This window comes from Acipenser ruthenus, chromosome 53 (genome assembly GCF_902713425.1).
Source record: "Acipenser ruthenus chromosome 53, fAciRut3.2 maternal haplotype, whole genome shotgun sequence".
Taxonomy (NCBI): Eukaryota; Metazoa; Chordata; class Actinopteri; order Acipenseriformes; family Acipenseridae; genus Acipenser; species Acipenser ruthenus.
The window spans coordinates 1,268,505-1,340,593 of NC_081241.1; the positions used below are offsets into that span (position 1 = coordinate 1,268,505).

Below are 72,089 nucleotides of genomic sequence, written 5' to 3' on the forward strand. Positions count from 1 at the left end.
ACACACACACAGTGAACAAATAAACACACAACACTGACTGTACAGCAACACCCCCTCAATCCAGCACGTCAATTACAAACTAATGCACACACACACACAGTGAACAAATAAACACACAACACTGACTGTACAGCAACACCCCCTCAATCCAGCACGTACATTACAAACTAATGCACACACACACAGTGAACAAATAAACACACAACACTGACTGTACAGCAACACCCCCTCAATCCAGCACGTACATTACAAACTAATGCACACACACACAGTGAACAAATAAACACACAACACTGACTGTACAGCAACACCCCCTCAATCCAGCACGTCAATTACAAACTAATGCACACACACACAGTGAACAAATAAACACACAACACTGACTGTACAGCAACACCCCCTCAATCCAGCACGTACATTACAAACTAATGTACACACACACAGTGAACAAATAAACACACAACACTGACTGTACAGCAACACCCCCTCAATCCAGCACGTACATTACAAACTAATGCACACACACACAGTGAACAAATAAACACACAACACTGACTGTACAGCAACACCCCCTCAATCCAGCACGTACATTACAAACTAATGAACACACACACAGTGAACAAATAAACACACAACACTGACTGTACAGCAACACCCCCTCAATCCAGCACGTACATTACAAACTAATGAACACACACACAGTGAACAAATAAACACACAACACTGACTGTACAGCAACACCCCCTCAATCCAGCACGTACATTACAAACTAATGAACACACACACAGTGAACAAATAAACACACAACACTGACTGTACAGCAACACCCCCTCAATCCAGCACGTACATTACAAACTAATGCACACACACACAGTGAACAAATAAACACACAACACTGACTGTACAGCAACACCCCCTCAATCCAGCACGTACATTACAAACTAATGTACACACACACAGTAAGCACGTTTTATTTAATGGTAGTACAGTTCTTAAAGAAAATCCCAGATAAACTGCTTCCAGAACAGCAGTGCTTCTGAAGATCCTATAGGTGGTTTTTAGTTCAATTGTCCTGCCCCTTAACAAGCAATACACACTCCTGATTCGCTGGTACAGTACTCCCCTGACCTTTCAACTCCCACCTAATAGGCTCTCGGTAACTGTCATAGCCACACATGCTGCTACATACAGGTAGGCGACCGTATTACAGAAAATAAGCAGCCGCCTGACTTCTATAATGTCACGAGTCATGGAATAAAACATCGGCAGCGTTTGAAAATCGTATTAATAAAGATCACCCTCGTATAAAGGCTGCTCTATTAAAATAAACGCAGCGACGCCAAATTGAAGTAATACGGTAATACAGGGTAGTAACAGCATTTATAATGTGTTATAAATACTGAATAGATGATATAAGAAATCTACAATATATGAAAATATAAAACTGTATGTTAGCTGTAAACAAATCAGGATAAATAACATTAAACACACATGATTTACACTTCATTGTCTGGGTCATTTATTATTTTTATTTCAAATTAATCTGTTTATTGAAAAAGATTTTTCATTATTTGTTCAAAAAAACAGAAACACCTGCCATAGCAGTGTCAATATGGTGTAGGGCCTCCATGGGCAGCCAGCACGGCTCTGATTGGACGTGGCAGGTAGTGATTCTGCAAGGTGCTTTTTAAATTGTGCTGGAGGGATACGGGACCATTCCTCAATGATTACCAGCCTCTAATTCCTTCAGGTTGTGTTGTATTGGGGGTGGAAATATGCAGTCAAGTCAGAATGGCCCATACATAGAGAGAGTCGCATCACTTTAGAGACTGTTCCTTGTGAAAAAGCTTAAGTAGTAATTTGTGCCTTCTTGAAAGTGTAAGCACCTGCCAACCAAGCACTTCTTATCAGCCCTCTATCAAAGTCTGTCAGATCTGTCGTCCTGTGGTCCCATCGTGACTGAAACAGACTTGTGTCAGGGAGATGCATCTTTTACACATCACACAATACATGTTAGGGATACCATTTCAATCAGGCCTGTGGATGACGCAAAAGTGTGTGCTGCATGTAGCAGGTTTTCCAATGTTTTTGTCCCATTTTTTGTCACCATTGAAAAAATCTAGAACTGAAAGTGAAAAATGAAGGGGTTAAAATACCTCCAACACCCAGGCATTATCACCCCCTGCTGGGAGAAACAAAGAACTGCAGTTTAGTCTCCTCAATACAAGGGTGGTTGGATATCGGCTTCCCTTTGATCAAGGTGTTTTTTTTTCAGCATGCTACAGCACTGGGGAGTCTGTTCGGTAACAATTTATTTATTCTACATATATATGTTTGTGCGTGGGTGCGTGGGTGCGTGGGTGCGTGAGTCTGTTAAACAATAATCTAGACAATGACAAGCATTATTTATATAATTTAACTACATCTGGTAAATCTATAAACCTGGAGCTTCATGCATACCGTTATACAGGCAACCAATAGATACAAGATGCCTTTTCCTTGTGTTATTATTATTATTATTATTTTGTTTGTAAATGATCTCATTGGATTTCTGAAATGGTTGGATAATTACCCTCACAAGCACTTCATTAGATGCACTTGGTCTACTTGTTATGCAGTTCAGTTGCAATATTTATTTATTTTTGCTTATTTTAACAATAATGTTAATGAAATATCATCACAAGAAAGAAGACATTTCCATGGATATCGTAAATCACAATCAAATTGCATTACATGTGCAATCTGCCAACAGTGGAAAAGCAGAAACGTGTTTTAAACCTGGCCTTTGTCGCCCTCTTCAGGACAAACTCTGCAGCTGCGCAGAGCCTGATTGAAAGCAATTCTTTTCACTTGTTTTAAGTTTTTAATTTTCAATAAATGTTTTGTTCTGCGCCTACTTCTGAAATGAACATAAACTAAGTGGACTGTCAACAGCAGCTGCTCTCTGGAAACGTGAAGAGCACAAAAAAGCTTTGGAGAAAATGTTAAACACACATAAAATATATTCTACTATAACAATGACCACACAGTGTTGCTTTAACTAAACAATACCAGCAGACCAGCCTATTTCATACAGGTCTTTGTAACTAAACAATACCAGCAGACCAGCCTATTTCATACAGGTCTTTGTAACTAAACTATACCAGCAGACCAGCCTATTTCAAACAGGTCTTTGTAACTAAACTATACCAGCAGACCAGCCTATTTCATAAAGGTCTTTGTAACTAAACTATACCAGCAGACCAGCCTATTTCATACAGGTCTTTGTAACTAAACAATACCAGCAGACCAGCCTATTTCATACAGGTCTTTGTAACTAAACTATACCAGCAGACCAGCCTATTTCATACAGGTCTTTGTAACTAAACTATACCAGCAGACCAGCCTATTTCAAACAGGTCTTTGTAACTAAACTATACCAGCAGACCAGCCTATTTCATAAAGGTCTTTGTAACTAAACTATACCAGCAGACCAGCCTATTTCATACAGGTCTTTGTAACTAAACTATACCAGCAGACCAGCCTATTTCATACAGGTCTTTGTAACTAAACAACACCAGCAGACCAGCCTATTTCATACAGGTCTTTGTAACTAAACTATACCAGCAGACCAGCCTATTTCATACAGGTCTTTGTCCAGTGACTGCTGGGTCTGATGTAAGAAGAATAAAACAGAGCGATTCAGCCTATTGTATCTTTCAAAGGTTTGCCTGCCAGCTGAAGGAGCCAATGATAGCAGGGCAATACTATTGTGAAGCTGCTCAAAGAACACTACAGGTACAGACCTGAATCCTCCCAGAAGCTGAGGGTGTGAAGTATAGAAGAACTGAAATGTCTGCTCTGGATAGACAAACACCAAAAAGATAACAAAGTTACAAACTGAATGAAAGGAGACAGTACAATATTGTGGGATCAAATAAAAGCAGGTTTTTCACATCTTCAGCGTGCCCAGCTGGCACAAGCCCGTGAGGCTCTGTTGTCTTCAGAGCGCGAGCTCGGGTTCAAATGATTTCAGTCACTTCTCGACACTGGGATGAAGCTATCAGACACTTCCAGATGGTTAGTCAAGCTAACAGCCCCTAAAAGACTAAAACATCCCATTTAAAACACATGACAGCCCCGTGCAGCCAGTCTACCCAGCCTACGTGCTTGAGAAAGAGAGAGGGAGAGAGGTCTAAACGGAAGGGGTGTATATCACACTGCTCATGAACACACTGTTCCCAAATAGGAAACCCACTGAAATCATTTGAACCTGAGCTCGCGCTCTGAAGACAACAGAGCTTCACAGGCTCGTGCCAGCTGGGCTTGTTGAAGATGTGAAAAACCTGCTTTTATTTGATCCACAATATTGTACTGTCTCCTTTCATTCAGTTTGTAACTATCTTTTTTTATCTTCTTTCAATTAAGTGAGAATCAGTCTTCATGACATAAGAGAAGCAGAGCTGAGGCTCTGATGCCATGAACATTTGCTCTGTTCACTCTCAAAGCCCTGCTAGAATATTTGAATAGCGAATGTTTTATTTTTCATAATGACTGTACATTCTAATAGGTCACAGTGATTATTATCCTTAAACGGAAATACAAAAGTAATAAAGCACAGCTCTAAAACTCATTTCAATATGTATCTTTTCTAAATGGTAACTTGAGTTCATATCCTCTCCTCCCACATTCCTCACTGCTCCTGTTTAAACACACACTGAGAGCAGGGAGGGGGGCTCCATGTTAGCAGTGGAACAGGAACATCTGCTGGATGCCATTCCACCACAGGGTGGGGTCCTGTGCTGGTTGCCATGGTGACAGTCTCCAGTATCTCTGCAATGGACTCTGACCAACACATGACTGACTGAACCTGTAATAAACTGATAAAACAGGCAGTCATAAATATTAACAAGCAAACAAACTTTCTATGCATGCAGAAATGTAGAGAACCTTTGATCTGTCTGCTTGGCTATCTTTATTATTATTATTATTATTTATTTCTTAGCAGACGCCCTTATCCAGGGCGACTTACAATCGTAAGCAAATACATTTCAAGTGTTACAATACAAGTAATACAATAAGAGCAAGATAAATACAATGACTTTGGTTCAAGCAAGTACAAGTGTGACAAAATACAATTCAATAATACAGCAGATAACAGTGACAGTGATAGTTACATCAAGATATGATTAAATACAAAATACCTCAGATTAAACACTTGGCAGATTACAGTACTCTGAAGTACAGGATTAAATGCAGTAAAATAGGGGGCTGATAAGAGCAAATAAAGCGCATTTAAGGAAGGGTGATAGTGACCCAGGATACAAACAGAGGAGTTCTACAGGTGCTGTCTGAAGAGGTGAGTCTTAAGGAGGCGCCGGAATGTGGTCAGGGACTTGGCGGTCCTGACATCTGTGGGTAGGTAATTCCACCACTGCGGAGCGAGGGTGGAGAAGGAGCGGGCTCTGGAGGCAGGGGAGTGTAGAGGAGGTAGAGCCAGTCTTCTAGTGCAGGCGGAGCGGAGAGGTCGAGTGGGGGTGTAGGGAGAGATGAGGGTCTGGAGGTAGCTGGGTGCAGTCTGGTCAAGGCATCTGTAGGCTAGTACAAGAGTCTTGAACTGGATGCGAGCGGTGATCGGGAGCCAGTGGAGCGAGCGGAGTAGTGGAGTAGCGTGGGCGAAGCGAGGCAGAGAGAACACCAGGCGGGCAGCGGAGTTCTGGATGAGCTGGAGCGGACGGGTGGCGGACGCAGGGAGGCCAGCCAGGAGGGAGTTGCAGTACTCTAGGCGGGAGAGTACCAAGGCCTGGACCAGGAGCTGGGTGGCATAGTTGGTGAGGAAGGGTCGGATTCTTTGGATGTTGCTCAGGAAGAATCGGCAAGTGCGTGCCAGAGTGGAGATGTGCTGGGAATAAGAGAGGCAGGGGTCCAGGGTGACTCCAAGGTTCTTAGCGGAGGAAGAGGGAGAGAGTGTGGTAGATTCCAGAGGAACAGAGATAGAGAGATCAGAGGAGGGGAGGAGGAGGAGGGAAAGAAAAGGAGGTCAGATTTAGAGAGGTTGAGTTTGAGGTGATGCGAGTGCATCCAGGAGGAAATAGCAGACAGACAGGTAGAGATACGGGAGGAGATGGTGGAGTCAGAGGTGGGGAAGGAGAGGAAAATCTGAGCATCATCAGCATAGAAATGGTATGAGAAACCATAGGATGTGATGAGGGGGCCCAGGGAGTGGGTGTAGAGAGAGAGAACAGGAGAGGACCCAAGACTGACCCTTGGGGGACTCCTGTTAAGAGAGGGTGAGGTGTGGAGGTTGCTCCACGCCAGGTTACCTGGTAAGTGAGGTTGGAGAGGTAGGAGGAGAACCAGGCCAGAGCAGTGCCAGAGATCCCCAGGTCAGCGAGAGATGATAGTAGAATAGAGTGATCAACAGTGTCAAAGAAACTCCCCTCCAACACGTATTGGGGCAGATGAGTAAATGCAGACTGACTGGGGAATGTGTGTGCATCTCACCCCACTGTTCAGACCCTGTTCTTACTGAGTGTCATGATATCACTGAATAGATGTGTGTCCCCTCTTCAGATTTTAATGAGCAAGCTGCCTCAAATGAGCAGTGATACCTCACAATGTTATCCGTTTAATAGAAATGACAGACCACTAAATAACGCCTACATATATTGAGATCCCTGAATTTACAAAAGCAATTCAATAATGTCATCTTCATCTTCCCTTCAGTGCACCGTCATTCCAGGTACAGTGTTCCTGTTAGTTCTCACATTTCCATTACTTGATTTTCAAACAGAATATTTTTAAGCAACACGGGGTAAATATTTCAGAGCTTTCAATGACTTCCTGTGATGGGAACCTCTTCACTACCTGTGCTGCCTGCCTGGGGTCATTCAACTGCATCATCAATATCATAAAGACAGGTAGGTTGTGTTTGTTGTGAAATCATCAGCCTCTCTGTCTCATTCCAGCCCAGGATCACACTTCATGGTGAATCGAGGGTATTGACACAACTATTCCAATGGCTGGAGTTCCATCCTTCTTATATTCCTGTACAGAACTAGACACTCTGACACAGCAGTCAAACACATTGTTAATACTGTGATAAATCAGGAGAAATGGACAGTCTAAACATGGAAACAAGCTTGTTCTTGTTATTCCACTTGTTCTCCTTGTTGAAGAAGAAAACTCCCCTCCCCTCCAAAAACAATTGAGAACTGAAGTGGAGGCATTTCTGTCCATTTTACCCACTCAGATCCCTCGCTTTCTAAATATATTGGTGCATCTGAAAAGATAATAGCACCGTCTTCAAATACAAGCTAAATATTGTCAGATTGTCAGAGTATTTTACTTTAACAATGACAATAAATACATTAATTAAATTTAAAATGAATAAATAAGGTTGTATTTAAGGTTTTAATAAAATAAATCTGATTTTAAATTTGCACTTTAATCAGAACAATGTAATGGTTTTAAATTTGATCAGCAATAACTGCATGTAAATATTTTTTTATTAAAGAAATACAATTGAAAATAGTTTGATTGAAGTATTGTTTATATCATCTATATATTCTTAATATTACATTTCTGATCTTTAATATCCTAGTATGTGTGTGCTGAATGATTCAATATGATTTTTGCTTAGATCTTTATTTGAAATGCTTACTAACTATTTCAGTAAGAATTGCCTCTGAAAACTCTTGTCCAGGCTGATTGTGTGGAAACGAGGTGGGGAAGCATATTGGTGGTGCGCTGGGCACTGAAGTCCACAGGGTAAGCATTGAGCACTGCAGCTCGTGCAACAGTCATATGCTTCCCCACAATCAGCCTCCCGGAGTCTTTTCAGAAGCAATGTTTTGCTGGAAGAGTTAATAAACATGGTGAATAAAATCTAATCAGAAACAGCCATAGAAAATCCTCATCAGGCAAGACATGTAAAGAACATGATGATGTTTAAACCTTTAACCTCAGTGTGGTCCCCATGAGTGTTCATTAATATCTATCTATCAGGAGAGTTTACAAAATGACCAATTGTATCTGTTCATGAAAACACAGCAGCATGGCTGATAGAAATGAAATCTCTTTGAAATGTTTGATGAAGGGGGTCAGGAGGTGGGGGTCCTATTACCTGTAACACAGGAAGGAAGGAAGTGAACGGGGAGAGGAAACCAGTGTGGGGGCTGCAGGATCAATGGGCTTCACCTGAGTCAAAGAGAGTGGAAATAAAGAAGTGTGGAAAACAAAACGAGCAACAGCAAAACAAGAAGGGACTTGAGAGAATGATGTTCTGCTGATGAGAGGGAAGACATTGTCTGAAATGAATAAAACAAATAGTGCACAGATTTGAAAAGTAGGTCCCTTGATTGTAAGCTTTGTTTGAGTGTCTGTTCTGTATAAAATGGTTTTAACTCATGAAATCAGCACTGTAATAAATGAGTATGTCAGTAACGTACACACCCTGTCTGATAACACTAGAACATGACTAGTTCTCATAATATACAGCCTCCCCTGGACTGGAGGGACCACCCTTCACGTTCTCTTAGGGGGGTGAGCAGTTCAGACTCTGTGCCTCAAGCTTTCCCTGAACTGGAGGGAAGAAAGCAGTTGGTGCTCAGAGACAAGTTTGTGGTTGAGGACTAATGGACTTTGAGATGTGGATTAATGCCCACGAAGATCGAACTCCACCAAACTCACTTCCCTTGTGAACTTCTGAGGATTCAGACCCACACAGAAGTGAAGGTCTAGTGCAGTCAAATACATACTGTAGCTATAGAAGGGTTACTGTGACAATGCCATTCTCAAACTCCAGTTCCACTCCCAACTCAATCCTCTCAGCCCCTCTCACACTGATTCAGCAGTCTCTGCTCAGCCTGCTTGTCTAAACCTGGCCTCAGTCCAAAACCCCACCTCTTAGAACTTTACTCAATTCCAGGAAATCAGCACAGTGAAGTTTCTGTTGTGAAATCATCAGTCTCTCTGTCTCACTGCAGCAACAATGGCTTCAAACTTGTGGTCAGAGGATCAGTTTAGCTGTTCAGTGTGTCTGGAGCTATTGAAGGACCCAGTCACTATTCCATGTGGTCACAGTTACTGTATGGGGTGTATTAAGAACTGCTGGGATCAGACTGATCATACAGGTGTCTACAGCTGCCCCCAGTGCAGAGAGACCTTTACCCCAAGACCTGTTCTGTGCAGAAACACCATGCTGGCTGAAGTTGTGGAGAAATTAAAGAAGACAGGACTCAATCCTCCTCCTGCTCAAAGTTATGCTGGACCTGGAGATGTGCCATGTGATTTCTGCACTGGGAGAAAGTTCAAAGCTGTGAAATCCTGTTTGACGTGCCTGGCCTCTTACTGTGAAACACACATCAAGCCACACTATGAGGGGGCTGCTTTCAAGAGGCACAAGCTGATCAATGCAATTGGAAATCTGGAGCAGAAGCTTTGTGCTGAACACCAACGATTATGTGAGGTCTTCTGTAGAACCGATCAGACGTGTATTTGTGTATTGTGTATTGACAAGGAACACAAGAGCCATGATACAGTCTCAGCTGAAGCAGAAAGGATTGTGAAACAGGTAAGGGTTTCCTTGTAGCTATCCTAGAAGATAAGAATTTCCAGGGATATTTAACATTCTGTTTACTAGGTTATACAGTTTCACATTAGATCATATTTTAATTGTATATTAAGAGCTATTTAAAGAGCCCTATTTTTTTAATTGCTCTATCTAAACTATGATGTACTAACATGTATTTCAGGGTGTAACAGGGGTGTTGTTATGGGTGTGGCTATCGCTGATTGACAGGAGAGACACAGGAGGTTTTCTTTGATACAAAAAACACAAAACATTCAAAACAAAACACTGCTCGAAAACAACTAGAAAATAAAAGTTGACCAAACAAGAAAGGAGGTCCCGCTCCAGGAACAGTCTCCCTGACACCTCCTCTATAGACTTGGGTGGCATTAAAATCTCCTAAACTTGTTCCCTATTCCTTCCAGTGCTAGCGATCCTAGTTAAATTTTTCCTCTTGTGTATTTCTCACCCTGGTTAACACATACAGTGGATCCTACAGCAATACTCTCCTTCCCAGACAGTCTGTATCCCTGCTTGTAAAACCAAGAAACTGGCTTTTCAGACCTTTTTTAAAGGCATGTGGCAAGGGCTAATTGATAATCAATTAGTAAATTAACACCTGGACACATTCCACACCTGGATTTGAATATACCCTGCCATATCTAGCACACATTTGATTGGCAAAAACATTATTTACAATCAAACAAAAACACACTATTTACACGTGCAGGACCTCAGCCCTGCCTCACAGGGCAAGAAGGATTTGTTCAGCTGTTTTGTGCTGCATTGGAATTTGAAGTGTAAAATGAGCATGATTTGTATTCCTAGTGTTTTTATATGTATCTTTCAACTTAATAAAATAATTTATCAGTTGCGTTGTTTAAGATATTAGAGTTTAATTGGGTAAACTGTTTAAAAATGACATTCCCAGCAAAGTCAAGCACATAATTTAAAAAAAGCAGAAAAGACAACTTAATATGATATTCAGTATACAAGGTTAATATGATATACAATATACAAGATTAATATGATATACAATATACAAGATTAATATGATATTCAATATACAAGATTAATATGATATACAATATACCAGATTAATATGATATACAATATACAAGATTATTATTATTATTATTATTATTATTATTATTATTATTATTATTATTATTATTATTATTATTATTTATTTCTTAGCAGACGCCCTTATCCAGGGCGACTTACAGTCGTAAACAAAAATACATTTCAAGAATCACAGTACAAGAATTAATACAATTAAGAGCAAGATAAAATACAATCACTTTGGTTCTAGCAAGTACAAGTATGACAAAATACGATTCAATAACGGAGCAGATAAGTGTCAGTGATAGCTACATCAGGATATAATTAAATACAAAATACTACAGTTTAAATAACTCTTGTGACAGATTACAGTACTCTAAAGTACAGGATTAAATGCAGTAAAATAGGGGGCAGATAAGAGAAAGTAAAGCGCATTTAAGGAAGGGTGATAATTGTCCCAGGGGAAAAACAGAGGAGTTCTACAGCTGCTGTCTGAAGAGGTGAGTGTTGAGGAGGCGCTGGAAGGTGGTCAGGGACTGGGCAGTCCTGACATCTGTAGGAATGTCATTCCACCGCTGTGGGGAGAGGGTGGAGAAGGAGCAGGATCTGGAGGCAGGGGAGCGTAGAGGAGGTCCAGCCAGTCTTCTAGTGCAGGAGGAGTGGAGAGGTTGAGTGGAGGTGTAGGGAGAGATGAGGGTCTGGAGGTAGCTGGGTGCAGTCTGGTAAAGGTATCTGTAGGCGAGTACAAGTGTCTTGAACTGGATGCGAGCGGTGATCGGGAGCCAGTGGAGTGAGCGGAGTAGTGGAATTGCGTGGGAGAAGCGAGGCAGAGAGAACACCAGGTGAGCAGCGGAGTTCTGGATGAGCTGGAGCGGACGGGTGGCGGACGCAGGGAGGCCAGCCAGGAGGGAGTTGCAGTAGTCTAGGTGGGAGAGTACTAGGGCCTGGACCAGGAGCTGGGTGGCGTAGTTGGTGAAGAAGGGTCGGATTCTTTGTATGTTGCTCAGGAAGAATCTGCAAGTGCGTGATATACAATGTACAAGATTAATATGATATACAATATACAAAATTAATATGATAAACAATATTCACAGGGCTTCTATTTTTTCAGTGGTTATTAATTTAATTAAACCAAGAGCCAGCCATACTTGTGTTTGTAGTGATGTGGTGGAAATATGATCCTCGCTTGGAAAATTGGTGCTGCAGCCGGAGGACGGAGCGAGCTTCACCCAGTGCTGCCTCTATGATGCAGGGCCTCTTTAATATATTGTAACAATGACTGCAGCACAGGGATCATAATATCTTCTTAATAAACTAATACATCACATTTTAAACAAGACTTTAATAATTGTGTTTTGATATTGTCACAAAGACGGCCAGAGTGGGTTGCGTCAGACCAGAGGAATTCAAACACACAGACGGCTGTTGTGATGAGCTGAGAGCAATGGCTGCACTCAGCGTTTATTAACAAATAAAAGGTTTAAACAGAACACAAAAACACGGGACACGGCACTACACGCCAAAAATAAAGAGACAAACAAAACAGACTAAACAGTGAACAGACAAACGGACAAACACGGTGAGTGAAAACACTAATTACTTTACTTTTACGTTCTTATTATTATTTAGTTTCTCCTTCTCCACACTCGTTCTCCACTCACCGAACACCTAACCCCGAGTGATTAAAAATGTGCCTATTTATACTGTTGTGCTGGGATTCAATTACTAATTAATTATTCACTTGAATCCCAGCACGTGAATTCATTACGTGAAACCCCGTGTTCACATATTATATTTTAAATGCACGTGCGTGATGTGCAATCCCGTGCCTAAATACAAATCTACACTTTTTAAATACACGTGAAACACAGACCCGTTTATATCCCGTGTAACAATCTATACACCAACATTAACACACGCAACATACAACACATAACACACAAAATACACACAGGGGCGGGCACTTTGCCACATATACCCCCCCCTGTGCAAAGCACACATGGCCTCAACGGCCACCTCCCCCCTTAAAAATCCAGCAGTCCAGCACAAAGTCTCGGGCTGGGAAGGGAGGCTTCAGTGGGCCCAATGCTGGCACTGCTGTCAGCACCCCTGCCGGTAGTGGCACGGCTGACAGCATGCCGGTCCAGTCCTGCAGCGAAAAAGCTGCGGGGGCAGGTGGTCCCCCGACCTCCCCCTTCTTCGTAGCCGGCAGCTCCCTCCTGTGGGGCTCCGGCCACAAGAACTCCTGCAGCGAAACTGCTGCTGGGGAAAGTGGTCTCCAGACCTCGTCCCCCTTCTTCGTGGCCGGCAGCTCCCCTTTCTGGGGCTCCGGCCACCGTACTCCCTGTGGAGGTACGGGCAGCAGAGGCAGCTCCTGCTCCTCTGCTCCTGGTGGTGGTGGAGGCAGAGGCAGCTCCAGCTCCTCTGCTCCTGGCGGTGGTGGAGGCAGAGGCAGCTCCAGCTCCTCTGCTCCTGGCGGTGGTGGAGGCAGAGGCAGCTCCAGCTCCTCTGCTCCTGGCGGTGGTGGAGGCAGAGGCAGCTCCAGCTCCTCTGCTCCTGGCAGTTGGGCTGGTGCGCGCTGCGCTGCCCTCAGCAGCATGAATAGAGGCTGCTGGGGGACACCAGCCTCCTGCCCCTCTCCCCCCCAAAAATTTTCAGGGGGTTGAGCCGGTAACTCCTCCCCTTCCGGCTCTTGGGGCTGAACCAGCAGGCATTTTCCCTCTGCTGGTGGCTTGGGTCCCAGGGCTGTGGAAGCCCCGACACGCCTCCCTTTGGGCTGTGGACGCACCGACTCCTCCCTTTTGGGCTGTGGACGCACCGACTCCTCCCTTTTGGGCTGTGGACGCACCGACTCCTCCCTTTTGGGCTGTGGACGCACCGACTCCTCCCTTTTGGGCTGTGGACGCACCGACTCCTCCCTCTTGGGCTGTGGACGCACCGACTCCTCCCTCTTGGGCGTAGGACGTTCGGGCTCCTCCCACTCAGGCGTAGGACGTTCGGGCTCCTCCCTCTCAGGCGTAGGACGTTCGGGCTCCTCCCTCTCAGGCGTAGGACGTTCGGGCTCCTCCCACTCAGGCGTAGGACGTTCGGGCTCCTCCCACTCAGGTGTAGGACGTTCGGGCTCCTCCCACTCAGGCGTAGGACGTTCGGGCTCCTCCCACTCAGGCGTAGGACGTTCGGGCTCCTCCCACTCAGGCTGTGGAGGCAAAACCAGCAGGCATTCACCCTCTGCTGGTGGAGATGGGGACAGCAGGTACTCACCCTCTGCTGGTGGAGATGGGGACAGCAGGCATTCACCCTCTGCTGGTGGGCCTGCTACCTGGGCTGCTGATCCTTTTATCGTTGCCTCCAGGTAGCCTAGGAGAAACTCCACACCTTCCTCCAAGGTGTTTGGGGTGTGTTCCTCCTGATAGGCCTCCCATCTCTCACTGTCCATCATCCACAGGACCCGGACGATTATGGGCAGAGACTGGGCCTCCAGCCCAGCATTCTCCAGGAACCAGTCCCGCAGTTTTGTGGCGTCTTCTGCCATTATATATATATATATATTTTTTTTTTTAAACAAAACCCCTCCTGGTCTGACGCTTGGAGGCGCGGCTATCCCACGATGACACCACGTGTCACAAAGACGGCCAGAGTGGGTTGCGTCAGACCAGAGGAATTCAAACACACAGACGGCTGTTGTGATGAGCTGAGTGCAATGGCTGCACTCAGCGTTTATTAACAAATAAAAGGTTTAAACAGAACACAAAAACACGGGACACGGCACTACACGCCAAAAATAAAGAGACAAACAAAACAGACTAAACAGTGAACAGACAAACGGACAAACACGGTGAGTGAAAACACTAATTACTTTACTTTTACGTTCTTATTATTATTTAGTTTCTCCTTCTCCACACTCGTTCTCCACTCACCGAACACCTAACCCCGAGTGATTAAAAATGTGCCTATTTATACTGTTGTGCTGGGATTCAATTACTAATTAATTATTCACTTGAATCCCAGCACGTGAATTCATTACGTGAAACCCCGTGTTCACATATTATATTTTAAATGCACGTGCGTGATGTGCAATCCCGTGCCTAAATACAAATCTACACTTTTTAAATACACGTGAAACACAGACCCGTTTATATCCCGTGTAACAATCTATACACCAACATTAACACACGCAACATACAACACATAACACACAAAATACACACAGGGGCGGGCACTTTGCCACAGATATATATTAAACAAAACCCATGCCTTTAAAAGTGACACATGCGCATCTATCTGCCCTGGCAGAGCTGCTGTTCTCGTGCCTTTGAAAGTGACACATACACATCTATCTGCACTGGCAGAGCTGCTGTGCCCGTGCCTTTAAAAGTGACACATACACATCTATCTGCACTGGCAGAGCTGCTGTGCCCGTGCCTTTAAAAGTGACACATACGCATCTATCTGCACTGACAACCACCATCTAGCTGACAAGAATTGTTTTTATTGGTAAAGTGTTTATTGGGTATACACTGATTTCATAATTTTTTTGTATCAGGGGTGATTTATCTGTGTTTATCAGTTAAAAACAGAAATCAGAAGCCCTAAATATCCATTAAAGAGAAAGCTGCTTCAGTTTCCTAGGTGCCTGACAAAACAAACATATAACACATGCTAGATCAGCCATCATTCACTGTTACTAGTATGAATCAGTACCATCTAGAGGACAGTTACTGTGGATCAAGTGTCCTTTTCTATTGCTGGCAGCTGTGCACTAGATGGTGTTGTGTCTTACTACTGTACACACATGTTGTCTGATATAGCCTGTGCTACAGATTTCTATAGTGTACAACTAGAACTGAAGAACAAATTATATTCGAGAACCACTGAGGGGACAAGAAAATAGAAAATATATTTAAACTAAAATTATTCTGTCAGTTTCAATAGCATACTTAAACAGGCCTGTGTTGGGTGTGACAGGATATCACTCAATGCCCCATCAGAAATGTTACTGTGTCACTGTGTTTCTACACAGAAGCAGCTGGGAGAGACACAGACAGAAATACAACAGAGAATCCAGGAGAGACTCAAAGAAATTGAGGAGCTGAAACAGGCTGTGGAGTCACTGAAAGTGGGTAATGACAAGAGGGGGGTTTATTATTATTATTATTATTATTATTATTATTATTATTATTATTATTATTATTATTATTATTATTATTAACAACAGACAGACTGACTGGAACACATCTACAGAAGATTACTGTCTATGCCTGATGTGTTTTTGATATCAATTCTAACCATGTCTCCTCTACTGTGTTCTTCCACTCAGAGATCTGCATGCATAGAAATAAAGGAAAGTGAGAAGATCTTTACTGAGCTGATCCGATCCATTGAGAAGCTCCATACTGAGGTTATTGAGCTGATTGGAGCTAACGAGAAGGCTGCAGTGAATCAGGCTGAAGGACGCATGAAGAAACTGGAGCAGGAGATTACTAAGCTAAGGAGGAGAAACGCTGAGCTGAAACAGCTTTCAGAGACAGATGATCACATCCATTTTCTACAGGTAACATCACTGCTTGTTAGAAAATCTCAAGTCCATAACTGGGACGGTTTCAGACAGACCTTTCCAATTGAATGAATCCTTGCTTTTCCCCAGGAATGTCTCCCTCTCCCTCTCCCTTTTTGTGGATCGGTATTACGTTTGCTATTTTCCAGTCTGTCGGTACAACCTCTTTGTCAATAGACTGTTGCATGATCTTGGTCAGCGGTTTGTAAATAACTTCTTTCATTTCTTTGAGTACTATTGGGAGGATCTCATCTGGCCCAGGGGATTTGATTATTTTAAGAGCTCCTAGTCCCTTTAACACTTCTGCCTCTTTTATGCTAAAGTTATTTAAAACTGAATAGGAACAGGTCGACATGTGGGGCATTTTATCACTGTTCGCCTTTGTAAAAACCTGTGAAAGGTAATAATTTAGTATATTTGCTATTTTTTTTTCTTCGTCTATGATTTTGCCATTTGTGTCTCTTAGACATTTAACCTCCTCTTTGAATGTTCTGTTGCTGTTATAATATTGGAAAAACATTTTGGAATTGGTTTTAGCCCCCTTAGCAATATTGATTTCTATCTTTTTCTTGGCTTTTCTCACTTCCTTTTTGACTTGTGTTTGCAGTTCCAAGTACTCTTTCTGTGTACTTTTTTTTGGTCCCTTTTAAACGCTCTGTAAAGTGCCAGTACAAAAACTACAAATAAAAGGTGCCACACAGGGCGAGCGCTAGCATTACTGAACAAGGTGTCCCACTCCAGAAACCTACTACACTACGTATCCCTCGCTATACATTACCTGGGATCAATATCCCCTGAACTAACCTACTGATGAGCCGGTACTCATACGACGATGTTGTATGTTGCTTCATACGGCCTCGCCTGGGCATTGCCTTCACAAGCACCATGATGCAGTTCAAGGGTTGCGTAGCTGTGGTTCCTGCAGAGCGGACACTCATCGCCTAGAACGATCCCCATTGGAACGAGACCCATCCATCTGCTGATAGAGGACCGGCACAGCCAGTCACTCGCTGCCCTATCTCTCAACCAAACCTAGCAGGCAGCAAGTCTCAACTGAGCGCCCGTCTCTAAACAATCATTTAATCAAACTTAACAACTCCAAAAAGCAGACAAAACAAACCTGTTTCCACATATACATTAAACCAACACCAACACCAAATTAAACCAACACTAATTTCGATATTCTATTGAAGACATTTAGTAAGCAAGGGGTCTGAGTGGGTAAAATCGAAACACATACCCTGTAGGAACATTAAGTGAACTGTAATCACATGCAGACTTATTAGTGCAAATTGAAGAAGTTAGAATTATACATCAAATCAATTGATTATCAACCATAAACATCACAGTCTAAATAGACTTGTCTACAAAGTAGCAGGGAGCAGGGAGGAGACAGGAGGGAGGAGACAGGAGGGAGGAGGCAGCATGGAGCATGGAGGAAGGAGCAGGGAGGATGGATCAGAGGAGAGGGAGCAAGGAGGATGGATCAGAGGAGAGGGAGCAGGGAGGAGACAACAGAGAGGAGGGGCAGGGCAGAGAGAGTACTTGTTGGAGGGGCGTGTATAATATTTTACAATGAATAGCATTATTATTTTGTGTATTGATTGCCAGCTGCAAAATAATACAAATAATCCTATTACTCCCTTCTGTACCTTTGTACCTCAATGCCTCTTCTGTTTTCAAGCTGTAGCCTCATGTCAGAAACAGCCATTATAAAAAGAACCTGCTGTAATATGTATTTATCAGTCTGTCTTTGTTGGTTCTGTATCATTCAAACCTAGTGGAGATTTTCTCAGTGATTTGACTTTTCTAACCATCTCTCCTCTACCCGCCCTCTTCTCTTCAATCAGATTCCCAACAGCTCACACTAGACCCCAACACAGCGCATAGAGAGCTCTGTTTGAAGGGAACAGAATCGTGACATGGAAGAGAGAGACCCAGCGATATCCCGATCACCCAGAGAGATTTGAGCACTATCGCCAAGTGCTTTGCAGAGAGGGTTTGTCTGGGACTCGCTGTTACTGGGAGATTGAGTGCAGTGGGGGAGGGGCTTCTATAGGAGTCACATATAAAGGAATCAGCAGGAAAGGAGGGGATCATTCCTGTGGTCTTGGGTGCAATGAGAAATCCTGGAGTTTGCTCTGCTCTGATTCCAGTTACACTGCCTGGCACAATAACAATCGCACTGTAATAACTGCCCCCCACTCCCCCAGAATAGGAGTGTATCTGGACTTTAATGCCAGCAATCTGTCATTTTATGGTGTCTCTGACACAATGACCCTCCTGCACAGATTCCAAACCACATTCACTGAGCCGCTCTATCCTGGGTTTAGGCTTTATTGTTCTGATTCCTCTGTAACAATCTGCCAGCTGAACTAGACTGTTTTGTGTTGTAAGAAACCCTTTGTATTGAACTCCCTGTCTGTCCTCTCCACTCCTCGGGTGAAGGGAATGTTCAATCTGACACAATTTTGGATGAAAGTTAGGAGGTAAAACGGCGCCACCTGCAGAGCGAAACTAGGTGAATTATTTGTTTTTAGCAACGAATGGGTTTCATATTAAATATGTTGATTGCCCATATATTTGAGGCAAAGTAATACTGTTGATTAGAAAGAAGTACATATTAGCCTAATAACAAGGAATAATACATTCCCTTGGCAGCTCGCAGTTTAGTGAATCCAGCTTATTAATATTGCAATGCGCACGAGCAAGCACCTCGTCATTATTCATGGCTAGCTGCGACCCTGTATATATACAGCTCTAGTCAAAAGTTTACATACTTTAGTTTACAAAACTATTGCTTCAAGAAATGTTTCCTAGAAGTATTTATTTTTGAGAAATTTCTAGAAATTATACATTTCCATTGGGGTATGTAAACTTTTGACTACAACTGTGTATATATACAATAGTTGAAAGTATTAACGATATTTCTAAGCAAGATACTAAGCTGTATGATACATGGCCTTTAGTGTTTACATCACTGTTGGTAAACATTGTAACTGTGGATGTGACGTGCACTGCATTATGGGTAGTGTATTACTCTGGGCTACAAACGGAGCTCTTTCTAAAAGGCACAGTCTGGTAACAAGGCGTTACTGAAATGAGAATGTGTTTCAGCTGAATCTTTAGTAACCACAGATCCTAGTTTAAAAAAAAAAAATTAATTTATTCATTTTTTTTTAAGAATTGTTATGTATATATATATATATATATATATATATATATATATATATATATATATATATACACATATACATATATATACAGTGCCTTGCGAAAGTATTCGGCCCCCTTGAACTTTGCGACCTTTTGCCACATTTCAGGCTTCAAACATAAAGATATGAAACTGTAATTTTTTGTGAAGAATCAACAACAAGTGGGACACAATCATGAAGTGGAACGAAATTTATTGGATATTTCAAACTTTTTTAACAAATAAAAAACTGAAAAATTGGCCGAATACTTTCGCAAGGCACTGTATATATATATATATATATATATATATATATATATATATATATATATATATATATATATATATTAAAAATGACATCCAATAGTCAGTGCTGTAACAGTTTTTTTTAAAAAAGAGAACTTAAGTTTGCTTTATTGTGTGTGTTTTTTTTTCTTATTCTTTGATTTCCATAAAATATGGCAGACATGTTTGTTCTGGGTTTTCTTTTTCAGTTTTTTAATGTGATTTTAATAAAAAAAAAAATTTAACTAAGTGTGGCCTTTTCTTATTAACACTGTTTTTCATTAAAAAGTCTTCGCTGCAGAATTTGACAAGGTCTTTACAGAAAAAACTTACTTTTCTCATTGCAGATTTTAGTTAATTTGACTGCAAATTTCTGTGGGGACTTTCCCAAAACAATGGGATTATACTGCCATCTAGTGGCTGAAAATAAAACCCGACTTGCTGTGTTGATATGATGCTGGATTCAAAACGGCATTCTCTTTTCAGAAGCGCCAAAATTACGTCACGCAGAACGCGACTGTCCGGCTCTTCCTTTCTCATGAATATTAAGTAAGCCCCGGTACTGAATATAAAAAGCAGAATTAAATAGGAGTACATTAAAATGAACGTGTTTATTTATAATATGTATCTTAAGTTAACTTTGAAGAATTTGAATGGAGGTATTAGTAATCGAATTGATGTAATCATAATCTGATATATTATTAACTGAATGATTAATATTCATGAGAAATCTACATTATTGACTTAGATTCTGGTATAGTAAGCAAACTTGTTAAATTTGCAGACAACACAAAAATAGGAGGAGTGGCAAACACTGTTGCAGCAGCAAAGGTCATTCAAAATGATCTAGACAGCATTCAGAACTGGGCAGACACATGGCAAATGACATTTAATAGAGGAAAGTGGAAAGTATTGCATGCAGGCAATAAAAATGTGCATTATAAATATCATATGGGAGATACTGAAATTGAAGAAGGAATCTATGATAAAGACCTAGGAGTTTATGTTGACTCAGAAATGTCTTCATTTAGACAATGTGGGGAAGCTACATAAAAGTCCAACAAGATGCTCGGATATATTGTGAGAAGTGTTGAATTTAAATCAAGGGAAGTAATGTTAAAACTTTACAATGCATTAGTAAGACCTCATCTAGAATATGGTGTTGAGTTCTGGTCACCTCGCTACAAAAAGGATATTGCTGCTCTAGAAAGAGTGCAAAGAAGAGCAACCAGAATTATCCCAGGTTTAAAAGGCATGTTGTACGCAGCCAGGCTAAAATAATTGAATCTATTCTAGTCTTGAACAAAGAAAACTACGCAGTGATCTGATTCAAGAATTCAAAATCTTAAAAGGTATTGACAATGTCGACCCAGGGGACTTTTCTGACCTGAAAAAAGAAACAAGGACCAGGGGTCACAAATGGAGATTAGATAAAGGGGCATTCAGAACAGAAAATAGGATGCACTTTTTACACAGAGAATTGTGAGGGTCTGGAACCAACTCCCCAGTAATGTTGTTGAAGCTGACACCCTGGGATCCTTCAAGAAGCTGCTTGATGAGATTCTGGGATCAATAAGCGACTAACAACCAAACGAGCAAGATGGGCTGAATGGGGCCTCCTCTCGTTTGTAAACTTTCTTATGTTCTTAAGTTTTTAAATGTAAAGGTCCATTACTACCCCCCATTTAGCATATCTTGATAATATAACTGGGATAGTAAGTTATGTTACACAGCAGAGTCTGCAGGACTTGAGTTAATATAGAGCTGACTTATTTACCCAGTCATTAAACAAGACAAATATGAAACTGTTTTCTTATTCTTCTCAAATAAATGAAACAATAAATACATCTATTTCTAAAGCCAAATCCATGTTAACTAATGTATTCACGTTGATAATGATTAGCCTGTGTAATAAATACGCCATTCCTTACTCAAGTTTGTGTTTTATTTTCTTATGAATATTGAACAATCCATTTTCTACAAATTGAGAAAAAAAATAATGTGTAATAAATAATCCATTCCTTACTCAAGCTTGCGTTTTATTGTCTTAATATCAATACGGTACAATCCATTTTCAACAAATTGAGAAATACAAACCTGATGCTTTATAATGTTAAACTGGTGACCCTGAAGTCAGTCACTAGGTTACTAAAAATATCAATTAGAATAAACAATTAAAATCTCAGCGGAAACGTATGTGTTAATAATTAATTATACAAGACTGTAATGTGGGAGTTTGGTTCTGGGGTCTGATGGAGTCGCTTCACATTTCTGGGCAACGACATGTATGCCTACAGTTATACCTGCTTCGAAAATGCGGTCTCATATACATGCGGTCTATACAGACGGCTTATGAAAAATACATCTTGATTCGTCAAATTAGTTCCTCCTTTGCACGTGCTGTTTTTTCTACCTTTTTTTTTGGGGGGGGGGGGATATGAACCGTGGCCGCTAGATGGCACTAAATTCCACAATTTCAGAATAAAGAAAAGCTGAACCACCAACCAAAGGCGTGTTTCAGACATGTTCAGATAACGGTAACAACACAAGACAGCGATGCGTAAAAAAATAAGAGTTCAGTATCTCACATGGACCCACACAGTGAAATATTATAATTAAAATATACATACAAATACAGTTTTTCTTAACATGTCAGTGTATTTATACGTCAGTAAATAAAAAGGCATTATTGCTTGTTAGTACAAATCATGTTTCCTCCCTGCTCTTCTTCGGTAAGCAGCACCTGCGTCTGTCGAGGTTGATAATATGGGGCGCCAGGTGTAAAACAAATGCACAAATATTAACCAGGTGTTGTTTTCTGCCCGGATTTAACTTTAAATAAATCCAGTTTTGTCTTAATACATACATTTTAACAAGACATATTACAACGTTTTGAAATGTGTACTTTCAGATATCATTTAACATTGTTGAAAACGCGTATCACAAATTCAACATTTAATGTCAACATGACAATTAAATCTGAATAAAATATGATACCTCCAACACTGAGACATTGTCGCCCCCTGCTGGGAAAAACTAAGAATTGCAGTATAGTGCAATTGCAGATCTCTACACAGATTCAGTTGAAATCAATTCTATGTATTTACTTGTTTGAGTTTAAACACAAAGGAGTATGTCAGCTGGAGTTTCTGGGATATCAGATTTAACTGAATTACCAAATCTCCTCACCACATTTCTGAGAGAGGAAAGAAATACTAAGCAATGTGTTTGATAGCTATTAAAATACAAAGTTCATGTGTTTCTTTAGAACAATCTAAATATCAAATCTTTCAGCATTAAGTTGTGATGTTAATTTTGTTAATTATTATTATTATTATTATTATTATTATTATTATTATTATTATTATTATACCATACATTTTATCACCAGGTATTTGTGAATTGATTGGCTCTTGTTATGTTAATTGGTAAATATGCAAATTTCAACATTACAAGAGCCAATCAAATCGCGTGAAAGCAGGAAGCGGGCTGAGCTCATTTGCATACAAACTCCAGATTTAGCTGGTCAGTTAAATATTTAGCTCAATGTTAAATCTTGTTAAGAGATTTAATATTTAGTTAAATGTTAAATCTTCTTAAGAGATTTAAGATTTATTTAAATATTTAGCTACATGTTAAATCTTGTTAGATATTTAAGATTTAGTTAAATATTTACCTAAATGTTAAATCTTGTAACTAGATTTATAAATTATATCGGAATGCACACATTTTTTTTTAAAAAAAATTTATTTTCACAACATTTGGAAATCTGGGGAAAAAATACAAGATTTAACTTAAATCTGTTAAAATATTAACGCTTTTTTACACATGGCATCCCATCATTTACACCGGATTATGATAAGGAAACATTCAAATGAGAGCAATACATTAAAACTGGGAAAAAGAGAAAACATACAGCTATCTATTGATATGAAATACAATGCTCTCTCACAAAAGAGACAAATAAATATATAGCATTGGAATACAAAAACTAGTAACTTTAGTAAAATTAGCCACAGCAGGGAGTTTTTACAGGAACGTCCTTAAGAACCGCAAATTCATTATTTGAAAGAGTATTGTACGTGCTAGTGTTAGATGTTTACAATCATGTATTCCACATCATATACAAAGTAGGAGTGCTGCGGTGGGGAGTGCTGAGGAGGGGGTGCTGTTAATGAGAAGTGATGGATTGAGAGTATACAGTGTGGGGTGGGGAGTGTTGAGGAGGGGGTGCTGTTAATGAGAAGTGATGGATTGAGAGTATACAGTGTGGGGTGGGGAGTGTTGAGGAGGGGGTGCTGTTAATGAGAAGTGATGGATTGAGAGTATACAGTGTGGGTGGGGAGTGTTGAGGAGGGGGTGCTGTTAATGAGAAGTGATGGATTGAGAGTATACAGTGTGGGGTGGGGAGTGTTGAGGAGGGGGTGCTGTTAATGAGAAGTGATGGATTGAGAGTATACAGTGTGGGGTGGGGAGTGTTGAGGAGGGGGTGCTGTTAATGAGAAGTGATGGATTGAGAGTATACAGTGTGGGGTGGGGAGTGTTGAGGAGGGGGTGCTATTAATGAGAAGTGATGGATTTAGAGTATACAGTGTGGGGTGGGGAGTGTTGAGGAGGGGGTGCTGTTAATGAGAAGTGATGGATTGAGAGTATACAGTGTGGGGTGGGGAGTGTTGAGGCGGGGGTGCTGTTAATGAGAAGTGATGGATTGAGAGTATACAGTGTGGAGTGGGGAGTGTTGAGGAGGTGGTGCTGTTAATGAGAAGTGATGGATTGAGAGTATACAGTGTGGGGTGGGGAGTGTTGAGGAGGGGGTGCTGTTAATGAGAAGTGATGGATTGAGAGTATACAGTGTGGGGTGGGGAGTGTTGAGGAGGGGGTGCTGTTAATGAGAAGTGATGGATTGAGAGTATACAGTGTGGGGTGGGGTGTGTTGAGGAGGGGGTGCTGGAGATGAACTGTGCTGGAGCTGGGAGCTGTAAGTTGGGAGCTGTGTGCTGTGCCGTGTGAGAAGCTGAGAAACCAGATTGCAACTCAAGCTGTGGACTTGGAGGATTGGAGCTGTGTGAGATCACTAGGAGCAGTAGTTGAGGATCAGTGGGTTTCCTACCTGGGAGCAGTGTGTTCATGAGCAGTGAGATATACACCCCTTCCCTTTAGACCTCTCTCCCTCTCTCTTTCTCAAGCACTTAGCCTGGGTAGACTGGCTGCACAGGGCTTTCATGTGTTTTAAATGGGATGTTTTAGTCTTTTTGGGGATATTAGCTTGACTAACCACCTGGAAGTGTCTGATAGCTTGATCCCAGAGTCGAGAAGCGACTGAAATCATTTGAACCCGTACTTGCGCTCTGAAGACAACAGAGGCTCACGGGCTCATGCCAGCTGGGCACGCTGAAGATGTGAAAAACCTTCTTTTATTTGATCCCACAATATTGTACTGTCTCCTTTCATCCAGTTTGTAACTTTGTTATCTTTTTGGTGTTTGTCTATCCAGAGCGGACATTTCAGTTCTTCTATACTTCACACCCTCAGCTTCTGGGAGGATTCAGGACCATACCTGTAGTGTTCTTTGAGCAGCTTCACAATAGTATTACAGGTAATCAGGGACAGAGGCAGATCAGATAAGTTCCTGCTTCTAGTAATTTTAACTAACTACATTTGGTGACATTGTAAGGTGGTGTCTGAATTGGCTGAGTTAGTGTGTGAGTAGTACCAGGTGAGTGGCTAAATTGATTAGCAGTTGATTTGCTATCCGATTGGTTTCCACGCAGTTGTTTTTTATATATTAAGCAGCCTATTTCTGCGCCAGCAAGAAGCGCCAGCCAACCGAAGAGCCTCAACAAAAGAGCCGGGAGTCTAGCTGTGGGAGTCCAGCGAGGGGAGGCCTGCGCTGAGACGCTGTTCCAATAGATCCAAACCTAACGGGGCTCTAGAAGAAGCTGTCTACTAGTCAGGTCTGTACCCTCCACCCTACTGCTCCTACTGTGCCTTTTGTCTTGCTTGTCCTGCTATGACTGTCTCTCACATCCCTGTTCTGTCCTCCCGTCCTCGTCCTCTGCCCTCCCTCCGCTGCTGCTCCTCCAACCCCTCTAACCTCATTTCTCTGCCTCTCCCCCCCTCCCGCACACTCTCTGGTGCACTCTGGAACTGTCACTCTTCTGCTAACAAAGCTGATTTCATCTCTGCCTTTGCCTCCCACCTCTCGCTCGATTTCCTTGCTCTCACTGAAACCTGGCTGTCCCCTGATAACACTGTTACTCCTGCTGCCCTGTCCTCTCTCTACGTCCTGTCCCATACCCTGCGTCTCACTGGACGGGGAGGTGGGACGGGTCTTCTCCTCTCTCCCTCCTTACTCTTTTCTGTCCCCTCCGATCTCATCTCACTCTCTGTCAATACCTTTGAATTTCATGCAGTCCAACTAACCTTTCCCTGTCAACTCCTGCTCATTGTTCTGTACCGCCCCCCTGGGCCTCTCACTCACTTTCTGGATGAACTCGACTATCTACTCTCCTCCCTCTCCTCTCTGTCTACCCCGACTGTCCTGTTGGGTGACTTCAACATCCATCTCTCCAACCCCAGCCACTCTGCTGGATTCCTCCCTCTCCTTCACTCCTTCGACTTCTGTCTCTCTCCGTCCCCTCCTACCCACAAAGCTGGCCGTCAACTGGACCTCTCCTTCTCCAGGGCCTGCTGCCCCTCCACCCTCTCTGTCACCCCCCTGGACCCCTCTGATCACTATTTCATCTCTTTTTCTCTGTCTCTCCCCCCTCTCCCTGCTCCTCCTACCCCCACTGTCACCTCTCGCCGTAACCTCCGCTCTCTCTCCCCCTCTGTCCTTGCCTCCACTGCTCTCTCTCACCTCCCTCCTATCGACTCCTTTTCACAACTCTCCGTAGACTCTGCTACCTCCACCCTCTTCTCCTCACTCACCTCCTCCCTCGACTCCCTCTGTCCCCTCACCTCCCGTCCTGCTCGCCCCTCCCCTCCCCATCCCTGGCTCTCCTCTGCGCTCCGCTCGGCAAGAATCACACTGCGATCTGCTGAAAAGAAATGGAAGAGAACCAAACTCCCTGCTGCCCTAGACCTTTACCGCACTCTCCTCTCCTCCTTCTCCTCTACTCTCTCCTCTGCTAAATGTGCTTATTTCCAATCTGTAATCCAAGCCTCCACTAACAACCCACGTAAACTATTCTCTACCTTCTCCTCCCTCCTAAACCCTCCCCCCCTCCTCCTCCCTCCTCTATCTCCCCTGATGACTTTGCCTCCTTCTTCTCTTCTAAAATCTCAGATATCCGCAAACTCTTTAACACCTCTCCCTCCCCCGCACCCCCCCCTGCTCCAACCCCTACACCCACTACATCCCCTACTTACTCGCCCTCCTTCTCCACCTTCTTGCCCCTCTCAGACTCTGACCTCTCCTCCCTGCTCCAGGGTCACAAACCCACCACGTGTGCCTTGGACCCCCTCCCCACTCACCTCTTTCAAGCTGCTGCTCCTGCTCTACTCCCCTTCATCTCCTCACTCCTCAACACCTCTCTACTTTCTGGTATCTTTCCCTCTGCCTTCAAAAATGCCTCTATCACTCCCCTCCTCAAAAAACCTACCCTCGACCCCACCTCCCTCCAGAGCTACCGTCCTGTCTCCCTCCTACCCTTCCTCTCCAAAACCCTCGAGCGGACTGTACACCGCCAGCTCTCTGCTTTCCTGTCCAACCACTCTCTGCTTGACCCTCTCCAATCTGGCTTCCGCTCTGCTCACTCCACTGAAACCGCCCTCCTGTCTGTCACCAACTCACTTAAGTGTGCCCGAGCTGCCTCTCTCTCCTCTGTCCTAATTCTCCTCGACCTCTCTGCTGCCTTTGACACTGTTGATCACTCTATTCTACTATCATCTCTTGCTGACCTGGGGATCTCTGGCACTGCTCTGGCTTGGTTCTCCTCCTACCTCTCCAACCGCACTTACCAGGTAACCTGGCGTGGAGCAACCTCCACACCTCACCCTCTCTTAACTGGAGTCCCCCAAGGGTCAGTCTTGGGTCCTCTCCTGTTCTCTCTCTACACCCGCTCCCTGGGCCCCCTCATCGCATCCTATGGTTTCTCATACCATTTCTATGCTGATGATGCTCAGATTTTCCTCTCCTTCCCCACCTCTGACTCCACCATCTCCTCCTGTATCTCTACCTGTCTGTCTGCTATTTCCTCCTGGATGCACTCGCATCACCTCAAACTCAACCTCTCTAAATCTGACCTCCTTTTCTTTCCCTCCTCCTCCCCCTCCTCTGATCTCTCTATCTCTGTTCCTCTGGAATCTACCACACTCTCTCCCTCTTCCTCCGCTAAGAACCTTGGAGTCACCCTGGACCCCTGCCTCTCTTATTCCCAGCACATCTCCACTCTGGCACGCACTTGCCGATTCTTCCTGAGCAACATCCGAAGAATCCGACCCTTCCTCACCAACTATGCTACCCAGCTCCTGGTCCAGGCTCTGGTACTCTCCCGCCTAGACTACTGCAACTCCCTCCTGGCTGGCCTCCCTGCGTCTGCCACCCGTCCGCTCCAGCTCATCCAGAACTCTGCTGCCCGCCTGGTGTTCTCTCTGCCTCGCTTCGCCCACGCTACTCCACTACTCCGCTCACTCCACTGGCTCCCGATCACCGCTCGCATCCAGTTCAAGACTCTTGTACTAGCCTACAGATGCCTTGACCAGACTGCACCCAGCTACCTCCAGACCCTCATCCCTCCCTACACCCCCACTCGACCTCTCCGCTCCGCCTGCACTAGAAGACTAGCTCTACCTCCGCTACGCTCCCCTGCCTCCAGAGCCCGCTCCTTCTCCACCCTTGCTCCACAGTGGTGGAATGACCTTCCTACAGATGTCAGGACTGCCCAGTCCCTGACCACATTCCGGCGCCTCCTTAAGACTCACCTCTTCAAAGAGCACCTGTAGAACTCCTCTGTTTGTATCCTGGGACACTATCACCCTTCATGTAAATGTGCTTTATTTTGCTCTTATCTGCCCCCTATTTTACTGCATTTAATCCTGTACTTCAGAATACTGTAATCTGCCAAGTGTTTAACCTGTAGTACTTTGTATTTAATCACATCCTGATGTAACTATCACTATTTAATCATATCCTGATGTAACTATCACTATTATCTGCTGTATTATTGAATTGTGGTTTGTCACACTTGTACCTTGCTTGAACAAAAGTTATTGTATTCTTGCTCTTATTGTATTACTTGTATTGTAACACTTGAAATGTATTTGCTTACGATTGTAAGTCGCCCTGGATAAGGGCGTCTGCTAATAAATAAATAATAATAATAATAATAATTACCCTGCTATCATTGGCTCCTTCAACTGGCAGGCAAACCTTTGAAAGATACAATAGGCTGAATCGCTCTGTTTTTTTCTTCTTACATCAGACCCAGCAGTCACTGGACAAAGACCTGCATGAAATAGACTGGTCTGCTGGTACTGTTTAGTTACAAAGACCTGTATGAAATAGGCTGGTCTGCTGGTATAGTTTAGTTACAAAGACCTGTATGAAATAGGCTGGTCTGCTGGTATTGTTTAGTTACAAAGACCTGTATGAAACAGGCTGGTCTGCTGGTATTGATTAGTTACAAAGACCTGTATGAAATAGGCTGGTCTGCTGGTATAGTTTAGTTACAAAGACCTGTATGAAATAGTCTGGTCTGCTGGTATTGTTTAGTTACAAAGACCTGTATGAAATAGGCTGGTCTGCTGGTATTGTTTAGTTACAAAGACCTGTATGAAATAGGCTGGTCTGCTGGTATTGTTTAGTTAAAGCAACACTGTGTGGTCATTGTTATAGTAGAATATATTTTATGTGTGTTTAACATTTTCTCCAAAGCTTTTTTGTGCACTTCATGTTTCCAGAGAGCAGCTGCTGTTGACAGTCCACTTAGTTTATGTTTATTTCAGAAGTAGGTGCAGAACAAAATATTTATTGAAAGTGACAACTTTACAAAACATTATATGGGGAAAAAATGTTAATTGATAAACAGAAACATTAAAAAATAGTTATTAAAATGGTGCTTATTTAAATTCATGTTTGGTTTTAATTTAAAACCTGATTATAAGTATTATTGACCTAAACAGTGCTTTGAATAATAATACAAAATAAATGTAATAAAATTAATAATAAACAATGCATTTCTCCCACTCTCAAAAAACTACATTTAACTTCATTTAAACCATTAAAAAAAGAAATCAAGAGTCTTTAACAGAACAGTGCTTGGAACAGTCTTGAAGGTTGTGTGAATAGAGCCCTACATTTCCAATGGAACCACACAAAGGGAAAAGAATTGCTTTCAATCATGTCTGCAGTTGAGGAGTTTGTCCTTAAGAGGGCGCCAAAGGCCAGGTTTAAAACACGTTTCTGCTTTTCCACTGTGGGCAGATTGCCCATGTAATGCAATTTGATTGTGATTTACGATATCCATGAAATGTCTTCTTTGTTGTTAAAATTAGTAAACAATTACAATATTGAAACTTTGAACTGCCTAACGAGTAGACCCGATGCATCTAATTAAATGCTCGTTAGGTTAATTATCCAACAATTTCAGGAATCCAATGAGATAATTTGCAAACAATATAATAATAATAATAATAATAATAATAATAATAATAATAATAATAATCTCAAATACTTAATCTAAATAATTTAAACATCTCTATACATATCCATTTGATTGACACAATTTGAAACAAGAACATCTGAGAATCTTGCCTGTCATGTTTGTCAAAACTACACATTAGAGACCTACAGGTAGTGGACAAAAAAATGGAAAAACCAATGTAAAGTCATTTATAGGGTGTTGGGCCACTATGGTATCTTGCTCTGTGGAGTTCTCGGCAGACTGTTTTTGAGGAAACTGGCTGCTGGCACGCCAGGTTGAAATTTGCAGTCAATTGATCTGCAGTTGCTCGCCTGTTTTGCACTTCGAATTAACGCACGGATATCACGATCCTGGAGTATGCGCTTCCGCCCACTGTTGCCCTTTGCTGATGATGTCATTCCCTCAGAGTTCCATGCCCACATCACCTTAGACACCGTCGCTCGTGAAACATCAGCAAGTTGAGCTGTCTTGGTCACTGAAGCTCCTGCCAAACGCGCCCCAACAATCACCCCTCTTTCAAAGTCACTGAGGTCTCTTGCAGTCATGCTAGCCATAATTATAGACAACCAGGCCTGTCCAGCATTTTTATACATGACCCTAAGCATGCTGGGATGTTATTTGCTTAATTAACGCACGAGCCACACCTGTGTGGAAGCCCTTGTTTTCAATATACTTAATGAGGTGTCCCTCATTTACCCAGGGGTTTCCATTTTATTTTTCACTACCTGTGTGTAGCCAATGGAAGTGCAATATAGGTACACATTGTGGAATTATTTAGTGAGCTACAATCACATTAAGAGACACTTATCAGTACTTGCTGTGGGAATTCTAGCACTGTGCAGAGATGCCAAATAAGTCTGCCACTTGGTGCTATTTATGTGTTTGTAATCAATAAATAAGGATATTTTGAACATTTTATACTGAAACAGCTGTCCAGTTGTGAGTGTTTACAATTACAAAAACACTAACCTGACAGAGATTAAACTCTAAAAATGAGTCTGCCTCGGCTCCAAGTGTAAAAACAAATCATTCACTTCATTTCACCTGCAAATTGAATAACTAGTAGCTCAGTGGGCACAAATGCACCTGCAGCAGATGGACGAGAGTCAAAGAATACAACAGCAGCTTGGGGAACTGCAACAGGAACAAATGAGATACTGCAGCAACAGCAACAATGACAAATGCCTACGCAGGTCATTCAGGGAAACCAAGAGAGTAAGGAGCTGCTGTCGTCTTCACACCCAGAGAGGAAGGAGCTGCTGTCGAATTCACACCCAGAGAGAAAGGAGCTGCTGTCGAATTCACACCCAGAGAGGAAGGAGATGCTGTCGAATTCACACCCAGAGAGGAAGGAGCTGCTGTCGAATTCACACCCAGAGAGGAAGGAGCTGCTGTCGAATTCACACCCAGAGAGGAAGGAGCTGCTGTCGAAATCACACCCAGAGAGAAAGGAGCTGCTGTCGAAATCACACCCAGAGAGGAAGGAGCTGCTGTCGAATTCACACCCAGAGAGGAAGAAGCTGCTGTCGAATTCACACCCAGAGAGGAAGGAGCTGCTGTCGAATTCACACCCAGAGAGGAAGGAGCTGCTGTCGAATTCACACCCAGAGAGGAAGGAGCTGCTGTCGAATTCACACCCAGAGAGGAAGGAGATGCTGTCGAATTCACACCCAGAGAGAAAGGAGCTGCTGTCGAATTCACACCCAGAGAGGAAGGAGCTGCTGTCGAATTCACACCCAGAGAGGAAGGAGCTGCTGTCGAATTCACACCCAGAGAGGAAGGAGCTGCTGCTGTTATGCCCAATAACTCAGAGAGGAAGGGAGGTGCTGCTGTCGAATTCGCAACCAGAGAGAAAGGAGCTGCTGTCGAATTCACACCCAGAGAGGAAGGAGCTGCTGTCGAATTCACACCCAGAGAGAAAGGAGCTGCTGTCGAATTCACACCCAGAGAGGAAGGAGCTGCTGCCACCCCGAAACACCAAGAGGAAGGAGCTGCTGCTGCCCCATAACTCAGAGAGGAAGGAGCTGCTGTCAAATTCACACCCAGAGCGGAAGGAGCTGCTGTCGAATTCACACCCAGAGAGAAAGGAGCTGCTGTCGAATTCACACCGAGAGAGGAAGGAGCTGCTGTCGAATTCACACCCAGAGAGGAAGGAGCTGCTGCTGTTATGCCCAATAACTCAGAGAGGAAGGAAGGTGCTGCTGTCGAATTCACACCCAGAGAGGAAGGAGCTGCTGTCGTCTTCACACCCAGAGAGGAAGGAGCTGCTGCCACCCCGAAACACCAAGAGGAAGGAGCTGCTGCTGCCCCATAACTCAGAGAGGAAGGAGCTGCTGTCGTCTTCACACCCAGAGAGGAAGGAGCTGCTGCCACCCCGAAACACCAAGAGGAAGGAGCTGCTGCTGCCCCATAACTCAGAGAGGAAGGAGCTGCTGTCAAATTCACACCCAGAGCGGAAGGAGCTGCTGTCGAATTCACACCCAGAGAGAAAGGAGCTGCTGTCGAATTCACACCGAGAGAGGAAGGAGCTGCTGTCGAATTCACACCCAGAGAGGAAGGAGCTGCTGTCGAATTCACACCCAGAGAGGAAGGAGCTGCTGTCGTCTTCGCACCCAGAGAGGAAGGAGCTGCTGCTGTTATGCCCAATAACTCAGAGAAGAAGGAAGGTGCTGCTGTCGTCTTCACACCCAGAGAGGAAGGAGCTGCTGTCAAATTCACACCCAGGAAGGAAGGTGTTGCTGTCGAAATCACACCCAGAGAGGAAGGAGCTGCTGTCGAATTCACACCCAGAGAGAAAGGAGCTGCTGTCGTCTTCACACCCAGAGAGGAAGGAGCTGCTGCCACCCCGAAACACCAAGAGGAAGGAGCTGCTGCCGCCCCATAACCCAGAGAGGAAGGAGCTGCTGCTGTTATGCCCAATAACTCAGAGAAGAAGGAAGGTGCTGCTGTCGTCTTCACACCCAGAGAGGAAGGAGCTGCTGTCATCTTCACACCCCGAGAGGATGGAGCTGCTCTCATCTTCACACCCAGAGAGGATGGAGCTGCTCTCATCTTCACACCCCGAGAGGAAGGAGCTGCTGTCGTCTTCACACCCCGAGAGGAAGGAGCTGCTGTCGTCTTCACACCCAGAGAGGATGGAGCTGCTGCCACCCCGAAACCCTGATAGGAAGGAGCTGCTGTTGTATTCACACCCAGAGAGGATGGAGTTGCTGCCACACCGAAACACTGATAGGAAGGAGCTGCTGTTGTATTCACACCCAGAGAGGAAGGAGCCACTGCCACCCCGAAATTCCAAAAGGAAGGAGCTGCTGCTGCCCCATAACTCAGAGAGGAAGGAGCTGCTGTCGTCTTCACACCCATAGAGGAAGGAGGTGCTGTCGAATTCATACCCAGAACAGAAAGCAGTGCTGCCGTGCCAAGACCCTGAGAGGGATGAGCTGCTGTCATACCGAAAAGAGAAAAATTTAATTAAAAAATGTGAATTAATATACAACACACAAAACTCCAAACAGCAATCTGCCATGCTCTTAATCTTTAAAGACAAAGTGAATCTGTTCAGTTTATCAGTGTAGCAAAGGACCCAGGAATCTTTCACACAAGAACTAATCTAATACATCTCCAGCCACTCTTTCACTGAGGAGTTAGGGCCTTCCAAAAAGAGAGAATGTCCCTGGAGAAAAAATGTTTTACTGGAAGGAAAGCCTTACCTTTTAAACGTCTGTCACTGCTCCTAGACCCCAGGGTATAAACTGCTGTTTCATTCACTAAATAAAATACAGAAAACTGTTTTACACCAAAGACTTTACTGTAGAGGATTTGGAATACAAACAGACCATGACCTCCAATTCCTATAAATCTGTGATAAGATAGTGCAGGACTAGAAGTTAGCATCCTATATGGAATGAATGTGTTGTTTAATGTGTGAATCCCTCTGTCTCTGTTTGAGTGCTATTGTGTTGTTTTCTCATGTAATGTCTTTAGAAACTCTCTTCCTTCCTGCTCTCATCACTCAGGATGTCACTGTAAATGAGGTGGAGCGTTTCAACCTGGGGAAATCATTTGAAATAAAACATCTGCAATATTCATATAGCAAACAATCTGCAAGAGGTCTTTATTAATATCTTGCAAGTCCTGCCCCTCCTCAAGCCATGGTCTATTTGAGAAATCTCTACCAAATGAATCGATTTCATACCAACCTCTTTTGGTTATTTTGACTAATTCCCGCTTGCAGAAGTCCACAATATGGTCTTTAAGTTTAGATACAGCTTTCCTCACAGCCCCAAAAGAGATGTCTGTATTGACAGTAATGCTGGGTAAGTCTCCAGCTTCAGGAGGGGCACAGAGAGACTGGAAATTCTACAACAGGAAAGTGGAGAAAATGAGTTTTTAGTGAAACAGAATGGGGTCCAAAACATTCCTGGGTAAAAAGCAAGGATTCATTCAATTGGAGAGGTCTGTCTGAAACCGTCCCAGTTATGGACTTGAGATTTTCTAACAAGCAGTAATGTTACCTGTAGAAAATGGATGTGATCCTCTGTCTCTGTAAGCTGTTTAAGCTCAGCGTTTCTCCTCCTTAGCTCAGCAATCTCCTGCTCCAGTTTCTTCATGCGTCCTTCAGCCTGATTCACTGCAGCCTTCTCTTTAGCTCCAATCAGCTCAATAACCTCAGTGTGGATCTTCTCAATGGATCGGATCAGCTCAGTAAAGATCTTCTCACTTTCCTTTATTTCTATGCATGCAGATCTCTGAGTGAAAGAACACAGTAGAGGAGACATGGTTAGAATTGATATAAAAACACATCAGGCATAGACAGTAAACTTCTGCAGATGTGTTCCAGTCTGTTAATAATAATAATAATAATAATAATAATAATAATAATAATAACCCGCTCTTGTCAATACCCACTTTCAGTGACTCCACAGCCTGTTTCAGCTCCTCAATTTCTTTCTGTCTGTCATGGATTCTCTGTTGTATTTCTGTCTGTGTCTTTCCCAGCTGCTTCTGTGTAGAAACACAGTGACACAGTGACATTTCTGATCGAGCATTGAGTGATATCCTGTCACACCCATCACAGGCCTGTTTAAGTATGCTATTGAACCTGACAGAATCATTTTAGTTCAAATATATTTTCTGTTTTCTTGTCCCCTTACCTCTTTACAATGTGTGCAATAATTCTGAGTCAAATATATTTTGACTTCAGTTCTAGTTGTACGCCATAGACATCTGTAGCACAGGCTAGATCAGACAACATGTGTGTATAGTAGTAAGATACAACACCATCTAGTGCACAGCTGCCAGCAATACAAAAGAACACGTGATCCACAGTAGCTGTCCACTAGATGGTTCTGTTTCATACTAGTAACAGTGAATGATTGCTGATCTAGCATGTGTTACATGTTTGTTTTGTAAAGCACCTAGGAAACTGAAGCAGCTTTCTCTTTAATGGATATTTAGGGCTTCTGATTTCCATTTTTAATCGATAAACACAGATAAATCACCCCTGATACAAAACAATGAAATCAGTGTATACCCAATAAACACCAGAAAAACACTGGACATGGTTTCTCAATTCACATTGACTTCACCCCTTTCCATGTGAAAAAATACAATAAAATAACCTAAAACCAACAAAAAAATCTCTCTTGTATCTATCATTGATTCATTCTGAATACTTTAAACTGAGTGGCAGCAAATTCCTGCATTTCTATTGGAGGATTGCAGACACTGGTGAGATTTAAAACGAGATTACAATTAGAAATGGAGGGTTGTTCTTGCTCGTGGGATTTAAAGCTATATTACAGTTCAATAGGGAGGATTCACACACTCGTGGAATTTAAAACAGAATTGAAAATTGTGGCGAAAACACATCTCTCTCTGTGGACAGACTGGCAAGAATGGCATGGCACGGGCACAGCAGCTCTGCCAGTGCAGATAGATGTGTGTGTTTCACTTTTAAAGGCATGGGCACAGCAGCTCTGCCAGTGCAGATAGATGCATATGTGTCACTTTTAAAGGCACGGGCACAGCAGCTCTGCCAGTGCAGATAGATGCGTATGTGTCACTTTTAAAGGCACGGGCACAGCAGCTCTGCCAGTGCAGATAGATGCGTGTGTGTCACTTTTAAAGGCACGGGCACAGCAGCTCTGCCAGTGCAGATAGATGCGTGTGTGTCACTTTTAAAGGCACGGGCACAGCAGCTCTGCTAGTGCAGATAGATGTGTATGTCACGGGCACAGCAGCTCTGCCAGTGCAGATAGATGCGTATGTGTCACTTTTAAAGGCACGGGCACAGCAGCTCTGCCAGTGCAGATAGATGCGTGTGTGTCACTTTTAAAGGCACGGGCACAGCAGCTCTGCCAGTGCAGATAGATGCGTGTGTGTCACTTTTAAAGGCACGGGCACAGCAGCTCTGCCAGTGCAGATAGATGTGTATGTGTCACTTTTAAAGGCACGGGCACAGCAGCTCTGCCAGTGCAGATAGATGCGTATGTGTCACTTTTAAAGGCACGGGCACAGCAGCTCTGCCAGTGCAGATAGATGCGTGTGTGTCACTTTTAAAGGCACGGGCACAGCAGCTCTGCCAGTGCAGATAGATGTGTATGTGTCACTTTTAAAGGCACGGGCACAGCAGCTCTGCCAGTGCAGATAGATGCGTGTGTGTCACTTTTAAAGGCACGGGCACAGCAGCTCTGCCAGTGCAGATAGATGTGTATGTGTCACTTTTAAAGGCACGGGCACAGCAGCTCTGCCAGTGCAGATAGATGTGTATGTGTCACTTTTAAAGGCACGGGCACAGCAGCTCTGCCAGTGCAGATAGATGCGTATGTGTCACTTTTAAAGGCACGGGCACAGCAGCTCTGCCAGTGCAGATAGATGCGTATGTGTCACTTTTAAAGGCACGGGCACAGCAGCTCTGCCAGTGCAGATAGATGCGTGTGTGTCACTTTTAAAGGCACGGGCACAGCAGCTCTGCCAGTGCAGATAGATGTGTATGTGTCACTTTTAAAGGCACGGGCACAGCAGCTCTGCCAGTGCAGATAGATGCGTATGTGTCACTTTTAAAGGCATGGGTTTTGTTTACTATATATCAAAACACAATTATTAAAGTCTTGTTTAAAATGTGATGTATTAGTTTATTAAGAAGATATTATGATCCCTGTGCTGCAATCATTGTTTCAATATATTAAAGAGGCCCTGCATCATAGAGGCAGCACTGGGTGAAGCTCGCTCCGTCCTCCGGCTGCAGCACCAATTTTCCAAGCGAGAATCATATTTCTGCCACATCACTACAAACACAAGCATGGCTGGATCTTGGTTTAATGAAATTAATAAACACCGAAAGACAGAAGCCCTGTGTATATTGAATATCATATTAATCTTGTATATTGAATATCATATTAATCTTGTATATTGTATATCATATTAATCTTGTATATTGTATATCATATTAATCTTGGTCTTTTGTTTTTAAATTAGGTGCTTGACTTTGCTAGGAATCTTATTTTTAAACAGTTTTACCAAATAAAATATAATATCTTGAACAATGGAACTGATCTATGATTTTATTAAGTTGCAAGATACATATTAAAAACACTAGCAATATAAATGATGCTAATTTTACACTTCAAATTCCAATGCACCACAAAACAGCTGAACAAATCCTTCTTACCCTGTGAGGCAGGGCTGAGGTCCTGCACGTGTAAATAGTGTGTTTTTATTTGATTGTAAATAATGTTTTTGATGATCAAGTTTGTGCTAGATATGGCAGGGCATATTCAAATCCAGGTGTGGAATGTGGCCAGGTGTTAATTGATTCATTGATTATCTCTTAGCCCCGGCCACATGCCTTTAAAAAGGGTCTGAAAAGCCAGTTTCTTGGTTCTACAAGCAGGGATACAGACTGTCTGGGAAGGAGAGTGTTGCTGTAGGATCCTCACGACTGCGTGTGTTAACCAGGGTGAGAAAAACACAAGAGAAAACATGTATCTGTGATCACTGTGTGAGTTAACCAGGATCGCTAGCACTGGAAGGAATAGGGAACAAGTTTAGGGGATTTTAATCCCAACCAAGTCTAGAGAGGAGGTGTCAGGGAGACTGTTCCTGGAGCGGGACCTCCTTTCTTGTTTGGTCAACTTTTATTTTTTAGTTGTTTTCAAGCAGTGTTTTGTTTTGAATGTTTTGTGTTTTTTGTATCAAAGAAAATCTCCTGTGTCTCTCCTGTCAATCAGTGATAGCCACACCTGTAACAACACCCCTGTTACACCCTGAAATACATTGTAGTACATCATAGTTTAGATAGAGCAATTAAAAAACTAGGGCTCTTTAAATAGCTCTTAATATACAATTAAAATCTGATCTGATGTGAAACTGTATAACCTAGTAAACAGACATGTTAAATATCCCTGGGAATTCTTATCTTCTAGGATAGCTACAAGGAAATGGTTCAAACCCTTACCTGTTTCCCTGTCTCAACTGAGACTATATCATGGCTCTTGTGTTCCTTTTCTGCACACAGCCAGCAAATACACGTCTGATCGGTTCTACAGAACCCCTCCAAAACATTTTGGTGTTCAGCACAAAGCTTCTGCTCCAGATTTCCAATTGCATTGACCAGCTTGTGCCTCTTTAATGGAGTAACCTCACTGTGTGGCTTGACGTGTGTTTCACAGTAAGAGGCCAGGCATGACAAACAGGATTTCACAGCTTTGAACTTTCTCCCAGTGCAGAAATCACACGGCACATCTCCAGGTCCAGCATAACTTTGAGCAGGAGGAGGATTGAGTCCTGTCTGCTTTAATTTCTCCACAACTTCAGCCAGCATGGTGTTTCTGCCCAGAACAGGCCTTGGGGTAAAGGTCTCTCTGCACTGGGGGCAGCTGTAGAGACCTGTATGATCAGTCTGATCCCAGCAGTTCTTAATACACCCCATACAGTAACTGTGTCCACATGGAATAGCGACTGGGTCCTTCAATATCTCCAGACACACTGAACAGCTAAACTGGTCATGCGCTAACAGAATATTCGCTTCTGCCATTTCTGCTGCAGAGAGACAGAGAGACTGACGATTTCACAAGAAACGAAACTTCACTGCGCTGATTTCCTGGAGTTGTGTAAAGCTCTGAGAGGCGGGGTTTGGGACTGAGGCCAGGTTTAGACAAGCAGGGGGAGCAGAAACTGCCGAATCAGATATTCTATGAAACTGTTTCTAAATCCCCCAACAAATATTACAATGTTAAGATTAGGAATTAAACAACTGATATTAACAAATGTTTAATATCAGGGCTGAAGAGTCTGACTTTGTGTTTTAGCCCCAAATCTATAACATTTAAAATTAAGGAATGTTCTGTTACACGTATGTTTGTGATGACGGTTTGAACGGCATCTCGTTACTTTAGTAACGCCTTACTGTAATAATATTACTTTAGTCAATAACGAGGTAATATAACGCGTTTAGCTTTTAATGGCAGTAATAACATTACAGTTACTTTCCAAACAATAAACGCGCTTGCCTCGTTCTCTTGTCTCTGCTGCGCAGCTGCATCGGTTGTCTTTTCTTGTTTTAAAGCCAGTATATTTCAGTGCGGTTATAACCGTAAACGCGACGCGCTCTTTATTATTTATTTATTTGATTTTTAATTCTTTATTTAGGAAGGCCATGTGAGCTACAAGTAGCTCGTTTACAAAGGCGTGCTAGAAATAACAGCAGCAGGTTACAGGTTTCAAAAATAAAAATAATATAAACGCATAATGACAAGACAATACACAAAGTACACCTCAGATTTACACAGCACACACACAAGCCTGTTTAAGCACTAGAACAACAGGGTTTGTTTTTTTAATTCCCACAGGAGATGTCAGGTCTCAGTCCTGCGGGTAACAGCTTCCAGTCTGTAGCAGCAGAACAAAACGAAAGACTTTCTTCCCGCATCACTTTTTCCAGACGGTATATTAAAGTTTTGTGTGTCTCAGACATTACGATAGGCTGTTATTTACAGGTAAACTCAGAAACAAGCTGTTTAAATAATCTGGTAATGTGTTGTGTGCCCCTTTAAAGAGAATCCGATTCCAGTGATAATTCCTTGTGTTAGCAGGCGATCGCAAGTTTAATGTAGAATACGCGCTGCAGTGATGCGCTAGCGGAGTACACGGGAGCACACAGATACACATCCTGTTACACATTGTATCGATCTTCTTCAGCGATTCCTCACTAGCAGACCCGCACATCACATCATTATAGTCTAGAATAGGGAACACAAGTAACTCATTTAAACCTTGCTGTAAAGCTTACACAGTGGCGCTGACCACACAATCCTCCAAGCTTCCTTCCAATTTTACTACATACATCTTTAATGGGTTTATCAAATTGAAGAGTTGTGTCAATATAAACCCCTAGATATTTAAAAGTGTCGGCTCTCTCCAATGCTGAGGTATTACAAGTAACAAGAGAATAAAAAATTCTAAAAGGATCCACATGTTCCTAATGTTATAAATATTTTCAGTTCCCGGGGTAGAATCTTAATGGTTCATATTGATATAGCGCGGATATTAAAAACAACGCATCCAATTCTCTGCATGCTGCCACATCAGACCTTCACACAGCGAGGTGTGAAAGATTCAACACAAAGAAAATATCAATGAAAGAATTTAAAATCAGTCAAGTAGAAATGTAGCCCACAAACAACAAACATTTCAGTTCTTGTCCTGTCCCTGTATATTTAGAGATTCACAAACCCCATAAAACACGTATTTGTCTACTGATTGCTCTCATTCAAAATGGTACGTCATTTTGGAGATGAGATTAAAAACGATTACATATGGAAAATAATTAAGGAGGATCAAAATAATTAATTAATCAATAAAACAATGTTTCTTCAAAATTAGCCTACATAAATACATTACGGGTTACAGTTATGGTTTGGCTGAATGAGAATAATACTACCTAAAATAATGTGTGTGTGTGTGTGTGTGTGTGTGTGTGTGTGTGTGTGTCTGTGTGTGTGTGTGTGTGTGTGTGTGTGTGTGTGTGTGTGTGTTTGAAACGATCCATATCATTATTTATTAGATTTACTGTTCAGTTCCTTCGTTGTGAAATGATCACGTGATAGGGGTGTAAGGATTAGTGAAATGCACCTGAGCTGCGTGATGACGTATTTAAGAGCTGCGCACGCAATCGCACAGCGAGGGAGGTGCAGTGGAGCGAATGATACAGGAGACTCCGCGCTGCACACATACCCTCTTAGGATGGGACCAGCAAGTTAAAATGGTTATAAGGTTTTATTCGAAAATGTGAACGTTTTTCGTTTGATTTTCCTTCTAAAATCTTTAAGAGTTTTGGTGGTATAGATTATTTATTAAGATGTGATTTTGAGATTTCTAAACTGCCCATTAAATTATCTGCATTTCATCAGCAAGTCCTCCGTTACTGGAAACTAATACATAAACACATAACTTCACTGCGCATACTACTCCAATCTGGAACAATACATGTGTCCTAATCAAGAGAAAATCCTTCTTTTACAGTGAATGGGTGGAGAAAGCTGTCTGGTCTAGTCAACATTTAATGGTTGATCATGGAAATATTCTATTGTATAACGATTTCATTCAAAAATAGGATCTTGTTTGCACCAATAGACAATATTCTACAGTGGTTAAGGCAATTCCACAAGCAGTGATTATTTTAGTTAAAGGGATGTTGACTTATTCTGCTGCAGTAGCACACATGTTTTCATTAGTTATAGATGGATGTGATTTCCTAGATAAAAAATGTAAAAACACATTCTTAAGAACTACTCTTTACTGCAGAGTGTTTCCCTTCACCTTTGAAAAGGAAATGCATGTTACAAGACTTCACTAGATGTTCTATAGTCACAATAAGAACCAGATCCCTTTCTGTACCTTCATCACCTAAAGATAAAGAAGATCATCTCAAAACAATGAATGACATTTACCCCTGTAATGATTTCTGAAGACGGAGATTTAACTTTGACTTCAATCACTGTGTGTTTTGTAACTCAGATATTGAAACGGCAGGCAGAACATCTTTTTTTTCACATGTCAACCTACTGAAACCTTTTGGGATGCATTTCAGGACTGGATCACAAGTAATGATCTATTCATACCCACTTTAACGTTTAATAATATCAGGTTTGGGTTTCTAATGGAGGACAGGAAAGCTGAATGCATGTATAATAACTTGATCATTATGGCAACATATTTCATTCACAAAAGTCGTTTTTTTAAAACTACCCCCTGTTTATTGTTTTCTTAAACGAGATAAAGTTATATAAACGATCTTTGAAATTGGTTACATCCAAACAAGCCCTTGATCTTTACAATAATCTCTATAATTTGACTCCTGAACAGACCACCCTGTGTAATTGTGTTTTTTTGTTATTTCATTTATTTTAATTGTACAAGTTTGCTCAGTCTGTTTATTGAAATAAATATTTCTTTCTATATGTGAAGTATGCCTGTTTGTTATTTGAAAATGTCTGAATAATATATATATATATAAATCTGATACTGTAATGCAAACGCCGTAAAAACAAAAGAAACAAACAAAAAAATGTCGAGATAAGACAATAGCTGTCGGCTTTACGAAGCACTGGGGCAGACCTCGGACTATATAAAGAAGGATAGGACAATGATGTCACAAGTGGGCGGAGTTAGTAAACAGTGACGCATTTCTGGAGCCCGTAGAGCTCTTTCACAGCGGGCTCGCAATGCTTTTAACGTGTTCACTCTCGCCCTGGCAAAATGTTTCTTCACATAATCAAGCATTAATTCACATAAATAACAGTCAGTCTCTTTATAATGACGATATTTTGTATTGTTATTAAAAAATACCGGTAAATCCTGGCGCTGCAGCACAGCATCGCCGCAATGTATTCAGTACTGAGTGGGCTCCACAGCATCGCCGCAATGTATTCAGTACTGAGTGGGCTCCACAGCATCTCCGCAATGTATTCAGTACTGAATGGGCTCCACAGCATCGCCGCAATGTATTCAGTACTGAGTGGGCTCCACAAATGGCGCCTGTAATGGAGCACCGAACTGCATCACGGGATTGACCTGTCCTATCCTGCTTTATGCAGTACTAGGTGAGGACACAGAAAGTCTGACAGAGAGTTTATTGCAGTTTAACGAAGTTACGTAAAACACAGTCCCTCTGCAGCTCCCACTCAGCACAGGTAGAAATATTATGTTCATGTGAGTCCGCATTACAGTGTAAATTAAACGCATGTGTCGCGGGACAGACCCGGACTAGGCTTTAAATTCATAATACACGGGTTTTAAAGTGACGTTTGGCACAGATTGGAATATAGAAACATTACATTTTACTGGAAATTACAAATCTGTGCTCCCCTCGTTAATGATCGCGTTGCTATAGGTTTTGTGAATGGAGGCTGTTCTGCTGTGAGTATATCGGGGTGCTCTGTGCTCCCCTCGTTAATGATCGCGTTGCTATAGGTTTTGTGAATGGAGGCTGTTCTGCTGTGAGTATATCGGGGTGCTCTGTGCTCCCCTCGTTAATGATCGCGTTGCTATAGGTTTTCTGAATGGAGGCTGTTCTGCTGTGAGTATATCGGGGTGCTCTGTGCTCCCCTCGTTAATGATCGCGTTGCTATAGGTTTTGTGAATGGAGGTTGTTCTGCTGTGAGTATATCGGGGTGCTCTGTGCTCCCCTCGTTAATGATCGCGTTGCTATAGGTTTTGTGAATGGAGGCTGTTCTGCTGTGAGTATATCGGGGTGCTCTGTGCTCCCCTCGTTAATGATCTCGTTGCTATAGGTTTTGTGAATGGAGGCTGTTCTGCTGTGAGTATATCGGGGTGCTCTGTGCTCCCCTCGTTAATGATCGCGTTGCTATAGGTTTTGTCAATGGAGGCTGTTCTGCTGTGAGTATATCGGGGTGCTCTGTGTTCCCCTCGTTAATGATCGCGTTGCTATAGGTTTTGTGAATGGAGGCTGTTCTGCTGTGAGTATATCGGGGTGCTCTGTGCTCCCCTCGTTAATGATCGCGTTGCTATAGGTTTTGTGAATGGAGGCTGTTCTGCTGTGAGTATATCGGGGTGCTCTGTGCTCCCCTCGTTAATGATCGCGTTGCTATAGGTTTTGTGAATGGAGGCTGTTCTGCTGTGAGTATATCGGGGTGCTCTGTGCTCCCCTCGTTAATGATCGCGTTGCTATAGGTTTTGTGAATGGAGGCTGTTCTGCTGTGAGTATATCGGGGTGCTCTGTGCTCCCCTCGTTAATGATCGCGTTGCTATAGGTTTTGTGAATGGAGGCTGTTCTGCTGTGAGTATATCGGGGTGCTCTGTGCTCCCCTCGTTAATGATCGCGTTGCTATAGGTTTTGTGAATGGAGGCTGTTCTGCTGTGAGTATATCGGGGTGCTCTGTGGTCCCCTCGTTAATGACCGCGTTGCTATAGGTTTTGTGAATGGAGGCTGTTCTGTTGTGAGTATATCGGGGTGCTCTGTGCTCCCCTCGTTAATGATCGCGTTGCTATAGGTTTTGTGAATGGAGGCTGTTCTGCTGTGAGTATATCGGGGTGCTCTGTGCTCCCCTCGTTAATGATCGCGTTGCTATAGGTTTTGTGAATGGAGGCTGTTCTGCTGTGAGTATATCGGGGTGCTCTGTGCTCCCCTCGTTAATCGCGTTGATATAGGTTTTGTGAATGGAGGCTGTTCTGCTGTGAGTATATCGGGGTGCTCTGTGCTCCCCTCGTTAATGATTTCAGTTGTGTTGCACAGTCGAAACACAGCTAACTGCGGAACGAGTGATTTCGGAGATAAAGACACGGAGATGACTTCAAGGAGGAGGAAACAAAGATGTCTCCACAGCTGCATGGGAACCTCAGCATTTCCCCGGTTCATTATTAATAGCGGGCTGTCAAGACTTGTCAGCGGGTCGAGCGAGGTGAGATAAAGACACACACAGGATTATTTAAAGTCGTTCGTGACTCGCATGACTCTGAACAGGTCTGTGTTTCTCTCTCGTCATGAACCAGCTGCTGCCCAACCCAAGGAACTGCTTTGAAGACATTTACTTCCTGTGTCATGTGACCCGCAGCTCGCTTCAGCTACAGTGAAGAGGAGCGCTTGTGCGAGTCGATTTTATACTTCGTGTTGTTGAGGATAGTGGATAACAAAAGTATATCCATAATAATAATAATAATAATAATAATACTAACAACACACATAAATATAATACTAATAATCCCAGGTGAAACTCAGCCGGTACGGCCCGGAACTGCGTACTGGCAAAACATCCTGTCAAGGTACTTCAATATTTCAGCTTATCACAATGATAGGCTACATCATTTTTTCTTTGTATTTTCCGTCCTTTTCGCTGCTTCTTCTTCGTTGTTCGGTTATTATTGATGTTTAATCAAAATAACTCGACGTCACGCAGGTTCCGGTCATGTGACTTATGATGTCAGAGTATGCTGACTGCCAAAGGGGCTTCCGCATACTTGTGAACATGGAGTCTGCAAAATAAGGGAGCTTTTGTAAACTGATATTTCCTAAGACACAAGCATACAACTATTCCACTATAATTTCATAAAACTATTATTGTGTTAAATACATAAGAACATAAGAAAGTTTCCAAACGAGAGGAGGCCTCATTCAGCCCATCTTGCTCGTTTGGTTGTTAGTAGCTTATTGATCCCAGAATCTCATCAAGCAGCTTCTTGAAGGATCCCAGGGTGTCAGCTTCAACAACATTACTGGGGAGTTGGTTCCAGACCCTCACAATTCTCTGTGTAAAAAAGTGCCTCCTATTTTCTGTTCTGAATGCCCCTTTATCTAATCTCCATTTGTGACCCCTGGTCCTTGTTTCTTTACTGCACAATACTGTTATTTTGGTACTGCGTCAGTGACTTGGAGAAAAAGAACGTCTTATTTAGTTTTTCAGGGCAAATCGGGTAACCCTAACGACATGAACAGTGCGAGAAACTCAAGCTCCAATATAAATTTGATCAGACACCAAAATCCAAGCAGAACAACTGGACAAAACATACAAAAAGATCATAGTTTTTTTTCTTATTAGGTGCTGTTGTAACTGTTAATATTAACCTGTATATTTAAAGTTCAAAATTAATAATTCAAAATGAAACATAATCTTAATTGATACAAAATTGTTTAAAATACAATGCTCCCATGGCACTCCATTAGCAACACAGACAAAAACGAACCCAGCATTTGAGTAACTGTGATAACAAGAAGCGGTCAGGATGATTTCAAACAGCATGAAAAGATAAGGGGCCGGTCTAAAGAAAGAGAAAGAAAAATGACATTTGAAGCGCTGTACTCTTTAACAACGGACTTGTTTCAATTGTGTTGCAGAGGAGAAACACAGCTAACTGAGGAACGAGTGATTCAGTAGAGAGAGGCATGGACCCGACTCCAAGGAGAAGAAGAAGGAGTAAAGAGAATGACCCGCCTGATATGTCACAAGAGCCTGCCAGGTACTGAAAGTCTTTTCTTATTAGTTCACGGTGCGGCGGCATGCTGAATAATACCTTTACTAAGAAGCTGTTCAGGAATCCAAATCACTGAGCTGAGTCTCAAGCCCAGGGTTAGAGTCTAGACATCTTTGTGCTTTACAATGCTTCCCTATGCTTTACCAGACCTCTCTGTGCTTTACAATGCTTCCCTATGCTTTACCAGACCTCTCTGTGCTTTACAATGCTTCCCTATGCTTTACCACACCTCTCTCTGCTTTACAATGCTTCCCTATGCTTTACCAGACCTCTCTGTGCTTTACAATGCTTCCCTATGCTTTACCAGACCTCTCTGTGCTTTACAATGCTTCCCTATGCTTTACCAGACCTCTCTGTGCTTTACAATGCTTCCCTATGCTTTACCAGACCTCTCTGTGCTTTACAATGCTTCCCTATGCTTTACCAGACCTCTCTGTGCTTTACAATGCTTCCCTATGCTTTACCAGACCTCTCTGTGCTTTACAATGCTTCCCTATGCTTTACCAGACCTCTCTGTGCTTTACAATGCTTCCCTATGCTTTACCACACCTCTCTGTGCTTTACAATGCTTCCCTATGCTTTACCAGACCTCTCTGTGCTTTACAATGCTTCCCTATGCTTTACCAGACCTCTCTGAGCTTTACAATGCTTCCCTATGCTTTACCAGACCTCTCTGTGCTTTACAATGCTTCCCTATGCTTTACCAGACCTCTCTGTGCTTTACAATGCTTCCCTATGCTTTACCAGACATCTCTGTGCTTTACAATGCTTCCCTATGCTTTACCAGACCTCTCTGTGCTTTACAATGCTTCCATATGCTTTACCAGACCTCTCTGTGCTTTACAATGCTTCCCTATGCTTTACCAGACCTCTCTGTGCTTTACAATGCTTCCCTATGCTTTACCAGACATCTCTGTGCTTTACAATGCTTCCCTATGCTTTACCAGACCTCTCTGTGCTTTACAATGCTTCCATATGCTTTACCAGACCTCTCTGTGCTTTACAATGCTTCCCTATGCTTTACCAGACATCTCTGTGCTTTACAATGCTTCCCTATGCTTTACCAGACCTCTCTGTGCTTTACAATGCTTCCCTATGCTTTACCAGACATCTCTGTGCTTTACAATGCTTCCCTATGCTTTACCAGACCTCTCTGTGCTTTACAATGCTTCCCTATGCTTTACCACACCTCTCTGTGCTTTACAATGCTTCCCTATGCTTTACCAGACCCATCTGTGCTTTACAATGCTTCCCTATGCTTTACCAGACCTCTCTGTGCTTTACAATGCTTCCCTATGCTTTACCAGACCTCTCTGTGCTTTACAATGCTTCCCTATGCTTTACCAGACCTCTCTGTGCTTTACAATGCTTCCCTATGCTTTACCAGACCTCTCTGTGCTTTACAATGCTTCCCTATGCTTTACCAGACCTCTCTGTGCTTTACAATGCTTCCCTATGCTTTACCACACCTCTCTGTGCTTTACAATGCTTGCCTATGCTTTACCAGACCTCTCTGTGCTTTACAATGCTTCCCTATGCTTTACCAGACCTCTCTGTGCTTTACAATGCTTCCCTATGCTTTACCAGACCTCTCTGTGCTTTACAATGCTTCCCTATGCTTTACCAGACCTCTCTGTGCTTTACAATGCTTCCCTATGCTTTACCAGACCTCTCTGTGCTTTACAATGCTTCCCTATGCTTTACCACACCTCTCTGTGCTTTACAATGCTTGCCTATGCTTTACCAGACCTCTCTGTGCTTTACAATGCTTCCCTATGCTTTACCAGTCCTCTCTGTGCTTTACAATGCTTCCCTATGCTTTACCAGACCTCTCTGTGCTTTACAATGCTTCCCTATGCTTTACCACACCTCTCTGTGCTTTACAATGCTTCCCTATGCTTTACCAGACCTCTCTGTGCTTTACTATGCTTCCCTATGCTTTACCAGACCTCTCTGTGCTTTACAATGCTTCCCTATGCTTTACCACACCTCTCTGTGCTTTACAATGCTTCCCTATGCTTTACCAGTCCTCTCTGTGCTTTACAATGCTTCCCTATGCTTTACCAGACCTCTCTGTGCTTTACAATGCTTCCCTATGCTTTACCAGACCCCTCTGTGCTTTACAATGCTTCCCTGTGCTTTACCAGACCTCTCTGTGCTTTACAATGCTTCCCTATGCTTTACCAGACCTCTCTGTGCTTTACAATGCTTCCCTATGCTTTACCACACCTCTCTGTGCTTTACAATGCTTCCCTATGCTTTACCAGACCTCTCTGTGCTTTACAATGCTTCCCTATGCTTTACCACACCTCTGTGCTTTACAATGCTTCCCTATGCTTTACCAGACCTCTCTGTGCTTTACAATGCTTCCCTGTGCTTTACCAGACCTCTCTGTGCTTTACAATGCTTCCCTATGCTTTGCCAGACCTCTCTGTGCTTTACAATGCTTCCCTATGCTTTACCAGACCTCTCTGTGCTTTACAATGCTTCCCTATGCTTTACCAGACCCCTCTGTGCTTTACAATGCTTCCCTGTGCTTTACCAGACCTCTCTGTGCTTTACAATGCTTCCCTATGCTTTACCACACCTCTGTGCTTTACAATGCTTCCCTATGCTTTACCAGACCTCTCTGTGCTTTACAATGCTTCCCTATGCTTTACCAGACCCCTCTGTGCTTTACAATGCTTCCCTGTGCTTTACCAGACCTCTCTGTGCTTTACAATGCTTCCCTATGCTTTACCACACCTCTGTGGTTTACAATGCTTCTCTATGCTTTACCAGACCTCTCTGTGCTTTACAATGCTTCCCTATGCTTTACCAGACCTCTCTGTGCTTTACAATGCTTCCCTATGCTTTACCAGACCTCTCTGTGCTTTACAATGCTTCCCTATGCTTTACCAGACCCCTCTGTGCTTTACAATGCTTCCCTATGCTTTACCACACCTCTGTGCTTTACAATGCTTCCCTATGCTTTACCAGACCTCTCTGTGCTTTACAATGCTTCCCTGTGCTTTACCAGACCTCTCTGTGCTTTACAATGCTTCCCTATGCTTTGCCAGACCTCTCTGTGCTTTACAATGCTTCCCTATGCTTTACCAGACCTCTCTGTGCTTTACAATGCTTCCCTATGCTTTACCAGACCCCTCTGTGCTTTACAATGCTTCCCTGTGCTTTACCAGACCTCTCTGTGCTTTACAATGCTTCCCTATGCTTTACCACACCTCTGTGCTTTACAATGCTTCCCTATGCTTTACCAGACCTCTCTGTGCTTTACAATGCTTCCCTATGCTTTACCAGACCCCTCTGTGCTTTACAATGCTTCCCTGTGCTTTACCAGACCTCTCTGTGCTTTACAATGCTTCCCTATGCTTTACCACACCTCTGTGCTTTACAATGCTTCCCTATGCTTTACCAGACCTCTCTGTGCTTTACAATGCTTCCCTATGCTTTACCAGACCCCTCTGTGCTTTACAATGCTTCCCTGTGCTTTACCAGACCTCTCTGTGCTTTACAATGCTTCCCTATGCTTTACCACACCTCTGTGCTTTACAATGCTTCCCTATGCTTTACCAGACCTCTCTGTGCTTTACAATGCTTCCCTATGCTTTACCAGACCCCTCTGTGCTTTACAATGCTTCCCTATGCTTTACCAGACCTCTCTGTGCTTTACAATGCTTCCCTATGCTTTACCAGACCTCTCTGTGCTTTACAATGCTTCCCTATGCTTTACCACACCTCTGTGCTTTACAATGCTTCCCTATGCTTTACCACACCTCTCTGTGCTTTACAATGCTTCCCTATGTTTTACCAGACCTCTCTGTGCTTTACAATGCTTCCCTATGCTTTACCAGACCTCTCTGTGCTTTACAATGCTTCCCTATGCTTTACCAGACCTCTCTGTGCTTTACAATGCTTCCCTATGCTTTACCAGACCTCTCTGTGCTTTACAATGCTTCCCTATGCTTTACCAGACCTCCCTGTGCTTTACAATGCTTCCCTATGCTTTACCAGTCCTCTCTGTGCTTTACAATGCTTCCCTATGCTTTACCAGACCTCTCTGTGCTTTACAATGCTTCCCTATGCTTTACCAGTCCTCCCTGTGCTTTACAATGCTTCCCTATGCTTTACCAGACCTCTCTGTGCTTCACAATGCTTCCCTATGCTTTACCAGACCTCTCTGTGCTTTACAATGCTTCCCTATGCTTTACCAGACCTCCCTGTGCTTTACAATGCTTCCCTATGCTTTACCAGTCCTCTCTGTGCTTTACAATGCTTCCCTATGCTTTACCAGACCTCTCTGTGCTTTACAATGCTTCCCTATGCTTTACCAGACCTCTCTGTGCTTTACAATGCTTCCCTATGCTTTACCAGTCCTCCCTGTGCTTTACAATGCTTCCCTATGCTTTACCAGACCTCTCTGTGCTTCACAATGCTTCCCTATGCTTTACCAGACCTCTCTGTGCTTTACAATGCTTCCCTATGCTTTACCAGACCTCCCTGTGCTTTACAATGCTTCCCTATGCTTTACCAGTCCTCTCTGTGCTTTACAATGCTTCCCTATGCTTTACCAGACCTCTCTGTGCTTTACAATGCTTCCCTATGCTTTACCAGACCTCTCTGTGCTTTACAATGCTTCCCTATGCTTTACCAGTCCTCCCTGTGCTTTACAATGCTTCCCTATGCTTTACCAGTCCTCTCTGTGCTTTACAATGCTTCCCTATGCTTTACCAGACCTCTCTGTGCTTTACAATGCTTCCCTATGCTTTACCAGACCTCTCTGTGCTTTACAATGCTTCCCTATGCTTTACCAGTCCTCCCTGTGCTTTACAATGCTTCCCTATGCTTTACCAGACCTCCCTGTGCTTTACAATGCTTCCCTATGCTTTACCACACCTCTGTGCTTTACAATGCTTCCCTATGCTTTACCAGACCTCTCTGTGCTTTACAATGCTTCCCTGTGCTTTACCAGACCTCTCTGTGCTTTACAATGCTTCCCTATGCTTTGCCAGACCTCTCTGTGCTTTACAATGCTTCCCTATGCTTTACCAGACCTCTCTGTGCTTTACAATGCTTCCCTATGCTTTACCAGACCCCTCTGTGCTTTACAATGCTTCCCTGTGCTTTACCAGACCTCTCTGTGCTTTACAATGCTTCCCTATGCTTTACCACACCTCTGTGCTTTACAATGCTTCCCTATGCTTTACCAGACCTCTCTGTGCTTTACAATGCTTCCCTATGCTTTACCAGACCCCTCTGTGCTTTACAATGCTTCCCTGTGCTTTACCAGACCTCTCTGTGCTTTACAATGCTTCCCTATGCTTTACCACACCTCTGTGGTTTACAATGCTTCTCTATGCTTTACCAGACCTCTCTGTGCTTTACAATGCTTCCCTATGCTTTACCAGACCTCTCTGTGCTTTACAATGCTTCCCTATGCTTTGCCAGACCTCTCTGTGCTTTACAATGCTTCCCTATGCTTTACCAGACCTCTCTGTGCTTTACAATGCTTCCCTATGCTTTACCAGTCCCCTCTGTGCTTTACAATGCTTCCCTGTGCTTTACCAGACCTCTCTGTGCTTTACAATGCTTCCCTGTGCTTTACCACACCTCTGTGCTTTACAATGCTTCCCTATGCTTTACCAGACCTCCCTGTGCTTTACAATGCTTCCCTATGCTTTACCAGTCCTCTCTGTGCTTTACAATGCTTCCCTATGCTTTACCAGACCTCTCTGTGCTTTACAATGCTTCCCTATGCTTTACCAGTCCTCCCTGTGCTTTACAATGCTTCCCTATGCTTTACCAGACCTCTCTGTGCTTCACAATGCTTCCCTATGCTTTACCAGACCTCTCTGTGCTTTACAATGCTTCCCTATGCTTTACCAGACCTCCCTGTGCTTTACAATGCTTCCCTATGCTTTACCAGTCCTCTCTGTGCTTTACAATGCTTCCCTATGCTTTACCAGACCTCTCTGTGCTTTACAATGCTTCCCTATGCTTTACCAGACCTCTCTGTGCTTTACAATGCTTCCCTATGCTTTACCAGTCCTCCCTGTGCTTTACAATGCTTCCCTATGCTTTACCAGTCCTCTCTGTGCTTTACAATGCTTCCCTATGCTTTACCAGACCTCTCTGTGCTTTACAATGCTTCCCTATGCTTTACCAGACCTCTCTGTGCTTTACAATGCTTCCCTATGCTTTACCAGTCCTCCCTGTGCTTTACAATGCTTCCCTATGCTTTACCAGACCTCCCTGTGCTTTACAATGCTTCCCTATGCTTTACCAGTCCTCCCTGTGCTTTACAATGCTTCCCTATGCTTTACCAGTCCTCCCTGTGCTTTACAATGCTTCCCTATGCTTTACCAGTCCTCTCTGTGCTTTACAATGCTTCCCTATGCTTTACCAGACCTCTCTCTGCTTTACAATGCTTCCCTATGCTTTACCAGACCTCTCTGTGCTTTACAATGCTTCCCTATGCTTTACCAGACCTCTCTGTGCTTTACAATGCTTCCCTATGCTTTACCACACCTCTCTCTGCTTTACAATGCTTCCCTATGCTTTACCAGACCTCTCTGTGCTTTACAATGCTTCCCTATGCTTTACCAGACCTCTCTGTGCTTTACAATGCTTCCCTATGCTTTACCAGACCTCTCTGTGCTTTACAATGCTTCCCTATGCTTTACCAGACCTCTCTGTGCTTTACAATGCTTCCCTATGCTTTACCACACCTCTCTGTGCTTTACAATGCTTGCCTATGCTTTACCAGACCTCTCTGTGCTTTACAATGCTTCCCTATGCTTTACCAGACCTCTCTGTGCTTTACAATGCTTCCCTATGCTTTACCAGACCTCTCTGTGCTTTACAATGCTTCCCTATGCTTTACCAGACCTCTCTGTGCTTTACAATGCTTCCCTATGCTTTACCAGACCTCTCTGTGCTTTACAATGCTTCCCTATGCTTTACCACACCTCTCTGTGCTTTACAATGCTTGCCTATGCTTTACCAGACCTCTCTGTGCTTTACAATGCTTCCCTATGCTTTACCAGTCCTCTCTGTGCTTTACAATGCTTCCCTATGCTTTACCAGACCTCTCTGTGCTTTACAATGCTTCCCTATGCTTTACCACACCTCTCTGTGCTTTACAATGCTTCCCTATGCTTTACCAGACCTCTCTGTGCTTTACTATGCTTCCCTATGCTTTACCAGACCTCTCTGTGCTTTACAATGCTTCCCTATGCTTTACCACACCTCTCTGTGCTTTACAATGCTTCCCTATGCTTTACCAGTCCTCTCTGTGCTTTACAATGCTTCCCTATGCTTTACCAGACCTCTCTGTGCTTTACAATGCTTCCCTATGCTTTACCAGACCCCTCTGTGCTTTACAATGCTTCCCTGTGCTTTACCAGACCTCTCTGTGCTTTACAATGCTTCCCTATGCTTTACCAGACCTCTCTGTGCTTTACAATGCTTCCCTATGCTTTACCACACCTCTCTGTGCTTTACAATGCTTCCCTATGCTTTACCAGACCTCTCTGTGCTTTACAATGCTTCCCTATGCTTTACCACACCTCTGTGCTTTACAATGCTTCCCTATGCTTTACCAGACCTCTCTGTGCTTTACAATGCTTCCCTGTGCTTTACCAGACCTCTCTGTGCTTTACAATGCTTCCCTATGCTTTGCCAGACCTCTCTGTGCTTTACAATGCTTCCCTATGCTTTACCAGACCTCTCTGTGCTTTACAATGCTTCCCTATGCTTTACCAGACCCCTCTGTGCTTTACAATGCTTCCCTGTGCTTTACCAGACCTCTCTGTGCTTTACAATGCTTCCCTATGCTTTACCACACCTCTGTGCTTTACAATGCTTCCCTATGCTTTACCAGACCTCTCTGTGCTTTACAATGCTTCCCTATGCTTTACCAGACCCCTCTGTGCTTTACAATGCTTCCCTGTGCTTTACCAGACCTCTCTGTGCTTTACAATGCTTCCCTATGCTTTACCACACCTCTGTGGTTTACAATGCTTCTCTATGCTTTACCAGACCTCTCTGTGCTTTACAATGCTTCCCTATGCTTTACCAGACCTCTCTGTGCTTTACAATGCTTCCCTATGCTTTACCAGACCTCTCTGTGCTTTACAATGCTTCCCTATGCTTTACCAGACCCCTCTGTGCTTTACAATGCTTCCCTATGCTTTACCACACCTCTGTGCTTTACAATGCTTCCCTATGCTTTACCAGACCTCTCTGTGCTTTACAATGCTTCCCTGTGCTTTACCAGACCTCTCTGTGCTTTACAATGCTTCCCTATGCTTTGCCAGACCTCTCTGTGCTTTACAATGCTTCCCTATGCTTTACCAGACCTCTCTGTGCTTTACAATGCTTCCCTATGCTTTACCAGACCCCTCTGTGCTTTACAATGCTTCCCTGTGCTTTACCAGACCTCTCTGTGCTTTACAATGCTTCCCTATGCTTTACCACACCTCTGTGCTTTACAATGCTTCCCTATGCTTTACCAGACCTCTCTGTGCTTTACAATGCTTCCCTATGCTTTACCAGACCCCTCTGTGCTTTACAATGCTTCCCTGTGCTTTACCAGACCTCTCTGTGCTTTACAATGCTTCCCTATGCTTTACCACACCTCTGTGCTTTACAATGCTTCCCTATGCTTTACCAGACCTCTCTGTGCTTTACAATGCTTCCCTATGCTTTACCAGACCCCTCTGTGCTTTACAATGCTTCCCTGTGCTTTACCAGACCTCTCTGTGCTTTACAATGCTTCCCTATGCTTTACCACACCTCTGTGCTTTACAATGCTTCCCTATGCTTTACCAGACCTCTCTGTGCTTTACAATGCTTCCCTATGCTTTACCAGACCCCTCTGTGCTTTACAATGCTTCCCTATGCTTTACCAGACCTCTCTGTGCTTTACAATGCTTCCCTATGCTTTACCAGACCTCTCTGTGCTTTACAATGCTTCCCTATGCTTTACCACACCTCTGTGCTTTACAATGCTTCCCTATGCTTTACCACACCTCTCTGTGCTTTACAATGCTTCCCTATGTTTTACCAGACCTCTCTGTGCTTTACAATGCTTCCCTATGCTTTACCAGACCTCTCTGTGCTTTACAATGCTTCCCTATGCTTTACCAGACCTCTCTGTGCTTTACAATGCTTCCCTATGCTTTACCAGACCTCTCTGTGCTTTACAATGCTTCCCTATGCTTTACCAGACCTCCCTGTGCTTTACAATGCTTCCCTATGCTTTACCAGTCCTCTCTGTGCTTTACAATGCTTCCCTATGCTTTACCAGACCTCTCTGTGCTTTACAATGCTTCCCTATGCTTTACCAGTCCTCCCTGTGCTTTACAATGCTTCCCTATGCTTTACCAGACCTCTCTGTGCTTCACAATGCTTCCCTATGCTTTACCAGACCTCTCTGTGCTTTACAATGCTTCCCTATGCTTTACCAGACCTCCCTGTGCTTTACAATGCTTCCCTATGCTTTACCAGTCCTCTCTGTGCTTTACAATGCTTCCCTATGCTTTACCAGACCTCTCTGTGCTTTACAATGCTTCCCTATGCTTTACCAGACCTCTCTGTGCTTTACAATGCTTCCCTATGCTTTACCAGTCCTCCCTGTGCTTTACAATGCTTCCCTATGCTTTACCAGACCTCTCTGTGCTTCACAATGCTTCCCTATGCTTTACCAGACCTCTCTGTGCTTTACAATGCTTCCCTATGCTTTACCAGACCTCCCTGTGCTTTACAATGCTTCCCTATGCTTTACCAGTCCTCTCTGTGCTTTACAATGCTTCCCTATGCTTTACCAGACCTCTCTGTGCTTTACAATGCTTCCCTATGCTTTACCAGACCTCTCTGTGCTTTACAATGCTTCCCTATGCTTTACCAGTCCTCCCTGTGCTTTACAATGCTTCCCTATGCTTTACCAGTCCTCTCTGTGCTTTACAATGCTTCCCTATGCTTTACCAGACCTCTCTGTGCTTTACAATGCTTCCCTATGCTTTACCAGACCTCTCTGTGCTTTACAATGCTTCCCTATGCTTTACCAGTCCTCCCTGTGCTTTACAATGCTTCCCTATGCTTTACCAGACCTCCCTGTGCTTTACAATGCTTCCCTATGCTTTACCACACCTCTGTGCTTTACAATGCTTCCCTATGCTTTACCAGACCTCTCTGTGCTTTACAATGCTTCCCTGTGCTTTACCAGACCTCTCTGTGCTTTACAATGCTTCCCTATGCTTTGCCAGACCTCTCTGTGCTTTACAATGCTTCCCTATGCTTTACCAGACCTCTCTGTGCTTTACAATGCTTCCCTATGCTTTACCAGACCCCTCTGTGCTTTACAATGCTTCCCTGTGCTTTACCAGACCTCTCTGTGCTTTACAATGCTTCCCTATGCTTTACCACACCTCTGTGCTTTACAATGCTTCCCTATGCTTTACCAGACCTCTCTGTGCTTTACAATGCTTCCCTATGCTTTACCAGACCCCTCTGTGCTTTACAATGCTTCCCTGTGCTTTACCAGACCTCTCTGTGCTTTACAATGCTTCCCTATGCTTTACCACACCTCTGTGGTTTACAATGCTTCTCTATGCTTTACCAGACCTCTCTGTGCTTTACAATGCTTCCCTATGCTTTACCAGACCTCTCTGTGCTTTACAATGCTTCCCTATGCTTTGCCAGACCTCTCTGTGCTTTACAATGCTTCCCTATGCTTTACCAGACCTCTCTGTGCTTTACAATGCTTCCCTATGCTTTACCAGTCCCCTCTGTGCTTTACAATGCTTCCCTGTGCTTTACCAGACCTCTCTGTGCTTTACAATGCTTCCCTATGCTTTACCACACCTCTGTGCTTTACAATGCTTCCCTATGCTTTACCAGACCTCCCTGTGCTTTACAATGCTTCCCTATGCTTTACCAGTCCTCTCTGTGCTTTACAATGCTTCCCTATGCTTTACCAGACCTCTCTGTGCTTTACAATGCTTCCCTATGCTTTACCAGTCCTCCCTGTGCTTTACAATGCTTCCCTATGCTTTACCAGACCTCTCTGTGCTTCACAATGCTTCCCTATGCTTTACCAGACCTCTCTGTGCTTTACAATGCTTCCCTATGCTTTACCAGACCTCCCTGTGCTTTACAATGCTTCCCTATGCTTTACCAGTCCTCTCTGTGCTTTACAATGCTTCCCTATGCTTTACCAGACCTCTCTGTGCTTTACAATGCTTCCCTATGCTTTACCAGACCTCTCTGTGCTTTACAATGCTTCCCTATGCTTTACCAGTCCTCCCTGTGCTTTACAATGCTTCCCTATGCTTTACCAGTCCTCTCTGTGCTTTACAATGCTTCCCTATGCTTTACCAGACCTCTCTGTGCTTTACAATGCTTCCCTATGCTTTACCAGACCTCTCTGTGCTTTACAATGCTTCCCTATGCTTTACCAGTCCTCCCTGTGCTTTACAATGCTTCCCTATGCTTTACCAGACCTCCCTGTGCTTTACAATGCTTCCCTATGCTTTACCAGTCCTCCCTGTGCTTTACAATGCTTCCCTATGCTTTACCAGTCCTCCCTGTGCTTTACAATGCTTCCCTATGCTTTACCAGTCCTCTCTGTGCTTTACAATGCTTCCCTATGCTTTACCAGACCTCTCTCTGCTTTACAATGCTTCCCTATGCTTTACCAGACCTCTCTGTGCTTTACAATGCTTCCCTATGCTTTACCACACCTCTCTGTGCTTTACAATGCTTCCCTATGCTTTACCACACCTCTCTCTGCTTTACAATGCTTCCCTATGCTTTACCAGACCTCTCTGTGCTTTACAATGCTTTCTCATTCCCCTCTTTCTTTCTCATTCTAAAAAACGTGTTAATGAGTATTAATAAATAAGAGTCACAGTTAATCAAATTATTTTTTTTATTAAATCACATTCCTAAAATCTGAAAAAATAAACAGAACAAACATTTTTATTGAAATCAGTGAACAAAAACACACACACAATAAAGCAAACTTAAGTTCACTTTTTTTAAAAACTGTTACAGCACTGACTATTGGATGCCATTTTCTAAAATATATATAAAACATAACAATTCTTAAAAAAGAAATTAAATACAGTTACTTCGTATGAAATCCATTCGTTGCTAAAAACAAATAATTCCCCTCGTTTCGCTCTGCAGGTGGCGCCGTTTTACCCCCTAACTTTCATCCAAAGTTGTGTCAGATTGAACATTCCCTTCACCCGAGGAGTGGAGAGGACAGACAGGGAGTTCAATACAAAGGGTTTCTTACAACACAAAACAGTCTAGTTCAGCTGGCAGATTGTTACAGGGAAATCATAACAAAGAAGCATAAACCCAGGATAGAGCGGCTCAGTGAATGTGGTTTGGAATCTGTGCAGGAGGGTCATTGTGTCAGAGACGCCATAAAAGGACAGCGTGCCGGCATTAAAGTCCAGATACACTCCTATTCTGGGGTAGTGGGGGGCAGTTATTGCAGTTTTATTGTTATTGTGCCGGGCAGTGTAACTGGAATCAGAGCAGAGCAAACTCCAGGACTTGTCATTGTATCCAAGGATACAGGAACGATCCCATCCTTTCCTGCTGATTCCTTTATATGTGACTCCTATATAAGCCCCTCCCCCACTGCACTCAATCTCCCAGTAACAGCGAGTCCCAGACAAACCCTCTCTGCAAAGCACTTGGGAACAGCTATCAAATCTCTCTGAGTGATCATCAGGATATCTCTGGGTCTCTCCCCTCAGTGTCACCTTTCTGTTCCCTTCAGACAGACAGAGGTTTCTATTCGCTGTGTTGGGGTCCAGTGTGAGCTGACAGGAATCTGATTGAAGAGAAGAGGACGGGTAGAGGAGAGACGGTTAGAAAAGTCAAATCACTGAGAAAATCAACAGTCATTGTCTGCTGCATCCTCACATCCTGTTTATGGAAGGTGTGTGTGTTGTTTTAATTATTTTTTTTAATACATTTTGACCACTTTTTTAAACTTTTAAATTGCATTTTCTGCCTCAAGATGGCTTCCCGCGGACCGGCATGGACCTCTCAGAACTACATTTCCCATCATCCTCCTGCTCACTGGTAATTCCATCTCAATTACATATGTGAGCAGGAGGATGATGGGAAATGTAGTTCTGAGAGGCCCATGCAGTTACATGTGAAGCTATCTATAAGTATAAAAAAGTGGTCAAAATGTAAAAAAAAATAAAAATAATTAAAACAATACACACACCTCACGTAAACAGTTGTAGCAACACATGGGAACATGCAACACAATAAAATACAAAGGACCTTATGAACCCTTTAAACCCTCTTGCTGTTTGATTGTTTTGTTCATAATAATTCCTCGATCTTATCAAACTTCTTCAATTGGAACCAATCAAATGCAGCTCTGCATACAATTACAGTTCACTTAATGTTCCTACAGGGTATGTGTTGCCATTTTACCCACTCAGACCCCTTGCTTACTAAATATCTTCAATAGAATATCATCCACTCTTCAAATATCTGTCTAATATTTTAATGAGCAATCCATCCCACAAGTGCAGTGATACTGCAATATACATTTACTACCAGCACAGGATGACTGGGAGGGATAGCTGTTCATTTTACCCCACAACTGGTTTCACATGCATTGTACATGTATTAAAAGATGGGATGATTATCTATTCAGGGATACCAAGATATTTAGAGAGAGAAAGGTCTGAGTGGAAAAACAGGCAACAAATGCCCCTCCCCCAGTCATTCTGCATGTATTCATCTGAACCAATACTTGTTGGAGAGGAGTGTAGATTAATGGCTTCACAATTACTAATAAATAATAATAATTGCTGCCCTCAAGCGCCACCCCTCCCTGTACTGTAGTGTTAGCTCTTCTCTCAATGGAGTGACACATCTTTCAATCAAATGTTTCAGTGAAAACAGACTTACATTTTAAAAACTCAGCTCTGTTCCTTGGCTCTGGAGCCTGCAGACTGTAAACTGCAACTTCATTCACTGGGCAGAAAAAAGAGAGAGAGAAATAGAATTGAAACATGTGGATTAATACACAACACACACAAGACTCCAAACAGCAATCTGAAAAGAAACAAGGCTTATTCACGGCATTTCAGGATGTAAAAATCCATACTTCAAGATGTTCATGATTACAATGAATATGTATTCCTTCTGTATCGGAGCAGCAGCCAAAGTCAATGTGAACACGTCTGCCACTGCACTGGAGTCTTGTGTTCCTTCCTCTCCATCACATATCTTTGCCCAACAGTACGGTGTCCATATTAGGACACCCTTGTGCATCAAACATACAACAGTCATTGTCTGCTCCATCCTCACATCACTTCCTCCTCTCTGCTTCATCAGTCCGTTCCATCCTCCATTCTCCCTCCTACCACCTCCCTGCTCCCTCCTGCATGCACCCTTCTCCCTCCAGTCTGCTTCATCACTCCCTGCTCCTTCCTCCCTGCTCCCTCCTCCATGTTGCCTCCTCCCACTTATGTGATCCCTCCTCCTTGCTCACTCTTTCATGCTCCCTCCTCCCTGCTGTCTCTTCCAGTCTTCATGCTCCCTTCTCTCTGCTCCCTCATCCCTGTTGCCTCCTTCCTGTCTCCTCCCTGATCTCTCCTTCATGCTCCCTCCTCTCTCTTCCACCCTCTCCTCCATGCTCCCTGCTTAATTCTCTCTTCTCCGTCCATGCTCCCTCTCCAATGCTCCCTGCTCTGCCCTCCCTGCTCCCTCCTCCATGCTCCCTGCTCTGCCATCCCTGCTCCCTCCTCCATTTTGCCTCCTCACTCCTTCCTCCTCTCTGCTGCCTCCTCCCTTCTCAATACTACATTATTTATATAGCCAGCAATCTGCAAGAGGTCTTTATTAATGTCTTGCAAGTCCTGCCCCTCCTCAAGCCATGGTCTATTTGAGAAATCTCTACCAAAGGAATCTATTTCACACCAACCTGTTGTGGTTATTTTGACTAATTCCCCCTTGCAGAAGTCCTCAATATGGTCTTTAAGTTCAGATACAGCTTTCCTCACAGCCCCAAAGGAGATATCTGTATTGACAGTAACGCTGGGTAAGTCTCCAGCTTCAGGAGGGGCACAGAGAGACTGGAAATTCTACAACAGGAAAGTGGAGAAAAGGAGTTTTCAGTGAAACAGAATGGGGTCCAAAACATTCCTGGGGAAAAGCAAGGATTCATTCAATTGGAGAGGTCTGTCTGAAACCGTCCCAGTTATGGACTTGAGATTTTCTAACAAGCAGTGATGTTACCTGTAGAAAATGGATGTGATCCTCTGTCTCTGAAAGCTGTTTCAGCTCAGCGTTTCTCCTCCTTAGCTCAGCAATCTCCTGCTCTAGTTTCTTCATGCGTCCTTCAGCCTGATTCACTGCAGCCTTCTTGTTAGCTCCAATCAGCTCAATAACCTCAGTGTGGATCTTCTTAATGGATCGGATCAGCTCAGTAAAGATCTTCTCACTTTCCTTTATTTCTATGCATGCAGATCTCTGAGTGAAAGAACACAGTAGAGGAGACATGGTTAGAATTGATATCAAAAACACATCAGGCATAGACAGTAAACTTCTGCAGATGTGTTCCAGTCCATCTGTTGTTAATAATAATAATAATAATAATAATAATAATAATAATAATAATAATAATAATAATAATACCCTCCTCTTGTCAATACCCACTTTCAGTGACTCCACAGCCTGTTTTAGCTCCTCAGTTTCTTTCAGTCTCTCCTGGATTCTCTGTTGTATTTCTGTCTGTGTCTCTCCCAGCTGCTTCTGTGTAGAAACACAGTGACACAGTGACATTTCTGATGGGGCATTGAGTGCTATCCTGTCACACTCAATACAGACTATTTCAGAGCAGGTTGTGTTTTCACACCTCTCTCCTCTTAATATGAAGTTAGATTAACATAAGAACATAAGAACATAAGAAAGTTTACAAACGAGAGGAGGCCATTCAGCCCATCTTGCTCGTTTGGTTGTTAGTAGCTTATTGATCCCAGAATCTCATCAAGCAGCTTCTTGAAGGATCCCAGGGTGTCAGCTTCAACAACATTACTGGGGAGTTGGTTCCAGACCCTCACAATTCTCTGTGTAACGATACACACATTATGCACACAGATACCCTAAGGGTCGAATGCACCAGCGTGGATTAACCACTAACCCAGATTAAATCAAGGATTATATTTGAATCATGTTGCACAAAACTTTAAACCAGGATTTATATGTAATCCTTGTTTAAAATTAATCCAAGGTTAAACATTTAAAAGACTAAATATAATGAAATTGCACCACTCATTTTAATCCATGTTTAAATGTGATAGCTGAATTAAATTTAAACCTTCCTTGGAGGTGGTTTAAACTTGGACAAAGGCAGCAGTTTCAGACAACATGTGTGTATAGTAGTAAGATACAGCACCATCTAGTGCACAGCTGCCAGCAATACAAAAGGACACTTGATCCACAGTAGCTGTCCACTAGATGGTACTGTTTCATACTAGTAACAGCGAATGATGGCTTATCTAGCATGTGTTACATGTTTGTTTTGTCAAGCACCTAGGAAACTGAAGCAGCTTTCTCTTTAATGGATATTTAGTGCTTCTGATTTCCGTTTTTGATCGATAAACACAGATAAAACAGCACTGATACAAAACAATGAAATCAGTGTAAAAAATGCCTAAATACACAAAATCCCCAGAAGAATGAGCCCGTGAGCAGAAGGACTTCACTGTGGAAGAGAGCAAAGGAAAGAGGGGACTAGTAGGGTGAGCAAAAGAAATTGTAGATTTTAACAAACAAAATCCCAAATAGGTTATTAAATTTCGTTTTAAACTAACTTAAACATATCTGTTTTAATCATGTAAAAATGTGTTTTAACGCACCAAATTACGCTATTTTTTTCTGCCCGATTTATATTGTATATCATATTAATATTGTATATTATTAAATTTATTAATTTATATCTTAGCAGACGCACTTATGCAGGGTGAATTACAATTGTTACAAAATATCACTTTATTTTTTACATACAATTCCCCATTTATACAGTTGGGTTTTTTACTGGAGCAATCTAGGTAAAGTACCTTGCTCAAGGGTACAGCAGCAGTGTCCCCTACCTGGGACTGAACCCACGACCCTCCGGTCAAGAGTACAGAGCCCTAAACACTAATCCATATCATATTAATCTTGTATATTTTATATCATATTAATCTTGTATATTGTATATCATATTAATCTTGGTCTTTTCTGCTTTTTTTAAATTAGGTGCTTGACTTTTCTGGGAATGTCATTTTTAAAAAGTTTAACTAATTAAACTATAATATCTTAAACAATGAAACTGATCTATGATTTTATTAAGTCACAAGATACATATAAAAACACTAGGAATATAAATCATGCTAATTTTACACTACAAATTCCAATGCACCACAAAACAGCTGAACAAATCCTTCTTACCCTGTGAGGCAGGGCTGAGGTCCTGCACGTGTAAACAGTGTGTTTTTGTTTGATTGTAAATAATGATTTTGATGATCAAGTTTGTGCTAGATATGGCAGGGTATATTCAAATCCAGGTGTGGAATGTGGCCAGGTGTTAATTGATTAATTGATTATCTCTTAGCCCCGGCCACATGCCTTTAAAAAGGGTCTGAAAAGCCAGTTTCTTGGTTCTACAAGCAGGGATACAGACTGTCTGGGAAGGAGAGTGTTGCTGTAGGATCCTCACGACTGCGTGTGTTAACCAGGGTGAGAAAAACACAAGAGGAAAAATGTATCTCGGATCACTGTGTGAGTTAACCAGGATCGCTAGCACTGGAAGGAATAGGGAACAAGTTTAGGGGATTTTAATCCCACCCAAGTCTAGAGAGGAGGTGTCAGGGAGACTGTTGACTGTCTCTCCTGTCAATCAGCGATAGCCACACCCATAACAACACCCCTGTTACACCCTGAAATGCATTGTAGTACATCATAGTTTAGGTAGAGCAATTAAAAAACTAGGGCTCTTTAAATAGCTCTTAATATACAATTAAAATCTGATCTGATGTGAAACTGTATAACCTAGTAAACAGACATGTTAAATATCCCTGGGAATTCTTATCTTCTAGGATAGCTACAAGGAAATGGTTCAAACCCTTACCTGTTTCACACTCCTTTCTTTCTCAGCTGAGACTGTATCATGGCTCTTGTGATCCTTGACAATACACAACACACAAATACACATCTGATCGGTTCTACAGAAGACCTCCAAAACCTTCTGGTGTTCAGCACAAAGCTTCTGCTCCAGATTTCCAATTGCATTGACCAGCTTGTGCCTCTTTAATGGAGTAACCTCACTGTGTGGCTTGACGTGTGTTTCACAGTAAGAGGCCAGGCACGTCAAACAGGATTTCACAGCTTTGAACTTTCTCCCAGTGCAGAAATCACACGGCACATCTCCAGGTCCAGCATAACTTTGAGCAGGAGGAGGATTGAGTCCTGTCTTCTTTAATTTCTCCACAACTTCAGCCAGCATGGTGTTTCTGCCCAGAACAGGCCTCGGGGTAAAGGTCTCTCTGCACTGGGGGCAGCTGTAGACACCTGTATGATCAGTCTGATCCCAGCAGTTCTTAATACACCCCATACAGTAACTGTGTCCACATGGAATAGCGACTGGATCCTTCAATAGCTCCAGACACACTGAACAGCTAAACTGATCCTCTGACCACAAGTTTGAAGCCATTGTTGCTGCAGAGAGACAGAGAGACTGACGATTTCACAACAGAAACTTCACTGTACTGATTTCCTGGAATTGTGTACAGCTCTGAGAGGCGGGGTTTGGGACTGAGGCCAGGTTTAGACAAGCAGGAGGAGCAGAAACTGCCGAATCAGTGTGAGAGGGGAGGAGAGGAGAGAGTTGTGAGTGGGACTGGAGTTTGAGAATGGCATTGTCACAGTAACCCTGCTATAGCTACAGTATGTATTTGACTGCACTAGACCTTCACTTCTGTGTGGGTCTGAATCCTCAGAAGTTCACAAGGGAAGTGAGTTTGGTGGAGTTTGATCCTCGTGGGCATAAATCCACATCTCAAAGTTCATTAGTCCTCAACCACAAACTTGTCTCTGAGCACCAACTGCTTTCTTCCCTCCAGTTCAAGGCAAGCTTGAGGCACAGAGTCTGAACTGCTCACCCCCCTAAGAGAACGTGAAGGGTGGTCCCTCCAGTCCAGGGGAGGCTGTATATTATGAGAACTAGACATGTTCTAGTGTTATCAGACAGGGTGTGTACGTTACTGACACTCATTTATTACAGTGTTGATTTCATGAGTTGAAACCATTTTATACAGAACAGACACTCAAACAAAGCTTACAATCAAGGGAGCTACTTTTCAAATCTGTGCACTATTTGTTTTATTCATTTCAGACAATGTCTTCCCTCTCATCAGCAGAACATCCTTCTCTCAAGTCCCTTCTTGTTTTGCTGTTGCTCGTTTTGTTTTCCACACTTCTTTATTTCCACTCTCTTTGACTCAGGTGAAGCCCATTGATCCTGCAGCCCCCACACTGGTTTCCTCTCCCCGTTCACTTCCTTCCTTCCTGTGTTACAGGTAATAGGACCCCTCCTCCAAGACCCCCTTCATCAAACATTTCAAAGAGATTTCATTTCAATCAGCCATGCTGCTGTGTTTTCATGAACAGATACAATTGCTCATTTTGAAAACTCTCCTGATAGATAGATATTAATGAACACTCATGGGGACCACACTGAGGTTAAAGGTTTAAACGGCATCATGTTCTTTACATTTCTTACCTGATGAGGATTTTCTATGGCTGTTTCTAATTAGATTTTATTCTCCATGCTTACTAACTATTCCAGCAAAACATTGCTTCTGAAAAGACTCCTGGAGGCTGATTGTGGGGAAGCGTATGACTGTTGCACGGGCTGCAGTGCACAATGCTTACCCTGTGGACTTCAGTGCCCAGCGCACCACCAATATGCTTCCCCACCTCGTTTCCACACAATCAGCCTGGACAAGAGTTTTCAGAGGCAATTCTTGCTGGAATAGTTAGTAAGCATTTCAAATAAAGATCTAAGCAAAAATCACATTGAATCATTCAGCACACACATACTAGGATATTAAAGATCAGAAATGTAATATTAAGAATATATAGGTGATATAAACAATACTTTAACATCTACCTATTTTCAATTGTATTTCTTTAATAAAAAATATTTACATGCAGTTATTGCTGATCAAATTTAAAACCATTACATTGTTTTGATTAAAGTGCAAATTGAAAATCATATTTCTTATATTAAAACTTAAATGCAACCTTATTTAATCATTTTAAATTAGTTTATTTATTTATTGTCATTTTGAAAGTAAAATACTCTGACAATCTGACAATCTTTAGCTTGTATTTGAAGACGGTGCTATTATCTTTTCAGATGCACCAATATATTTAGAAAGCGAGGGATCTGAGTGGGTAAAATGGACAGAAATGCCTCCACTTCAGTTCTCAATTGTTTTTGGAGGGGAGGGGAGTTTTCTTCTTCAACAAGGAGAGCAAGTGGAATAACAAGAACAAGCTTGTTTCCATGTTTAGACTGTCCATTTCTCCTGATTTATCACAGTATTAACAATGTGTTTGACTGCTGTGTTAGAGTGTCTAGTTCTGTACAGGAATATAAGAAGGATGGAACTCCAGCCATTGGAATAGTTGTGTCAATACCCTCGATTCACCATGAAGTGTGATCCTGGGCTGGAATCACAATATGTGCTTCTGCTGTTTCTGTTGAGATGATACAGAGACAGGGATGGGTTTCACAAGAAACGAAACTTACCTGTGTTTCTGAATTCCCGGAGTTAAGTAATGATCTCAGAGGCAGAGTTTGGGACTGAGGCCAGGTTTCGACAAGCAGGCTGAGCAGAGCCTGCTGAATCAGTGTGAGAGGGGTGGAGAGGAGAGAGTGGGACAGGAGTTTGAGAATGGCACCCTCTGTCACAGCGCTCCTTCAAGACTGAAGCTTTCTCCAATGGGACAGGCCCATTCCCAGTAGAGACTCTGAATGTGGACGGGACACTGGACACACAAACAATCCCACCTCCTTCCAAGAACCCAGTCCTGTATACAGGACATGTGATGGGTTTGCATGAGAAATCCTGGAGTGAGTCAGAAGAGATTTTTCCTTTCTACTGGAGAGAAATCGAGGACTCTCAGTATATCTCCGCCCCTCTCACACTGATTCAGCAGTCTCTGCTCAGCCTGCTTGTCTGAACCTGTCCTCAGTCCCAAACCCTGCCTCTTAGAGCTTTATATAACTCCTGGAATTCAGAAACACAGGGAAGTTTCGTTTCTTGTGAAACCCATCCCTGTCTCTGTATCATCTCAACAGAAACAGCAGAAGCACATATTGTGATTCCAGCCCAGGATCACACTTCATGCTGAATCGAGGGTATTGACACAACTATTCCAATGGCTGGAGTTCCATCCTTCTTATATTCCTGTACAGAACTAGACACTCTAACACAGCAGTCAAACCCATTGTTAATACTGTGATAAATCAGGAGAAATGGACAGTCTAAACATGGAAACAAGCTTGTTCTTGTTATTCCACTTGTTCTCCTTGTTGAAGAAGAAAACTCCCCTCCCCTCCAAAAACAATTGAGAACTGAAGTGGAGGCATTTCTGTCCATTTTACCCACTCAGATCCCTCGCTTTCTAAATATATTGGTGCGTCTGAAAAGATAATAGCACCGTCTTCAAATACAAGCTAAAGATTGTCAGAATGTCAAAGAATCTTACTTTCACAATAAAAATAAATAAATATACTAATTTAAAATTAATAAATAAGGTTGTATTTAATGTTTTAATATAAGAAATATGTTTTCAATTTGCACTTTAATCAAAACAATGTAATGGTTTTAAATTTGATCAGCAATAACTGCATGTAAATATTTTTTATTAAAGTAATCCAATAAATAGGTTGATTAAAGTATTGTTTATATCATCTATATATTCTTAATATTACATTTCTGATCTTTAATATCCTAGTATGTGTGTGTTGAATGACTCAATGTGATTTTTTGCTTAGATCTTTATTTGAAATGCTTACTAACTATTCCAGCAAGAATTGCCTCTGAAAACTCTTATCCAGGCTGATTGTGTGGAAACGAGGTGGGGAAGCATATTGGTGGTGCGCTGGGCACTGAAGTCCACAGGGTAAGCATTGTGCACTGCAGCCCGTGCAACAGACATACGCTTCCCCACAATCAGCCTCCAGGAGTCTTTTCAGAAGCAGTGTTTTGCTGGAATAGTTAGTAAGCATGGTGAATAAAATCTAATCAGAAGCAGCCATAGAAAATCCTCATCAGGTAAGAAATGTAAAGAACATGATGACGTTTAAACCTTTAACCTCAGTGTGGTCCCCATGAGTGTTCATTAATATCTATCTATCAGGAGAGTTTTCAAAATGACCAATTGAATCTGTTCATGAAAACACAGCAGCATGGCTGATTGAAATGAAATCTGTTTGAAATGTTTGATGAAGGGGGTCAGGAGGTGGGGTCCTATTACCTGTAACACAGGAAGGAAGGAAGTGAACGGGGAGAGGAAACCAGTGTGGGGGCTGCAGGATCAATGGGCTTCACCTGAGTCAAAGAGAGTGGAAATAAAGAAGTGTGGAAAACAAAACGAGCAACAGCAAAACAAGAAGGGACTTGAGAGAAGGATGTTCTGCTGATGAGAGGGAAGACATTGTCTGAAATGAATAAAACAAATAGTGCACAGATTTGAAAAGTAGGTCCCTTGATTGTAAGCTTTGTTTTAGTGTCTGTTCTGTATAAAATGGTTTTAACTCATGAAATCAACACTGTAATAAATGAGTATGTCAGTAACGTACACACCCTGTCTGATAACACTAGAACATGTCTAGTTCTCATAATATACAGCCTCCCCTGGACTGGATGGACCACCCTTCACGTTCTCTTAGGGGGTGAGCAGTTCAGACTCTGTGCCTCAAGCTTGCCCTGAATTGGAGGGAAGAAAGCAGTTGGTGCTCAAAGACAAGTTTGTGGTTGAGGACTAATGGACTTTGAGATGTGGATTAATGCCCACGAAGATCGAACTCCACCAAACTCACTTCCCTTGTGAATTTCTGAGGATTCAGACCCACACAGAAGTGAAGATCTAGTGCAGTCAGATACATACTGTAGCTATAGAAGGGTTACTGTGACAATGCCATTTTCAAATTCCAGTCTCACTCACAACTCTCTCCTCTCCGCCCCTCTCACACTGATTCAGCAGGCTTGGCTCAGCCTGCTTGTCTAAACCTGGCCTCAGTCCAAAACCCCGCCTCTTAGAGCTGTACACAATTCCAGGAAATCAGCACAGCGAAGTTTCTGTTGTGAAATCGTCAGTCTCTCTGTCTCACTGCAGCAACAATGGCTTCAAACTTGTGGTCAGAGGATCAGTTTAGCTGTTCAGTGTGTCTGGAGATATTGAAGGACCCAGTCACTATTCCATGTGGACACAGTTACTGTATGGGGTGTATTAAGAACTGCTGGGATCAGACTGATCATACAGGTGTCTACAGCTGCCCCCAGTGCAGAGAGACCTTTACCCCAAGGCCTGTTCTGTGCAGAAACACCATGCTGGCTGAAGTTGTGGAGAAATTAAAGAAGACAGGACTCAATCCTCCTCCTGCTCAAAGTTATGCTGGACCTGGAGATGTGCCGTGTGATTTCTGCACTGGGAGAAAGTTCAAAGCTGTGAAATCCTGTTTGACGTGCCTGGCCTCTTATTGTGAAACACACGTCAAGCCACACTATGAGGGGGCTGCTTTCAAGAGGCACAAGCTGATCAATGCAATTGGAAATCTGGAGCAGAAGCTTTGTGCTGAACACCAACGATTATGTGAGGTCTTCTGTAGAACCGATCAGACGTGTATTTGCTGGTTGTGTACAGACGAGGATCACAAGAGTCATGATACAGTCTCAGCTGAGAAAGAAAGGAGTGTGAAACAGGTAAGGGTTTGAACCATTTCCTTGTAGCTATCCTAGAAGATAAGAATTCCCAGGGATATTTAACATGTCTGTTTACTAGGTTATACAGTTTCACATTAGATCAGATTTTAATTGTATATTAAGATCTATTTAATGAGCCCTAGTTTTTTAATTGCTCTATCTAAACTATGATGTACTACAATGTATTTCAGGGTGTAACAGGGGTGTTGTTAGGGGTGTGGCTATCGCTGATTGACAGGAGAGACACAGGAGGTTTTCTTTGATACAAAAAACACAAAACATTCAAAACAAAACACTGCTTGAAAACAACTAGAAAATAAAAGCTGACCAAACAAGAAAGGAGGTCCCGCTCCAGGAACAGTCTCCCTGACATCTCCTCTCTAGACTTGGGTGGGATTAAAATCCTGGATTTGAATATACCCTGCCATATCTAGCACACACTTGATTAGCAAAAACATTATTTACAATCAAACAAAAACACAGTGTTTACACGTGCAGGACCTCAGCCCTGCCTCACAGGGTAAGAAGGATTTGTTCAGCTGTTTTGTGGTGCATTGGAATTTGTAGTGTAAAATTAGCATGATTTATATTCCTAGTGTTTTTTAAATGTATCTTGCAACTTAATAAAATCATATATCAGTTTCAGTGTTTAAGATATTATAGTTTTATTTGTTAAACTTTTTAAAAATGACATTCCCAGAAAAGTCAAGCATCTAATTTAAAAAAAGCAGAAAAGATCAAGATTAATATGATATTCAATATACAAGATTAATATGATATGGAGTAGTGTTTAGGGCTCTGGACTCTTGACCGGAGGGTCGTGGGTTCAATCCCAGGTGGGGGACACTGCTGCTGTACCCTTGAGCAAGGTACTTTACCTAGATTGCTCCAGTTAAAACCCAACTGTATAAATGGGTAATTGTATGTAAAAATAATGTGTAAAAAACAATGTAATTTTATGTTAAAATAATGTGATATCTTGTAACAATTGTAAGTCGCAGTGGATAAGGGCATCTCCTATGATATAAATTAATAATATTAATAATATACAAGATTAATATGACATACAATATACAAGATTAATATGATATTCAATATACAAGATTAATATGATATACAATATACAAGATTAATATGATACACAATATACAAGATTAATATGATATTCAATATACAAGATTAATATGATATTCAATATACAAGATTAATATGATATTCAATATACAAGATTAATATGATATTCAATACACAATATTAAGATGATATACAATATAAAACGGGCAGAAAA

General features: G+C 42.7%; 4 protein-coding genes across 5 annotated transcripts in view; 2 read left to right on the top strand and 2 right to left on the bottom strand.

The window, feature by feature from the left end:
• Positions 1 to 8,940: 8,940 nt before the first annotated feature.
• On the top strand, positions 8,941 to 16,157 carry LOC131723117 (E3 ubiquitin-protein ligase TRIM47-like; the record flags this gene model as incomplete). Its single annotated transcript, XM_059016547.1, has 3 exons — positions 8,941 to 9,553; positions 15,633 to 15,728; positions 15,930 to 16,157. Coding segments are annotated over exons 1-3 (906 nt in total), but the record flags the coding sequence as incomplete, so codon positions are not given.
• Positions 16,158 to 29,470: 13,313 nt separating this feature from the next.
• On the bottom strand, positions 29,471 to 39,511 carry LOC131723099 (mucin-19-like). 2 transcript variants are annotated; one of them, XM_059016484.1, is made up of 6 exons: positions 38,746 to 39,511; positions 35,196 to 35,291; positions 34,802 to 35,035; positions 34,487 to 34,646; positions 33,998 to 34,054; positions 29,471 to 33,727 (listed from the first exon to the last, which is right to left on the bottom strand). In XM_059016484.1, the coding sequence occupies exons 1-6, from the start codon at positions 39,322 to 39,324 to the stop codon at positions 31,485 to 31,487; spliced, it is 3,369 nt and encodes a 1,122-aa protein (XP_058872467.1). In that variant the 5' UTR covers positions 39,325 to 39,511; the 3' UTR covers positions 29,471 to 31,484. The 2 variants fall into 2 exon arrangements, with proteins under 2 accessions (XP_058872467.1, XP_058872466.1); XM_059016483.1 differs by having other exon boundaries at positions 29,471 to 33,730; positions 38,746 to 39,510.
• An 18,842-nt stretch (positions 39,512 to 58,353) lies between these two features.
• LOC131723136 (tripartite motif-containing protein 16-like) lies at positions 58,354 to 65,557 on the bottom strand. The gene is made up of 6 exons (XM_059016595.1): positions 64,936 to 65,557; positions 62,481 to 62,576; positions 62,061 to 62,294; positions 61,747 to 61,906; positions 60,729 to 60,794; positions 58,354 to 59,625 (listed from the first exon to the last, which is right to left on the bottom strand). The coding sequence occupies exons 1-6, from the start codon at positions 65,515 to 65,517 to the stop codon at positions 59,090 to 59,092; spliced, it is 1,674 nt and encodes a 557-aa protein (XP_058872578.1). The 5' UTR covers positions 65,518 to 65,557; the 3' UTR covers positions 58,354 to 59,089.
• A 4,610-nt stretch (positions 65,558 to 70,167) lies between these two features.
• The window catches only part of LOC131723139 (tripartite motif-containing protein 16-like protein), a 9,512-nt gene continuing 7,590 nt past the window's right edge, over positions 70,168 to 72,089 (top strand). The window contains exon 1 of the mRNA XM_059016599.1: positions 70,168 to 70,801. Within this exon, the coding sequence (XP_058872582.1) occupies positions 70,220 to 70,801 (582 nt within the window). The 5' untranslated portion in view covers positions 70,168 to 70,219. The remainder of the gene's footprint in view (positions 70,802 to 72,089) is intronic.

What these genes read in the sequence shown, in the direction of transcription:
- LOC131723099 (XM_059016483.1), bottom strand. Translation starts at nt 39,324, where the DNA reads ATGGCAGAAGCGAATATTCTGTTAGCGCATGACCAGTTTAGCTGTTCA. An exon ending in AGGCTGTGGAGTCACTGAAA is followed by an intron (nt 35,036 to 35,195) that starts GTGGGTATTGAC and finishes TCTTTCACTCAG; the next exon opens with AGATCTGCATGCATAGAAAT. An exon ending in CAGTGACAGACGTTTAAAAG is followed by an intron (nt 33,731 to 33,997) that starts GTAAGGCTTTCC and finishes TCGGTATGACAG; the next exon opens with CAGCTCATCCCTCTCAGGGT.
- LOC131723136 (XM_059016595.1), bottom strand. Translation starts at nt 65,517, where the DNA reads ATGGCTTCAAACTTGTGGTCAGAGGATCAGTTTAGCTGTTCAGTGTGT. An exon ending in AAGAAAGGAGTGTGAAACAG is followed by an intron (nt 62,577 to 64,935) that starts GTAAGGGTTTGA and finishes GTTTCTACACAG; the next exon opens with AAGCAGCTGGGAGAGACACA. An exon ending in AGGCTGTGGAGTCACTGAAA is followed by an intron (nt 62,295 to 62,480) that starts GTGGGTATTGAC and finishes TCTTTCACTCAG; the next exon opens with AGATCTGCATGCATAGAAAT.